The sequence below is a fragment of the Scleropages formosus genome, chromosome 10 (genome assembly GCF_900964775.1).
Source record: "Scleropages formosus chromosome 10, fSclFor1.1, whole genome shotgun sequence".
Classification (NCBI taxonomy): Eukaryota; Metazoa; Chordata; class Actinopteri; order Osteoglossiformes; family Osteoglossidae; genus Scleropages; species Scleropages formosus.
This window is the reverse complement of record NC_041815.1, coordinates 19,386,739-19,455,181: the sequence shown is the minus strand read 5'-3', so window position 1 is coordinate 19,455,181 and position 68,443 is coordinate 19,386,739. Positions and strand designations below refer to the sequence as shown.

Here is a 68,443-nt window from a genome sequence, read left to right as displayed (position 1 = left end):
TTGTAGTTCTTTATTATACCTTTCTGAAGGGTATTAGGTCTTAAAGTGGGATTTGAACGTGGCCGTGTAAGGTGACCGCTCTAACCGCTATGTGCTCCTTGCTGCCTCGGCAGCTGAAATGTCAGTGGTCACTTTCAGTGCTTGTTGCATGTATGAAATAAAACCATGTATGGTTCTATGCTGTGCGCAGGACATTATAAGGATCGTTCCACTGAGAAAAGGTGGCTTATAGGGTTGCTGGGGGACTCAGAGGGAGGAAGTTATACTTACGTTTATTTGCTCAGCAGACACTTTTCTCCAAAGCAACTTACAGCAAACACTATGTAGTGTTACTAGCCCACACACCTTATTCACCACAGTGACTTACACTGGGTCACTCATCCATACATCAGTGGAACACACTCTCTCTGTGTCATTCACACACTATGGGGGAACCTGAACAGCACATCTTTGGACTGTGGGAGGAAACCAGAGCACCCAGTGGAAACCCACACAGACACGGGGAGAACATGCAACCTCCACACAGACTGAGCAGGAATCAAACCCACGTTCTCTCGCACCACCCAAGTGCTGTGAGACAGCAGCACTGCTCACTGTGCCACCCTGCCTTCGTTTTCTTCTACCATTTCCTTCGTTTTCTTTCTGCTGCCTTATCCACTACGTTCTGTACTGTTGTCCTTCCCTCCTGAATCCCAAAAGCAACTCTGCATGGTCACTGCTTATGGCAAATTCCAAAAAGCCTCTGGTGAAACACATACATTGTTGGCTTTATTGATTCTGTTCCTCTATATTAGACTGATATTCTTCTCTTTAGCTCCAGAGGGCAGCACCACTCCAGTGGCCACCATTCAGTGGCCACTTTTTTAGGTACACCTGCCTAGTACGACAAAGGTCAAACCTCAGCATGCAGAATTCTTTGAGGCCTGGAATAAACAAGGTGCTGGAAACATTCTTTGTGGATTTTATTCCATGCTGACTTGATAGCTTCATGTAGTTGCTGCAACGTTTTTACACATTTCCACACATTTGCGCTGGAAATCTCACATGCCAGCCCATCCCAAGGGTGCTTGAGTGCTTTCAGATTAGAAAACTATGTAGACCAGACTTTCAAATTCTTGAAAGCAACCTTGCAATGATGCTTTGTGACATGGTGTATTATCCAGCTGGAAGTAGCCATGTGATAAAGGGTAGACTGGACATGAAGAGTTGCATCCTAATGGTCCATCTTGCTCAGTAACAATGCTTAGATATTCTGTGGAATTTAAATGATGCTCAGCATGTATTTAGGGGCTTAATGTGTGACAAAGAAAATCCCCGCACTGTTATACCACTGCCATGAGCCTTTACCCTTGGCTTAAGGCTTTTTGCATCTTTTAATGCCGAATTCTGACCATATTACTAGCAATTTGCAACAGAAACCGAGATTTGTTAGAGTAAATACCTTTCAGATCTTCAGTTGTCCAGTTTCGGTGATCACGCCCCCAAGTGACAGGAATAGACTCCAGCATGGTCTTCTGTTGCCATGGCTTGTCTGCTTCAAGTTGAACCAGTTCAGCGTTCAGAGATGCTTTTCTGCACACCTCTGTGATACCGAGCTGTTATTTTGCACTTGTGGCCTTCCTGTTAGCTTTAACAAGTCTGGCTATTCCACTCTGACCTTTGTCATTAACGGGGTGCTCCTGTCCAAAGAGGTGCCACTGAGGGGATGTTTTTCATTCATCACATTCTCTTCAAAATCAGGAGAAAATCAGGAGTCTGTGAAAATCCCATAAATGTAAACTGAGTGAGCTCTTGCAAACCACACGCACTCACTCACACACACAGGAATATTATAGAGGGTACGACACATAGAGATCTGTGGCCTCACATCAACAGGCTTGTGGATTACTGGACAATACTTCCAGTTTGTGCAGTATAAGTATTTCCTTTCATGCTGATGTCAAAATTCTCATCTGTATGTAAAACAGCTTTTTTCTTTTAGAAAAGTCATTACAGAGCATCTCCTCACATGGCTCTCCGTCTCCTCTCTGCGCTGTGTCATCGCCCCCGCGCTGTCGCCAGACCTCCTTTCCTTCTTCCTCGGGGGACTGTTCTTCTCATTGTCCTCCAGTTTGCGGGAGGGGAAGGAGGAGGCATTTCCCACACGCGCACGCAGAAACACACAAGCGTGCATGCCGTAACACCCTGCGTCTTACCTGCAAGCGCGCATCGCGTTGCGTATCGTTTACGCATCCTCCTGGTTACATGCACTCTCAGAAAAGTCTGTTCATCCCTCTTCCCTCCTCTTCACGTTTTATTAATTTCTCCCACGTATGGAACAGCTGTATTTCCGATATAGATGACCCACCACCCGGAAACAAGCGTAACCCATTAGTGGCACAAGTTGTGCATTTCAATCATAGCAGTCTGTAGCTGCATATATTTCCTTATTCCGACGTAGTTTGGGACATGTTGCAATGTTCAGAATACGTTAAATATAAATTAGTTGCACATGGGCAAATCTACATACATGATCAAGCACTTCAATATACGTGCATTTATTATGCATGTATTTCAGATGTAATATAGATACAGTGCATAAATAAAATATGTGGCCATTGAGTGCGAGGTTCTGAGAACACCGCCGGTGAGGGCCTGGGGCGATCCTGAGTCGGGGGAGCGGTGGGGCAAAGGGAAACTGTCTTTCTACAGGGGAAGAAGAAGGAGGATTTCCTGTCGTTCCTCTCGCACATAGTGCCGTCGTGGTGCTATCAACGTGAATAGGATTGTTTGTCTTTAAGCATTCTCTGCTTACTTTTACTTTATATGTAATCTCATCTCAATATTCATTTGTAAAGCTCTTTTAAAGTCAACACAGTAGTATATGAACAAACGAAACAGCGGGCCAACAAAAGAGAATTTCTAAAGGACATTATAAAACTAACCTGGAACTAATGATTAGTAACACTAGGTTTTTTTTTATAGTATTTAAACATCATGCTGTATTTGTGCTCATCCATTTCACGCACCGATGGCTATCGGTCAAAGAAATTGCAGTGATTCTACAGTGGTATAAAATGTAAAAAGTGCAACACAATGAGAAAAAGCTCCTTTCCACAGATATGGCATCTTTTGCATGAAATGGCATTTGACAAATCAGCATAAATCAAAGGCAAATAGTTAAATGCTTCTTATATTTAGTGTATATTGTTGTAATAAGGGGGGTGCAGTGGATAGGACCGGGTCCTGCTCTCCGGGGGGGTCTGGGGTTCAAGTCCCGCTTGGGGTGCCTTGCGATGGACTGGCGTCCCGTCCTGGCTGTGTCCCCTTCCCCTCTGGCCTTACGCCCCGAGTTGCCGGGTTAGGCTCCGGTTCCCCGCGACCCCATATGGGACAAGCGGTTCAGAAAGCGTGTGTGTTGTAATAACGTAACATTTATTTTAATATTTCTTAGTTGGTTCCAAAAAGAAATAATGATAATATAGTTTGTCAGTGACGTAAACGCAACCCCCACTAGTAACACTTTCCTTTAGTAATAAGCACGAAGTGAAGTGGTGTAAATTACGACGAGGAAGCAAGGGAGCTGTGCTCAGGGTCCAAGGAAACATCCGAGAAGGTTGGCTGGCTTCTCTCTCACTGCATTACACTTAAGAGTACATTAAACACCAGATTTACTGCATTCCGAAGCGAGCCTCGAAACATGTCGCAAAAATTGAAAATAAATAAAGGCCACAAGTCGTTGCGTCAGCCTAGTTCCCGCTTTTTCCTGGCGCCGTCGTCAACAGCGTGAGGCCGGTGGGAGCCGGAGTCCTCGCAGCGAGCGCATACCCCACGTCTAGCGCAGTCATTGCATTTTAATACACCCCTCCTTTCTAAACGGTGAGGATTATTAAAGCCATAACTTATTATGTTGCAGCGCATAAAAAACATAAAGCCATAAAAAAATAAAGCCACAACAGTACATTGTAATTTCATGGATATTCCCACCTCTGCCAGGGCAGTAATAAATTGAGAAATATTTTGATGCAATTACTTGATCCGTCGCACACCACACACAGCGATCGCAGCTGGCGGCACTTAATGTGGATCAACTCAGTTTGCACTTTTTTTTAATATTGAACATTCACAGCGTGCACTTTCGGTCACGCGAGAGGCATAACCGTGTAATGGTATGATCTTGCATCATAAACAATCGCCTCCAGTGGTGTTTGTCTCTTTGCCAGACAGGATTGACAGGTAGATGGCTGTTCATTTGCATAACATCCAGCCGTCTTGCAACGCAGCTGCGGACCGGGCTTTCACAGTACGTGTATAAAGCGCATCTTGGTTACCGGTCCTCGCGGTGTCTTAGCCCAAATCTAAGTTGGCCGAGCCGCATTACGAAAGATTGCGCGGAGCCGATTGTGCACACTTGCGGGTCTTACAATAAATGGGCGCAGAGCATCTGGGGGCCGACACACACAGCACAGGGCACGGCCGCTGTGGCTCTGAGCGTTCCCGGCCGAAGTGAGGCTTCTTTCCCGCTTTTCTTTTGCTGTGCTTTTTTTGCTTCCCTTTTCCTGCAAGTCTCTGCCCTCCTTTCCTCCGCTCTCACTTATCCCAGACTGTTTCCCACTATAGGAGTGCAAAGGTTCTGCAGCCCCTCCCTCATATTTGTTCCATTCGTTTCGCTGCCCCCTACCACCTATCCCCTTCGCCATCCGCTCCGGCCCGTCTGTAGTCTGACAGGTGTGTAATTGGATGATTAATGATCGGGGAGGCCCGCCCCCTGCAGCCGCTCACTTACACTCTCACACACACACACACACACACACACACACTCACTCACACGCACAGGCACGTACTTCTGCACAAAGGCCGCCTCTCAGACATCCGCGCCACCCCACAGTCGCACGCACTCCCGCACGCTAAGGCCGCTCAGAGCAGATGTTTGCAGACGTGCGCAGATTCTCACCGAAACACCGTGCAAAAGCTTGAATTGGACAATGCAGTCCCGCACAGAAGGGACACATAGTCTAATTAATCTATTAAATAGTCATACGTTCTCTCACACGCGCAAAAAAAGAAAAATCACGGAATGCTTTCTCGGAACATGTAACTGGCGCTAGATTTGGTGTACGGTTTATTCATTTGTGCGTGACGGCATACCTTTCCCTAAAGCCGAAGTGAAGCCGTTATATTATGCAGATGAGGATCTTCCCGTTCCTACCGCAGAGAGCGCTCCCTACTCCAATTGTGGTGAAACCTTTGCCATGAAATGTATGCAGAGCACAGGTCCTAAACGGGGGGGGCCGTGGGGCGCTATTCTAATGCTTGCGCCGAGCGGCGAGACGGTATGGAAACCTTCACGCGGGCAGGCCGACTCGAGCTTCCTTAGGAGCGCATTCCACATCAAAGCCACGCGCGGTGTGCCGGGTGCGATGAACCCATCTGCGCTGCGCTGCCAGGGAGCAGTAGAAAGGGAGACTGCGAGCGAGAGAGAGAGCGAGAGAGAGCTCGGGAACGAGAACCGGGAAGGTCGGCGATTTTCTCTGTCCGCATTCCTCTTATCGCCGCGCCACAGCTTTAGAGTCAGCCAGCAACACTCACATCACACCCTGTTCTTCATATTTACTGCCCCCACGTCCCTGCTACACGCGGGCACTCGCAAATCCGGCGCTCACGCGCTCACACACTCGCACCGCGGCTCCCTGCGGCGCTTCCATTCCTCCTGGCCGCGGTCACTCTACGGCGCTCCGCAGGCCCATTGTTACCTTTGCGACCGTTCTTGCTGTAGTGCAGCACTGCGGTAATGTAGCGCAGCCTCTAGCGCGGTGGTTCGGCACATGGTAGCACAATGCGAAAGTGCACGCTATGGATTCCGGTCCCAAGTGGGACCCCAGAATGCAGAAACGCTGCGGCGAGAGAGGCGGCTGTCTGGACGGACAAAGAGCGAGGGTTTTGGTAGGAGCGCGGCCTAAGCGTCGGCATCGGTAGAGCATCTGCGGCGCTGCAAGCGAGGTGCGAAGAGCAGCGAACGCACACCTGGACAAGAGAGCAGACCGACAGATGGTGCGGCTGACCGACAGGAAGAGGAATTAGAGCGGGGTCTCCGGGGTCGGCTCAAAGGGTCAAAGAGCCGGGCCGCTTCCCGTTGACTCCCGAATCAACCCCAACCTCTGATGCGGGCTGGATCAATCACCCGACGAGGCCGGAGGGTCGGGGGATGCGCGGGCACGTAGGGGTTCGAGAGCAAAGTCATGTGTGTTCGAGTTCATGTTTCACATTCAATGACGAATTACCTTGGCTTCAATCTGAACTCTGCGAAGAGAGACACTCGGATGGTTAAATGATTGATCTACCGAGAGCGGAGGAGGAAATCCGAAAACACAAAAGACAACAACAACCGAGGGCTTTGGAAGTAAAGTATTAAGTGGGAAAAAAAAAATAAAATAAAAAAATCACTCGTACATGAATGCTGTGGATGGGAGCAAGGGAAATGAGAACCAAATGAGTCAGAAAAGTCTGAAAAAGTGCGGCTTACTTACAGAATCTCATGGACGACATTCAGCGCAAAATTTACGCTTTTGATTTTGTATTCCCACTGAAATATTCCAGAACAACTTATACTGAATGTCAGCAAATGCATGCTTTCAGATGTGTTTTAGATGTTTAAATCCTGCACCTGCTGCACTACCCATGAGCAAAGTATTCGCCTTAAATTGTTCCAAAAAGTACCCAGCTATATATACGGGTAAATTGGAAGAAGCCGAACACTTACATCACTTTGGAGGAAAACTTCAGCTAAATAAATCGACGCGAATGTTATCGAATGTAACGGCTGATGTTAAAGAGGACTGAAAAATCCAGACAGCATGACTGGAAAAAAAAGTGTTTTAATATCATAATCCTTATTATAACAGTTAACATCCTCAAGTAAGTTCTTTGTCAGAAGAATACAGACAGGACAAGAGCAGCTCCAGCACGCCCCAGAGTCCTCCAATTGTCCTGCTCTCGTTCTACATGCGACAAGCGTGTCCTGCATCTCTCGGCAGGCGTCTGCGAACGAAGAGGTTCCCGGGGCAGTTGTGTGCTTTGGGCACGCGTGGAAGGGGGGGGGAGGTGAGGTAAGCATGCTTGTGCCTGAGTGTGAGCCACGTTCGCTGGCCCCGAGGTCATCTCCGTCAACAAGGAGAACCGCTCCGAGCTGCATGGCGAGGCCTGCGGCGAGCGGGGGGGGGAGGCTGTGCGTGCAGCCGAAGCTTGGCAGGGGCGGGAGGGCGTGCTGCCCGTGACTCCTCTGGGAAGACGTGTTCAAGGCTGGTCCGTGTGGCGGTGTGTGATGTGTTGCACTACAGAAACACGGAGGCAATGCGCACCTAGACACGGCCTGGCTGGAAGTACTTCTGAAAGGGAGCCTTAACTTAACAGCGAGAGGCTTAAGCAAAACCACAAAATGCTTAGCAAGTCCACGTGAACTGCCAACACTGGGGGGAAAAAACAAAAAATCATAATTATAAATCCTTCAATGAGTCGTTTGACATTTATCAACAGATGTAAAAAAAAAAAAATTATTGAAGACAAAAATGCACACGTGAAAGTGTGATCAAGATGAATACTGTCAACACATCCATCCATCCCTCCTCTGTGTGGCGGTTCAAGAAACTTGGAATGCTGCGTCACTCGCTCCTTTTGCCTGCTGCGCCGGCGTCAGTCCGGTACGGACGGGAAGACCAAAGTTTAGCCGTGTGGTGCAAATACAAATGTTCAGCTGGGTCTCTCTAGGAAGGAAGTCTCCCTCTTCCCTCCTCTTCACTTCTGGCTCCTCTTTCCTCACTTTCATAGTCAGGAAGCAGCCCAGCCCTTGTCGGGTCAGCGACCGCTCCGACGCCACCCCCGATGCACCTGGGGCTCCATGGCCGTCATATCCATGACTTGCGCTAATGCAAACTGCATCTGATGAACCTCACCCATCGACGCAGCCTCAGGACTCCTGAGGGGTGTCTCTTGTGTCACGCTGCTGCTTCCTCTCAAAAAACCCAGGAGGTCAAGCCACAGGGGCCAGGGAGCGAGCTGAGCGAGAGCTGCTTCGGTGAGGGTGGAGGTACTGTCCAGCCAAGGGGTGAGGGACAGGTCACGAGGACCGCAATGGGAGCCATTCACGGGGCCGCCAGACTTTTTGTGCCACTGGACTAACTTGTGCTCGACAGGAGGAGAAGATAGGAGCGGGTTAGTAAATCTGTGAACTGAGGGTGGAGTGGCTGCACCGATAGGTCAGCTTCACTGTATATTTGGTCCTTCTTTAGTCTGAGGGTCCATGTTGGCCATCTGGCGTGTGTGTGTGTGTGTGTGTGAACATTTGGACGTATATTGTGTGCCAGCTAATATATCTGGATTTACAGTGTATGAGCAAATGTTTGTGCATTTACGGACCAGCAGAAGAATGAATGCTCCAGAATGTCTACAGTATGTATATGTGAGACTGCTGTATATGGTGTCGATGTGTGTGTGTGTGTGCTTTGTATATGGTGTCAGTGCGTTCAAAACTGTGCCACTGTGCCCTCCTAGCCCCTCCCCCCTCCCCAGTTAATGGGCATGTATGTCCAGACTCTGTCCTATGAGGGGCTCAGCAGGATGGGGTGGCGGATGCAGCAGCATTGCAGGGTGGGGGGGTGGGTAGGGATGCAGAGATGGAGGGGCATGGGGGTACCCTGGCTGGGGAAGCACAGCTCCGGGGTAATCTGAGGGTAAACCAGCCATTCCTTGGAGTCCTGTTGAGATTCCAGAAGAAAGTGTGGGATTAATACAGATCGCAGGGACCAAGGGGTAAAGGCATAGAGAAGACCTACATTTTAACAATACATTTGGAGAAAAAGCAATTCATCAGTAAATAACAGAGGGAATAAAGTATCTGCAGGGTTTTCTCATGGAGAAATCCTTTGATTACCATCCATCCTTTATTGATAATACAAGGTCACAAGGCCTATCCTGAAAGGGGCAGCAGGTAGTGTAACGGTTAGCAGCGTCACCTTACACTCAGAGGGCAAATGTTTAAATCCCATCTCCTGCTATAGTACCCTTGAGCAAGGCACTTACTCCAAGTTACCCCAGGAAGAATTACACATCCTCATAAATGGCCAATTTGTTTTGGAGAAAAGCATCAGATGGATGTATGGATGGATGGATGGATGGATAGATAGTGTGTGAGGCAGGATACACCCTGGACAGTCACACACTAAGGGCAATTTAGAGTCCCATGTGAACTTGGAGAGAAGAGGCTAACTCCACACAGATCGAAACCCACAGCCCAGGAGTCGTGAGGCACCAACACTACACAGTGCTCCACCACGCCACTTCGCACTTGGACGCGAAGAATGATTTCGCATCGGCTATTAGTGACCGCGTAGATGAATGAGCAGATTCGTGAGCAGTATTAAGCAGGTCCTAAACGCTGGAAGACAAAAGCATCACCACTGCACAGCTGCCATCTCAGACCTTCTCGAAAGCCTGCTGGCATTCATTCCAGCCCATTACCCCTGCCTAATTGCCCCAATTAGAAGCTAATTATCTGTATTTCATACCTATGCATTTCTCTAAAATGACTGCAGCAAAACACCATTATTTTTTACACATTTTTTGATTAAGGGGCACAAGAGTCTCCATAGATACAGTTTTTAAAAATCTAAAATATCAAAGCAATTGTGATTTAGAGGAGATTAAAAACATGATTAACATGAGATTACAACTGTGCTTAAATCATTAGAATAAGGGGTTTGAGTGAAAGACCTTAATGCTCACAGTCCTGAATGAACTGAGGTTGAGACCTTGACGATAGAAAAACACTAAAAGTTTACAAATTAAAGTTATCCTCTGCCACCCTCTGTGCCCCTCTTCGTACATACTGTTGCCTGCCGGTCTCTCACCTGCAGTCCGGAGGCCCAGGTGGGACTGCCCCTCCAGTCCAAATCCAGCGATTGTTGCCCCATCAGGACTGTAGGGGGCGCCTTGACCTGAGCCACGCAAAATTAAATTAATTAACATCTCGGTCACCCGGCTGAATCTGACCTGAAGAAGAGATGCTGATTTGAAAGCTTAACCACCAAGGTATTTTTTTCTTTCTGAGGCAATGCGGCGTGCAGAGTTCAGCAGACGGTCGGTCAATCAGTATACGGAGGAAAAAGCTACAAACAAACATATATTGAGAACCCATAGCTACTATACAGTCAAGATGAAATGACAGCCCCAGATTCACAGTAGTCAAGGGATCTTACCTGAGCGGTTTGACTGGTCTATCATGGGCTGGACTATTCTGCGCCTGGCATTGATAAACCTAGAGCAGAGCGAGAGCAAAACAGAGAAACGCAAATCTATAAATTCTTGAGAGACCTCCAGCGGAAGATGACCTCCCATCTTCCACATGCCCTTAAAACAGCGGTGTAATAAGTTATAGCAGCAAAACCCAAGTGAATCTCTCAGTCACAACTGATGATGACATGTCGACTGGGTCGGAGAGATGGGCAAATGCAGACGATCAAACTCGAGGAACTGACTTGCACAAGACATTGAATGAAGATCCAACGATTGATTAGTAAGAACTGACCAGTTGTTGACCTGCAGGATGGTGAGACCTGTGTCTTGAGAAAGCTGCTTCTTCTGCTCCTCAGATGGGTATGGGTGCTGAGCGAGGACATACAGAAGTGTGTCAGGCCAGCACCGTGTACGTACCGCACGCCATCGCTGCACCGCACATTGAGAAAAACCACCAAGCTTCCGACCGACCGCGGATCCGAGCCCGCGCGTCGGACGTGTTGGGTGCCGAGCTCTTTGGACTCAACAAAATGAAGAGGCTTGCTTGTATGGATCCAAACACTGATGCTACATTTAACTGACACGATTATTCTCGTGCTGGGAATTAACCAGAGTATAAAGCGTCTGCGGGATACAGGCCGTAGAAAGTGTTGGATCAGCATTCATCTGCTGGATCAGCTGCCACTCTCTGGAGCCCCTGCAGATGATCACTGCAGGTCAGTATCCCTCCCTGAGAGCTTTATGCCAAAGCATGTGTGAAAGTGAAGAAGTCCACAAAAATATGCGTGTATCTCAGCTCTCACATGACATGCTTTAGCGCCGTGACCTGACACAGCAAGGGAAGAAGAAGACCCCTCTACGCTGCTCTCCTTTCTTCTGCCTCTCTCTCCATCTCGCTCACTCTCTTTCTCTCCGTCTCGTACTCTCTGGGGGTGATGAGGCAGCACCGCTGGTAATTAACGTCCTTTCAGGAAGCCATTAAAACTGTTCCAATTAGCTGCTAATTAACACATACTTGTTACAATTCCAGTCATGACTAACTGTTCACTCCACTTCTCTGCCTTTGGAATTCAGTTGAATTAACTATTTTATTACAAGTTCAGTTGTGTACATATGAAACACATTTCCACATATAAAATCAGAAATATCTCCCAGTTATATCCGTATGATGTATAAGGCATTTCTAAGTCTCTACATGAAGTCTCGGCATTTTAAATATTCGGCCTTAATGGTGATACACACAGCACGAGGGCAGCATAGTAAGACTAGTCACGGCATCAACTGTTTGTGGAATACTTATTAGAGAGGGAAAAAAAATAATTTAGAAATACTCCACTGACGTATCCTCCTATTTCCAAGGTCTCCTTCAGCCTATAATAGAGCCAACCTATGAATTTGCCACAGTCAACATAGTCAATGGGGTTTTTCTACAGCTTTGACCTCAGCAGCCCTAACTTTACTCCCTTTCTGGAGTCTAATAAAGCAGCTGTGTTTCTTTTAAATATTCTGTGCAATACGTAGAGAATTCAAAAGCTTGTTGCAACTCTGTGTATTTTATATTTGTACATAGTAATTTGACTTTCTCCACTTTAATTACAATGGCGCAAGGAATAATTTTGGACTTTCCCATACTGGCAACTTGAACTTTCTTTAGATTCTTTCTACAAAATCAGCTGTGAAGAACTTTGGACAGTCACTTGTGAAACGATCAAGTATGATACAAAATTTGACCGACAGATTTTATGTTCTACTGAGCATAATCTCCACGGTATATTTAGGATTTTACGTGTGAGATAGACACCACTTACAATGTCCAGGTCTCAGGAGTCGGATATATCAGGAATGTAAAGTACGCTTGCGGAAGTGTAGTAATATAAACTGCAGCCGCCCGTCCTGCTTTCTGTCTCACTCCTATTCTCTTTCTGTGCATCCTGTCTACTCTCTGTCACACTTCCATCTCTCTCTTTCTTACCGAGAGGTGCTGGAACAGCCAGGCCCTCATGATGTTGGTGGCCACTTTGGGGAAGATCCCCCTCTTTTTGTTGTTCCTCCTGTCCCGGTCGGCCTCGTCCTCCTCACCGGTGCTCGGGGACGCCATGGCGCCGTCTAGACCGTCCCCTGGAGGACACGCAGGACAGAAGGAGAGACAGAATAGTGCTCAACGGCGACATAGCTGAACATAAACATTTAGACTGAAGATGGAGACCCTGGCTGTACTGACGCAAAGGCATGAATACACGGTAAATCTGGGAATGTTCCAAGTTAAACAAAACTAATAACGATGAAAAGATCTGCTGCTGTGTGTGTGTGTGTGTGTATGTTGCGTGTGTAAACCTGCATTTAAGACACCAGTATGACTAAAAATTATTTTCTATGTATCATTTGCAAAAACTAATTTTGATAAATCTCTCTCTCATGCTTTTGGTATCTTACCAGTGTCACTGCAATTGTCAGTACCGTGGGAAGGCAGGCCACAGGATGAGGGTCCCGGGGTCCCCGAGGGAGTCGACACACAGTCCTCTTGATCTCGCAGCCAGGATGGGTTCTGGAGGAAAGGGATCCAGCCACAGAGAAGGTGTCAGAGGAGGAACACCTCACAGGGTTGAAAGCCTGAAACACTGCTAACACCTGGTTTGCCTGTTGTGTACCTGGCTGTCACTCACCTGGTCTGAAAGACTGGTGCACGAGCCTGTAAAGTCTTCCATGTCTGACTTGGAGCCACCCTCCCTGTCATCCAAGACCAGGTCAGTGGGCATCTTGCCCTTAAGACAAGTGATGTAACGGTGACAGAAGTTGTCACAGAGATCATGAACCTGTGGAAGATAAGCACAAAAGTCAAAGTCACTTTAGCTGCATGAGGTGTTGCTGAGTTGACCACTGTTCTGGGAGGAAAGGCTTATGACTTTCTGCCTTCTCCAAACAGAGATGGACATTAGTCATGCCTAGTTTCACCGTTTTGTATGGCCAGGGCACTGAGAGGACTGAGATCCTCTGTGTCACAAAGACGATTGACGGTGTAGTGACAGTGGCGGGTGGGATGGGCTGGAAAAAGAGTGGAGCTCTATACCTTCTCCAGCTCCAGCAGGTGGAAGCGCAGCACCTGGATTGCTTGAATCATCTAAGAGCACAAAGAGAGACAAATAAAGTGCCACAATCAGTCAAATGTACTGACACTTATTAGCAAATTATTCCATTCCAATTTTTTAAGCATGCTCTTCTCAGCAGTGATTCAGAGCACTGAACAATAGATACAAGGCAGTAACAGAAATAAAAAGTAAGCCAGCAAGCAGCTGAGGAGATGAAAACAAAAACTCCCAGCTATCAAGAAAGGGAGAAAAATGAAGCTCTGGAGGGTCCAAGAGCCAGTGGCTGCCCTCCCCTCCTGGGCATTATAATGTGAATACAGAGGACCTGTGAAGATGTGTTCATTAACTGAAAGACCACTATGATGAGCAACATTAAATTACAGTCAATGAAGACAGAAGTCCTGGTCCAGGCCCAAGGTGGCTAATCCAGTGCCAATATAAATAGAGAATAAAATATTGATGGTGTAAAGGGGAGCCGTAAGAGCTCACTGTTTGTCTTAAGTCAGACAACACGTGATGCTGAGGGAACAGTCCGATTTACAACGATGAACTTCAGTGCTCAGATGGAACAAAACACCCAAGTGCGTGAGTTTATGTTTCCATCGATGCGTGTCATACCAAGTTATCCAGTTCAGGGTTTGACGAAAAAATTGGTTTCTCAGCACGAATCTGCAAACATAAAAAGTCATGGTTATATATTGCCACTTATATTTATAATGTGAACCTGTCATGTACAGCTGTGCATTAACAGTTACTAATACTGTAAAGTACAGTAAAATATTCAAATACTGATGATAGGGAGAGGGAGCGTGGTGGCGCAGTGGGCTGGACCGGGTCCTGCTCTCCAGTGGGTCTGGGATTTGAGTCCCGCTTGGGGTGCCTTGCGACAGACTGGCGTCCCGTCCTGGGTGTGTCCCCTCCCCCTCCAGCCTTACGCCCTGTGTTGCCAGGTTAGGCTCCGGCTCCCCGCAACCCCGAATGGGACAAGCGGTTCAGAAACTGTGTGTGTGTGTGTGTGTCTGATGATAGGGAAAAAACCGATACATGCAGATATTAAGGAGGCACGCACCTGTTTAGCAAAGGCGGCAATATCGTCGTTGAAGGAATCCGAGGAGCAGACGTCGCCGTGGCCGGTCCCTCCGTGGAGATGGGGCTGAGAGGACAGAGAGGTGCCGTCCCGTGGAGAGCAGGTGGCCAGCTCACACTTCTCAAACACCAGCGCCAGCAGGGGGAACAGCGGGTGTCTGCAGAGCGGACACGCAAAAGACAGGGAGCGGTAAAGAAACGAGGCGCATACACACACGCACACAAGGACTGGACGCTAAACGCAAGAGCACAGGACAGTGTAAAAGACAATCAAGACACACACAACCTTTCACACACCACTGATGAGTGTACACAGAAAAATACAAACACAAGACAGTACTTAAATACACAAAAAATGCTATGCAAACATGCCTAATATTGTACATACATACGACGCACAACATACCGGTGAGTAGTGAAGAAAACCCGAATGGTTGTACTGACCCATATATCTGGTCTCGATAGTGTTTGAGGGAGTCTGCCGCAGAATGGCCATAGTGGGTGGGCGGCATGGACCTCATAGCCTCTCTGTACCCCCCCACGAGCATGCCTTCTGAGCCTGAGAACTGCACCAGGTCCTCATACTGGAAGGAAGAAGAGGTTCACGACACTCATGAAAAGGACCGCTGAGATTCTGCCGATCGTAACGGGGCTCGAGGGTCACGCAGCATCTGCAGCTACAGCAATTTCAGAGGAACGCACGATGCGGAGAGCGCAGCAATGAGAAGGGAGGCTGAAGGAAGCACGGAAGGCTCAGTTTACTCAGTGCCTTGTGTGGCGTCATTAAGCCGCACATAATTGTCTCTCCTCCTTGTTAATTACAGCAACTGGAGGCCCTTTGATGTGCAATTTTTCCATGCGCATTGCCTCACCGTTCACGACAGCCGCAGCGGGACACACTTTCACATATATACACGCACCGGCTGTAAACAATAATGAGCTCGGCTCTCGTACGTACCGCACACGTGAACGTACGCTGCTGAACGCAAAGCGCAGACGTTGGGTGCACCGTGGTAAAACTTAACAGATGTGCTGAACAGATTGCTGAAGCACACTGCTGACACATTTTTTTTTCCTTGCAAGTCTCTATATTATTCAATGCATGACCAAAAGAGATCCTCCCATACAAGAATTAGTAAGACTAATACCGGAGGCATCGTGTGTCAAAGTATCCACCTGCTTCGATGGGGTCGCATAGCACCGCGGTGAGCAGTACAGATGTTGTTAACGCGGCGTGTCCCACGCCACACCCCTGTCACCACATGTTGTATCAGCTTTCACTGGCAACGTCCTGTCATCAAAGGCACAACCGAAGTTCTCGAGTTTTCCTAATTTCCTTCGGGTGCATGTTAAAAGAGAGCCGCTATAGATATCTTCATCATGTTTATGATGGCAACACTGCAGTGGGTGGGTTAAAAAAAAATAGAAATTATTAATTGAACACTTTTTTTTTAATAAACGTTCCGTTTCAAATAATGGAAGAAAAAAATCAACAAATATTCCAAAAAAAAATAGGTGAACTCAATTCACAAAGTCAGAAATATACAATAGTACTTCTCACAATGAGACCTAAAACCATCTGTGACATACAATAGGAAGTCTTTACATTCAAACAGTTACAGGTGACACTGAATATGTACAGCATCATCCAAACCCTTAGGAAAGATATATGTATCAATGGATATGAACACAACACATGCTGAGATTAGCTCTTGAATAAACTGCCGAGTGATACACAGTATATTGCGGATGCCTAAAAACAAAGCTGAAACAAAGACAACTGGACAGTTCTAAACTCAAGCAAGTCCAGTTGTCTTTGTTTCAGCTTTGTTTTCTAGATATACCATGACCTGGATAACTGAGAATCTTCACAGATTTATTGTGTATGAGCCTCCTGGGTCTCAGGGACACTTCGGTTCTCCAAATGTTTTCAAGACTATCGAACTTTCTTTTGGTCTCAACATGGACATTTAAACCTCTGCAGAACCCTTAACCATTTGCACAGCCTCATTGTGTGACCTGTTCTGAACAGTGAGCAAAATAAGTGATAAAATTAGCAGCATTTAATACATGATTTCATTATCAAACTCCCTTCAAAATGGTATGAAAGTTTTAAGGGCCGATACTTTACACAGATTTTCATTAACAGCAGCTCTTCAGAGCATTTTTATTATTCTTATTAAAGTATATATACATGGAGAGAGCCATGTGTTTACTTTCCAAGGACTTTTAAGAGGTTTTATAAAAAAGACAGATTAGGTAAAAGGGGGAATTAAAGTTAAGGAGATACTGTGGACCAAAAATCATGCAACTTGAGAATTATAAAAGGATTAAAGAAAAAAGAAATAAGTCACCTAACGCGTCTTTTAGTACTGCTTTAATTTGAGGATTTTTATAAAGATCGTTGTACAGTTAATGCAAAATAAAGATTTATATTCTGCTCCCTACTGCGTCTGTCGCGTTTTCTACTTCCTCGATCCGACACCTGAAGCTGTAAAGATAGTTTTAAATCTCTTATCATAAGTATACTGAGTATTACATTATCATACATAGATAATACAGCGATTTCATTATGACAGTGATTTGTGATTTTTCAAGCCCAGAGAGAAGTTCTGTTCTAATGTATTATTATCTCTAAAATCGTGAAAGATTTTTTTTAGTTTTGTTCGCTCAGGATCGCATTTGCAACTTTTTCAAACATTTACGCTACATAGTTACATATGGCATGCAGTCGCATGAAAACACAAATGAGATAATATATACCTCGCGTGAGGTATTTGCGAGGGGAAACACAGTAAGTTTGTGCCCGTTCCATGAGTGTGAACTGTACACCACACACACACACACACACACACACACACACACACGGCTCGTTGGTTTTCTCACGTCTCTGCATTTTATTACATCAATGCTGCACTTTTACGTACTTCTTACTGTTACAGCCCTACATTTTCCAAAAACAAAAATAAAAGACAATGCTCCAGTTATACATCTGAGTTAGCAAAGTTTCTCTCATTGCAAAATTAACCGATAATGTTGTACCATCAATAATAATGTGCCGAGATTCTGTAAAACAACACACTGACAGGTTAAACTTCTGTGATACAACTATAACATAAATAACAGCGAACACAACTGTTCAGCAAAAAAAAAAAAAAACATAAATCTTGTCATGATGCCGCCTTTTTTAACACTACAGATCATCATGTGTCAACAATAATAAAAGTTCTGCCCCAGAAAGTAGGAGTCTGAGCTACTAAACTGGAACGATTGAAACTCGGGACACAACGTGCTCTTCAGCTGCTGTGAAAGTTCAAATTTCCACGTATGTTCAGTGATTTCAGTCGTTTCGTTTTCTATCTATATCATGATGTGTAAGATCATGTAATACTGATCTTCGGTCTCCCTGCACATCGACTCCTGCCGGACATTTCTTCTCTACAGTATATTAGGTGTGTTGGAGGGAGGGAGGGAGGGCTGAGCTGCCGAACAAGTATCCTGATGGCCCTGAAAGGACCACGATCATCTCCATCACTCATCGCTCATCACTCATCGCTCATCACCCGTCCAGACCCCGACTCACTGTGGCTCCAAAGTTGACCTACTTACCGACTTCCTCCTCCTTTCCCTCCTTCCCTCTCTCTCCCTTCTCTATGGCTCCATTATTTCCCACCGCTCCTCTCCTACCTGCCTTGGCTTCAGCCCTTTCGGTATTTCATCCTTTCCATTTTAATTCATCGCACTGAATTTCTTTTTTTTTTTTTAGCAATAATAAAAACTGCGACTTCCATTCAAGCACCCATTTAACGCAGCCAGCTCGGCAGGACCAGCCACTTTTTTGCAGTAGTTATAAATAACATTAGCGCTACATTAAAACACCATTTGCTTCAAGGAAAGGTAGGGAAAAAACATGTGCAACTTTCATTATTATTATTATTAGTAGTAGTATTATTATTAGTATTATCATTGTTATTAGAGTCGGACCTTCTGACACATTTTTATTAAGTTTCCTATGTTTACAAATAGCACTTGTATATAATAGTTTGGACTAATACGAAGCCAAAGGCTCCCTGCCGGAGACCTAGATGGACTAGATTGGAGACACTGACATGCCTGTGGGCCCAGATGGCATATTCTAACCAATAAAATATATAAATACATCATCATAACAACGTAAACAAGGCAGACTAAAGATAGTCCAGTGGCACGGCAGTGAGATTTTACACATGCCTTTAATTACAAAAAAAAAATCCTCAGTATAAAACCAGATAATAATAATAATAATAATAATAATAATAATAATAATAATAATAATAATAATAATAATATAAGATAGCGTACGAACCCTTTTATCCATGCGGCGCGGAAGCCCGTCTTCCCCCGTGGAGATGAGGATGAGGATGAGATGAGACGTCCAGCGTTCTTCCCCTCCACTCGTGTCCAAATGATGTGATTAAAATATAATGCGGTTCTGAAACTGTAATTAAGGTCTCATTTCTGTAACGCGGCTCCGAAAGTCCCCGCGCAGCCGAACACGGAGACGCGTCTTCTCGGAATAACGACGAGCTGCGGGCAGCCGGAGCAGGAAATAAATAACAATGGAGATCAATAATGTATAACGGGAAAGAGACTCACTTAGTGCAGGACTCAGCGACTCCTCCGTGGACCGGTGCTGCTGCTGGAACGAGCGACACCGGCGACACACGGATCGAGCCGAGCGAGCGAGGAACAGGAGGAGGGGATCCGCTAAAAAAAAAAAAATGAATAAAATGTGTTGCTCGGATGGCAGAGAGGGACAGGGCACTACTATCTATCTATCTATCTATCTATCCTCGGACCCCTGCGTTCGGGCTGCCGGATCGCGCCCGGGTCTCCCGCACGGGCTGCGGCGTCGGTTCGCCGTGAGCGCGCGCCGAGCTGAGCTGAGCTGCGTGTGGGACGAGCGGGAGGTGCGCGGACTCTGCGTGCTTTTTGGCCGCTCGCGCTGTCCATCGACCGTGGTGGCGGCTGGCTGGGAGTGTGTCACCGCGGGGCGAGCGACGCGGCTTTAAGGGAGGGAGGAGGGCACGGAGCGCGTGGGGAAGGCTGGGAGTTGTCGGAGGGGTCAAAACACGGCGGGGGTGTTTCACCCCCCCCCCGTCCACCCCCCGCCCACCGCCAACCATGCTCTTCCTTTGAGACGGGCGAAGCCTCGCGTCCGCCCCTTCGGCACCCTCATGTACCTACTCGCATACATACAGCAGGCACACTCACACCGGCACTTGTCTGTGGAAATGAAATAAATAAAAAGCATGAAGTGTTCGTGGTGATCTCCGGAGTGTGTGAGTGAGGGAGCCCGAGGGCTCGGACACGGCGCGTGTTGCTAATGGCCGTCGCCGTCGGTGTCACGGAGACACCGGGGATACATACAGCACTTCTCCCTCCCTCCTTGGTTTTTTCTGTCATTATAGACACGTTTCTCAAAACATATCACAACCCCTGGTTAGAAATCTGCGTGGCAGTCAATATATAGTCATGTCCAACCTTACACTGTGATTCAGAAATACATATGATATGGCCGTAGCACCGGGCACTAACGCAAATAGTAATAATACATTCATTCGGTAATTAATTGCGTGACTTTCGGGGCACTGTTTTCCAGAGCTGCTGTTTAATAGTATAATGGTTTATTAATGCAAACAGCCCGCGAAATGAACCCCTAACGACATTCCTTTTAAGGTAATTACGTAACATGTTACACTTTGTCACGCTGCTCGCGGTGAAAACTGTCAATTCTTTGTCGGGTTTTCAAAGCGTTCCTGTCAATACAGTACAGAAAACTAACGTCCGTCGCCACACCGTTTTGTTCTACAACCTGAAAAGCCCAAAAAACTTCATTCATCTTTGAGTGTTTAAAAAAAAAAAAACTGCCATGAGGGCCAACGGCTCGTCTTGTGTTGTAAATTACACTTCAGTAACATAATAATTACGCGGGACGCTCCCCTAACCCGGCGCCTGCTGGGACCTTTCACCGGGCGGCCCTCGCTTCAATGGCGGCCGCACGGGCGAGCGGGGCGGCCCGGAGCTGCGGCCCGGCGGGAGGCGCTGGGACTCGGCCTCAGCGAGGCCTTTCAACGCGGCGGGAGGCCCGCTGCTCACTGACACGATTACAAGTGAAGAGGCTTGAATCAGCGACAGATAACAACACCGAAACACACATGAATGGGACATTTTCCCTCTGTTTGTTCTTTAATGTGTCATTTCCAGTCGTACAAGTGAGGCTTTAACCGATAGAAGCTCCATTAGTAACGCACGGAAGAGCGACACTGGAACGAGTGCTAGGAATCCTAGTAGGATTCAATGTGAATTAAGTTTTCTCTTTGGTGCACGATAAACTATTCATGTTTGAAATTTGTTTTTGTGTGTTATTATTTTTTCAGCTGCTGTGTGAAGCTCTGCGAATATGTAAAAAAAAAAAAAAATACAGAAAGGCCCCTGTTAACATCTTGAAGCGTCTCTGTCCACCGTGATCCGCTACAGTTCATTTATTTGAAGTAAATATTCAGTCGCCGCATGTAAACGACAATATTTCTTTGTATATTTGAATGGCTTCGATTGGATGAAGACCCATCAAAATCCAAGCATGTATTTTCTGCAAGTACATATGAAGACACTCATACGGATATGTTGTTACGCATTTTCATACATCTGCTCCCTTTGTAAGTGTGTGTGTGTGTTGTGTGTTCTGAGGCCCCTGGTAAAACATAGTACATCCAGCGTGTTGGTGTGTGTGTGAGGGAGCGCTGCCGGTGGTGTGTTGTGTGATGTGGGCCTCACTGACATGCCGGATGGCTGCGGAGGACAGATGAACGAATGAGAGCGGGGAAAAGAGGAACCGTCTCATTGCTCTTCCTCTCTCCTCTTTTCCTATTCATCTTTATATTTCGTTGTTTTTAATCAGCAATCATCATTCCGGAGCCCTTTCGCTGTTTAAGTATCTTTTTTTTTAAAACATAAAAATGTCTGTTAGCAGTTCTGTTTTAATTTATGAAACTGATGCTGTGTGTTATTACTGCTGTTGTAGCCCATATCTGAGTGTCAGAACGGCATTTTATTTTACACCAGTGAAATAAGGTCATGTAAAAATGATAATGTGATGCAAAGTTCTACATTTACATTTATTCATTTAGCAGATGCTTTTGTCCAAAGCGACACACATCTCAGCAAAAGTACAATTTATGCATTACATTGAGAGGAGACATAGCTGCAGACATGTGACTCTCAAGCAAACCTAGTTTGTTACCCGCCACTTGCTGCACCGAGGTTCATCGTTCGAGTAGGTGCATAATACACAGGATAGACAAATCCTGATACCCTCCTACCAATTTTTTTCAAATATTATAAGATACGCAAACAATCACATACAATGCTGGAGTAGCAGCTGAATAAAGGCTTATCTGGGGATGCTCATGATGTTACGGTGCATGAACATTTACACCATTCTAAACCATAAATATTACAGAAATCGGTTTCTTAAAACATTTCTGGTAGTCTGTGGAAATAGTAGGGGAGTAATCCATTTGCATACTGTTTGTACTGTAATATGGACCTTTTTGCGTGCTTGCCGTATTCTTGCCAGAAAACCGGCAAAGCAGGACTGGTAGTTCTGCAGTTCACTGTTAAATTTAAAAGTATCTCATGAATAGAGGCATTTATCTTTGTTTCATTTTTGCTGTTTTACACCTTGAAAAAAGTGTATGAGGTGCTTTCTTAAATAATGCAAGCCTTATCCTGATTATTAGTTATTTGTAAATGTTCTGTAGTTTGTTGCATTTTTTGAACATAACTTTAAAGGCACAATTATGTATTTACAATGTTTGAACAATTTCAACCCCACCATTATTAGGTATGTATTTGTGCTGCTTGGACTGTAATATAATTTACTTGTAGACTAACTAATGATAAGCAGTTAGCTATACCAGTCAGAAAATCTCACAATTTTATTTACTGTATATACCACTTTTATTTCTTATTCTGTATTCATTTTTTACACAAATGAATCTACTGAGATTAAAGTTTGAAGATCTCTGATTCTGTAAAACAGGAACATAAGTTTCTGCTGGTGGTTTTATTTTAATTTTGAAACCTTATTCTATATACTCTTATTTTATTGTGAATAGCAATGTTCACAATTATTCATTTATACAATAGTCTACATCCGCTCAAGTGAGTCTAACAGACATATTTTTCTCAAATGATTTTAATTGTCTAACAATTGTTTTGTAGAACAGATGCTTAATATTAGACTCTTTTGCACAAGAAAGATAAGTTATACCCTTAGAATATTTAGGGCTGTTTTATAATAATGTCCTGTCTATTGAAATAAATTTTACAGCATTATTTAAACGTTCATAAATTTTAATATCCTTGAAACATTGGTCCCACAGACATAACTGGTAAAAGAAATTAATCATCTGAATTACATCTAATCATCTTTCATATTTTTTATCTGAAGAATGACTGAACTACACATGTAACCAAAAGTTTATTATGATGTGGATGTTGCTGGCACAATGAAAATTAACATTTAAAAATCGATTAAGTTTACATTTACATTTATTCATTGAGCAGACGCTTATTTCATAAATGGTGTACATATTTGAGAACAACACAAAAAATACAAAGGCACACCAACAATAAGATGGATTATACAGTGGCATTAAGTTGGCTTTCTTGATGCTTTTTAACACATAAATTATACAAACAGAAAAACATGTAGGCATTACATTTCTGTTCAAATAATATAAATTATCTTAAAAAATGTGATAATAATACAGGCCTTGTTATATCAAATATATATCAAGTATATTAATGTAAAAACATATTTTTGAAAAATGTTTTCTAAAAATACCACATATTGTACAGTGTATACATTTCAGTCACATTTTTCAGTCTCATCAGGCAATTAAAACATCTGCTCTCAAAATGTTAAAATGTCAACACCCTCATATGAAGGGTTTGAATAACAGCACAGAGCCTTTTGTGGGCCACTTTGTTCCTTCCTCTAATGGTGTCTTTAAGGGCACTTGATCATGAATGAGAGCTGAAGTGGAGGAGCAAAGGAAACCCTTGGGATTGTGGGAAAGCCACCGTTGTTGGCCTGCCCTCAGCACCTTGGGCCTCCGTGCCAGTTGACACCGGTGACTCCACCATAAAGTGAGCGCGGTGGTCGTGACCCTGAGCCTCTCATCCACGGTGGAGATCAGAGCGCTGGGGCCCACCAGTGAAAAAGTGGCCCTCCAAAGGAGGCAGAGCAAGAAGGAGAATTAGAGAGAGGGTGAAGAGGGCGATGTGTTTTTTTATAAGCATGCGGCTCTCCTCTTTCTGCTCGTCTGGCTGGCCTCTCATAAATCTCCCCCGGCGTCTTTCTCCCTTGCTCCTGCTCCCTCTATGTTCTTTCTGTTCACCCTTCAGCCCTCTCTCGTGGTCCCTCTGATGGTTGATTCCCTATTCTTGCCTGAGTTTGAGTGCGTTGCTCCAGCCCTACGTGTTTCCGTTTGCACCAGTCAGCCCCACAAACACACCTTTCTCCAACCTTCCCCTCTCCTTTCTTTAGTGCCAGTAGTCATTGTAGTCCACTTTCCCTCTTCCTCTGTCCTTCCCTTGAGTCTCCCTCCCTTTTTCCTTTTCTCGCACCCTCTCTTCTCTCCATCCTCCTTACTGATGGAGATTAACTCTGAGCCGAGGCACCATTAGTTTCCCTGACTGTTTGTTATTAAGTAGATGGATGGAGGCTCTCTGTGCCAGCCAGACGCTTCGCAATTACAGAGTCCAGTGATAGATAGAGGGAGAGAAAGAGGGAGTGAGGGAGGAGAGAGGGAGCGAGTGGCGCATCTATCAAGCCCCTTAATCTACCTGTCACTGTCCAGGAGAGGGGGAGAGGGAGCTGATGGCTGGCTCACGTCTGGCCTTCTGGTTGCGAGACCCCTGTGTCACTCTCGAATTCCTCACTTTCGCTGAGCTCATAAGCAGGTTCAGAGACTAGGACGCCAGCGTGTCAGTTGAAGGAGCATAGATAAACCACTAAGGCTGGTGGTGGTGGACGTTTCCTTCTGGAAGCGCTTTCAACGGTCTTACGTCTTGGTGTTAAGTATGTTGTTCCTACACAGCTATTAGCTTCTATTTTGTTCTTCCACGACATTAATTAGAAATGTTGCTCAGATCTCCAGGATGCTTTCGGAGGAAAATCTGTGACCGCTTTGCCTAAGTTCTAATCAAATGTTGTTTTCTAATGGTGACTGTGATATTGCCGTTACATTGCCTTACATCGACGTCTCAGAAAAAAGTGCTTGCTTACAGCAAATTAGAGCAACATAATTAAATCAAATTCCCAAATCAGGGGGTGTGATGCATGGTTGTGCCTAAACAGGATGCATCATCAGGTCTAACCTTTAATGTCATTATATAATTGAGCATCATTGATTCCTCAACATTTTTTTTTTCCAGATTGGCTGCAGCATCTAGGCAATAATAAACTTTGACGACATTTGAAGTCATTACTGTCTTATTTTATAAGCTACACAATAATAAATTCAGATAAGGCATACAAGCTTTTTTATTTTTTCTGCGGGATCTCTCCTTGTGAAACACACGCAAGCAAAAAACACAGATCCGACTGAGCAAAATAATACAGTAGCTGAGCTGTAATCAAAGCCCACTGTTCAGTAGTGTTTTCCTGGCTAATACATCAGTCATGCCGTGGTATTGTGGTTATGCGATAACCGTGTTACTGTCTCGCAGAGACCGTATAAGAAAGCCATCCAAGGCTCTCCTTTATCCCCTGCTCCTGCTCTCGCTTCCACTACCCCCACTCTCGCCTCGTGCCTCTCCCTCATCTGTCTCGAGGAGTGAGTGATGGGACACAGGGATTAATACTCCTTCACTGGTGATCACAATGATTGATGGAAAGGTGCAGAAAAGGACAGAGGGAGAGGAGAAAAGGAAGAGAAAGAGAGGAAGGAAACTCAATTTACTGTATCTTAGCTGCGGTCCGTTTCATCCGACCACAACTTACCACATGGATAAATACAGTTGCAACAATAAATACTACAGACCGGAAATGTTAAAGTTTCTCTTCCTTATTTACTTTGATTTCTGAAGGTGAGTGAATATTGAGAGAAAGATAAGGCTTGAATAGTCATGATGATTAGTCCTGACTAAGAAGCTAGGTTGTCCTTTCTGGAAAAGAAAGCTGTCCTGCGCAGCGGTCCCATGCTGTCCCCAAGCTGCACAGATCCACCGTTCTAAGGAAGTCGGTCATTATTCACCCCACCAGGGAAGCTGTGTCATATCACTGGAGATTCAGAAATGAGGATCAAGTCCCTGATGGATGCACGTTTGTGTGTGTGTGTGTGTGTGTGTGTGTGTGTGTGTAAGTGTCTGTGTTTTTTAATCAGCATTGCAGCGATACTGTGACCTGGCCAAGATCAGATAAAGGAGGATAGCCTCACTTACGCTCCCTGGTCCATTTGTCATGGGCCAGCTGTCGGGGGTCCGCGATTGGCTGTTGCGAGAGACAGATAGCCGATAGGTCCTGATTAATGGCTGCGGTTCCAGAAGTTGCTCATTGATCAAGGGAACAGGCTGGGCAGTGGGACTGATGGAGAACGTGAGGGAGAGAGCAGAAGAGAGGGGGGAAAGTAGGAGAGAGAGTGACGGAAATCCGCAACCTTTCCGTGCGAGAGAAACAAAGAGATTAGATCTCTAATGGTGATCTGTATTAGCTTATCTTTGTGAGTGTCAAAGGAAAAACTCTGAAGAACAACACCGAGCTGTGCTATAAATTAGTATTATTCATATATAACCAAGGTTCATAGCCACCAGTAGCAGGTGCATAATTTACCTCAATACTCAGCGGCAGTGGGAGTGTTTTATGAAAACGTACTGTAGCTCTAGTGAAACCACATGAGCCGTGTTAAATCCTGAACGGACCCTCGAACCCTCTGTCAGGTGTACCCAGGAATTAGAGGAATGGGTGTCATCTCCTTTATAACTTGGAGTGGATATATCCCCTCATATTCCCAGACTTTGATTTGTCTCCCATCCCACTTTAATTTTCAATCTTAACTTTCATTTTTGCTTGTTTATGATCTTTATATCCTCTTAGAGTGGATCACACTTATTTAAGAGTCGGGAGAAATGGGGAAATGGAGCATCTTCCTGCACAAAATTCTCTCACACTCCACAAAAATGCCCTCCCCACTTCTAAAATGTTCCTACACCCTTGATTACAGGAATATTTGATCAGAATGGCTAATGTCTGTTCTTGATTGGTGGTTGATTAATCAGTCGATGCACTTATAAGTTCTATATATGGACTGTGTCCTTGGTTGCTATATATATTCATGCATGTAAATGATTGCATTACCACATAGATAAAAATGTGCGTGTCCAGAGAGAATAAGAATTACAAATGTGTGCATCTGAATAAAGGAGTATTTATACAAATGTGTGCATGAATAACTGTGCAGAATGGAAGTGAAATGTGTCAGTGTGAACATGAGAGCGTGTGGCTTCTTTTAGGTATCATTGCCATTATCAGTGATTTCTGTGAGCATTATATGTGTTTAAAAGAAGGGCATTATTGTTTTACGATGACAATGATTACTGTGACAAAGATGATCACACTGTGTGTGTGTGTGTGTGTGTGTGTGTGTGTGTGTGTGCGCGCCACAGTGAGCCTCCCTGTATGTATGGAAAATGGTCCAGGAGAGAGGGTGATTGAGGACTCTCTGTAGGAGGGGTCAGTGGTGGCAGGTCATGACCCAAGTGGCCCTGGGGGAGTGGAGATCATCAATCAGTAAGGGGCAGTGCTGAGCAGCAGGGGTACGACACCAGACCCCTCCCAAAATGACCCCCTTGTATTCCACGGGGAAACAGATGGGCTTTGGAGGACATCGCTTACCCCTCCTCCTCACCCCATCACCACCACATTCACCCAACCTGAATCCCACACATTTTGTTTTTAAACTAAAAAGCACCAATGTAAAATTTCTTTGAATCAAAAAGGTATTTTTTCAACCTTCCATTGAACTGGATTTAAATCAAGTTGAATTATTTAAATATTCTTTGCCTGTGTATGACAGTTTTATTGAAGTCATAAAACATGCTTGCTGACTTGTGAGGAAAAGAAAAAAAACTACCCAAATACCCCATTTTTTCATGCAGTTTTCATACATGCTTCTTAGCAATTCAGATCCAATAGGGCAACTTTAAAAGCGCAAATGAAATAGCCAAAGTAGCATCAGAGATGTCTCGGAGATTCGGCGAAACACCACCCTTCTCCAAGCAGATGAAGCTCCTTTCTGGGGCCCACGAAAGGACGATATAGGAAGATGACCACAATTCACATACGCACATGAACTGTGAGCCACTCCCTGTTAAGACAGAGGTAGAGCTTAGCATTATAAATAGTCGAGAGCCTCCTGACCCTGATCCAAGGGTCTCCCAGGGAACAAAGACATTTTGCCTTTGCCTCCTCTTTTCATCTAAAAACGCTTGCAGGTGTGCTGTATTATACGGCCCATCCGAGGGAGCGTGCCGAGCAGTTTCATTCCTCAAGGTAGCAGCCCACACGGTAATATTTTTTCCTTTTTGACGTATCAGCGGCCACTTGGTGACCAATCGTGGCTGGTCCATGTCTCCCTGGTTTGGCCAGATTGCAGTCACTCTCATATATCTTATCCTCATCTATACATAATCATGGAGAGCTGGATTGCCCCGAGGCACCATTCATCCTTAAAAAAGTAGAGTCTTGCAGACTGTACAATGCGAGGATTTATTTTGTTTGTACTCTCATCTAAAATTCTGTAGTTACGATTTCACCCACAGAGCTGGATATTTCCTGTAGCGGTTTAAGTACTTTGTGCGAAGATGTAATTATGTGGCTGTTTTTGACATTTGCACCTGCAACATTTCGCTCATTAGTCCAATTCCTCCCAAAAAAAATCTTTCTCACATGTGATATCGGCGTGCTTCGTAGTGTTAACTTGTTCTCGAATTTCTGTTAAGTTGGTATTTTGCTTCATTCTGAGCTACATTCATTACCTTATGGTCAGATGTTTAAAGACACATTATTTGCATAATGGAAAAATGCTCCCATTTCCATTGATGGGCTTTTTCTTTGCAACAACTATGTCCAGTGCAGCACGTTCTTTCTGTTTTGGAGAAACTCAGTCTTACAATCCTGTATGACTGCAGTGTTATTAATAAAGGGAATGAAAGGATTGCCAGACACTATTCATAACCCACTTTAAAAAAATGCACCCTCAAGGGGCCACCAGATGCCCTGGAAGGACCTCCCCACCCTGCAGCAGGTAACTGCCCCGTTTCCCACGGTGGTGACCCGAGTATGAATCATTCCCGTTCTACATCAGCTATCTGTGAGGAAGAAGCAACGATACACAGGCTTTGGGTGGATGCAGTGGCTGGGATGGTCTCCTCCTAAGAGCTGCAGATGGCTCAGCCCCAGCCTGTGACACATCACCTCATGAAACCTTTCCCTCCGTAGAGTGAAAAGACGCAGGTAGTGCACCGCATGCACATAAGAACAAGTGCTTTGCTTTGGTTGTGCTTATATAAAACATAAAAATGAAAACAACCTGCCACAACTAAGTTGGAAGAAAAGTAGGTAAATGCAGCTTATGAGAAACAGAAGCTTCGATTCGTTACCATTCAGGTCGAAGGGGGAGGGGACACACCCAGGATAAGACACCAGAATGTCGCAAAGCCCCCAAGCAGGGCTCGAACCCCAGACCCGCCACACAGCAATCGCCAGCTGAACCTGCCACGCCACCATGCCCCCCAAAATACAAACACCTGTTTTTAAAACAAGCAACAGTTATGCAAACAAATGAAACTCATTTTTTATTAAAATGGGGAGTTGTTAGTAATGGGCCTAAAACTTGCGGAAAACAAACGTGTGAGACTTCGTAAGAGTGCATTAACAGAAACTAAATGGAAAAGGACAGGAAACCAGCTGTTTACATGACTTTGTATTAGTTCGGAAAAGGGCAGATTGTTACACGCTGTGGATTTTCACATACCCTGAGCAACAGCACTACGCTCTGGAATAGGAAGCAACTACATCGCAACGCAGACCTCTCATTGGTCTCGAACCAAAACTCCTGCTCGCACACCCATAGAGGTGATACATTGATGAGGTTCTTGTTGTAAATGTTATCTTGAGTCAAGGTTGAAATGTACACCTTACAGCATACATATATCATAATTATTCTCTGATGCAACTGGGGGGAAAAGAAAGTCCATTTCAAACTGAAGTGTACTGAGTTATCTGAAGAAAAGTACTTCATGCACAATATAACTGGCACAATTCCAACTACAAATTACAAAACATAACTTAGTGCAATAGAGGGATGTGACGCTCATTTCTGAACACTGTATAAAAACCCTATAGTTTCGTTCTGTAAAAAACTTAAAAATGCTACACACATAACTTTTGCACTGGAGCCCTTTTTCTTTTGCATGGATGGTGAGGATAGAAATGATGTTATATTTCTGAAACAGGCTTTTCCCAGAATGCCATTTGCCCTCAGGGGCATTCTTAATCATATGAGGAAGTCACTAGTCATAATCATTTATAAAGGCTTCTCTGAGCCACGCAACTCTCTGCAAAATACTAACGGCCCAAAGTCGCGGGCGCAGACACGCACACACACACACACACACTCCTTTGTGAAGGACTGGCAATACATTTCTGATGGAATTTCCCATGGAAATGGTGGCGCGCCATGACCCTTGGGGTAGCCGGGAGGAGCCAGCTACAAGGTCGGGCCGAGGCGTCACATGAGTTCCCACGCGGCCGTCTTCAGCCACAGGGCCACGTGTCTCTCAATCTCCTGGGGATATCAGCAGAGACACACCCTGAGACTGGGAGACTGCTGGCACAGGAGTCACAGCTGGCTCAGGATTCAGCCCAATCACTGCTGCGCTGACATAACCAGTATCTTTCTCTTTCATTTCCAACACTTTGTTGCCTGTACCATTCCTATAGCACATCAAAATAGACACCCCTCTCAAAAGCTCTTCAAAAGACTTCTTTAATAACATCGGGAGTAGAAGGTGGTGCTCCTCTCTATGTCTGTCTCCCAGAAGGCACCCTCTACTTCCCTCTGTGCTTCGTCCCCCCCACTATCCCACCATACCTTCTGGGCCTCTTTGAGGGCAGTGGGGTCTCCATCCCTGTGAGGATTCATGTCAGCACAGTGAGCAGTGCCATTGATGAGGATGGATCTGTTACTGACACCCTTGCTTCCGCTGGGCAGCACACTAAGCTCATGCCACGGGTCGATATCACCTGGAAGGGGGCACAGGCTACAGTGACCCGGATCCCATTTCTCAGAGCCACAAACTCCCAACGCTGTCATCAAACGCACACGTTCTGCTGCATCTCCTTTACTTGTTGTCCTTCTACATGGTTTAACTGAAACCCTGTTGACTGACCCAGAAAAAACACAGCCCATGCTCTCTTCATCTTACCATTGACATAGAGTACCCGGCGCGTCTGGGGGTGGTCGGCCCCGTAATACCGGTTGGTGAAGGCGATGTGGGACGGCAGGCTACTCTCACTTATGCCAAACACCAGGGGGCAGAGTTCTGTCTGCGACTGCAGGGTCAGCATGCGGGAGAAGGGGCAGTTGGCATCTTCACAGGTCTGGTCTGCACACACACAAAACAGACACAGGAGCTCTTAAGACATACACTGACAGTGTGTGCACAAACACAGTGAAAAGCCCACCTGTAGCAGCAGGTGGACCGATTTACTGTCGATAAAATTACTCTAGTAAGATGACTATGACATGAAGTAAAAAGAAAACCGCCAATCCATTATTTTCACCTCTCACTGAACAACTAATTTCTGAGAGTTTATGTTTAATTTCTCCCAAATGCTCTAATACAGGATATGCTACAATATGTTTTTATTAAAGACTTCTGGGATATTGTTCTGTTAAGTGTATGTTTCATGAATCATTCCAAGACATTTTAGAGGAAATCCAATTTTAAACTATAAGAGCAATTAATCATAAGTGGTACAGGACAGTAATTTAGCTAACTTTTGCATTTCTAAAATGCTGTTTATATATTGTTGTTACTTAGCGATTTTTAACAGTGACGATTTGAGGAACTCATACAGCTCTATATTTACTGAAGCAATTATTGCTAAAGATTTTGCTGAGGGGTACAACAGCAGGAACACAGAGGACGTGAACTATCAAAATTTTTACAGTTCTCAAGGCCCCCTGCCGCATTCTGCAGGTTGTCGGTGAATATTTTTGTATTACTGCAGTTACATGTGAAAAGGAACAATAGAAACTAATTTTGTAATCAGTTTTGTCTTATGTTTTTGTATTAGAGTAATTAGCTCATTACTCAACACTTTCACCCAAAGTGGTTTATAATTTTATGACTATATGTTTATAGAAGCAGGATATTCTACCAGAATAAAAGAGTTACCTTTCACATGAGTACTACAGCAGTGTGTTAAACTGGAACTTGAAACAGTGAAATCAATTCCATGTCCTTAACCACTAGACCACCTTCTGCACTTCTCAGAACTACGATCTCTGGTCTGGTTCTTTGGTGTAAATGAGTGCAGTGACTGGTTTGCCCTTCCTTCGGTATGAGCTTACTCACAGAAGCCAAACTCTGCACATGTCTGGTAGTACCACTGGCGCTCGCCCACACCGGTGGTCTGTATGCTGGTGTTCTTCAGCTCCTCTACAACACGCTTGTAGGAGGTCTGCAAGCAGGACTGCTTCTGTCTCTCCCGGTATATCTGAACATGCAATAGAATGATCTCAATATCACGTGTTTTCATACGTTCAACTTCAGTACATAACACTCACAACCCTAAATGCTGAGGGACTAATATAATAATAATAGTAAGAGAGAGAAGAAAGAAGGAAGAAGAAGTCCTAGGTGCTTGTTCAGCTGTCAACATACGAAAACTCCCTTCATGGGACACAGCACCAATTTAGACTCGCAGTCCACACATCTTAGATTTAAAATGGATTTTTTTCATACTGCCATTTTTGATGTCAAGAGAAAAGGAATAATACAAAGGCAAACATGCAAGCTCATCACTACCTTCTCTGAAGAAGCTCCTTGTGAAAATGAATAAATAATAAAAGTAGATCCTACGTAGAATTTGTTGGCCTTGGATTGGGCTAGGACAATTTTTTTTTCTCATCAGTAGGCTCAGGTCTAGTCCAGAACAAACAGTAACCACATTTTTTAACTTACAAATGTGGAACAATATGCAGATCTGTGACAGCTAATGAGTCACTAATCGTACCGATGCTAATTTGACAAGCCTCTTGTAGGCCTCTGCCTCCTGCTCGATCACTTCGCTCCGATTGGTAATGATGCTACAGAGCTCAGCGATGCTCATGAAGTCCCACTCTTTATTGTATTGCACGATTCCCATGATGATGTCGGCCAGACTTTGAACCAACTCAATTTGGTCCTTGAACGTCTCCAGCGGACCACAGCACACAAAATCTTTGGCAGCTTGGGTCCCATTGCCTCCCATCAGGGCTGCCTCCACTGCTGCAAAGGCTTCCCACACCACGTTCACACACTGGGGATAAAGCACAGAGATGTCACACTCAGGCATACACATACACAAAAGAAGGCCTGCAACATCACAGATAAAGCAGTATAATCAAGAAAACAGCAAACAAATAGACACTGGCACAATTAGGAATTGCACACACACGCACATTTTCTGAACCGCTTGTCCCATTCGGGGTCGCGGGGAGCCAGAGCCTAACCTGGCAACACAGGGCGTAAGGCTGGAGGGGGAGTGGACACACCCAGGACGGGACGCCAGTCCGTCGCAAAGCACCCCAAGCGGGACTCGAACCCCAGACCCACTGGAGAGCAGGACCCGGTCCAACCCACTGTGCCACCGCACCCCCTAAGGAATTGCAATCACAAGAAAAAAAAAATACATTTCAAGTCTATGAGTAGCTAATACCTTCTCCGAACCCCCAACGGCTTCATTATTAAGACTTTCACCCACTACCTGCAACAAAACAGGATTTATGCATGATTTTTACAACACATTAAGTGCTTATAAAGATGCTTCTGAATGTGCAACAGGGTATTTCAGAATCTGATGATATTAGTACAATACCTTGTTGTATGCAGAGAAGTCCAGTTTGGCTTTCACAGGGGCAGAGGAGGCCACCGCTCCATAGACGAGGTGAGGAAACTGGAATTAGGTAGAGCACTGCTTGAGTGAAGTTAGCATTAGGGTTAGGGTTAGGCCAGTCCCACTGGGTTCTTCATTATCAGTAGTGTAGGAGTAATACCTTGAGTGTCTCTCAACTTGTAGGCATACTGTGTGACCATGGAGTGTTCCAGGTCACAGTGCTTAGGGGGTGTTAGGTGACTGGGCATGTACCTTGCCATGGAACCATGCAGACAATGCTCCTGGGTAGGAGCCCCCAAAACTGATCCATGTGTTCTTGTGAGTCAGGGAGTAGCGCTCACCGATGTAGCGATGGAACGCCACCAGATCAGCCAGACTTGAAATGAAGAAAAATCACTTTCTCAAAAACCCATAAGATACATTGCCAAACTTGGCTTCTAATAGGTGCATTTTTTTGCATTGCAGCTTCTTCCCCACTCCCTTTGTTATCCTGAGTGCGCTCCATTCACTGGCCACCTCCAGTGCTTCCCCTGCTCCCCAACCCCCTGCCCTCCCCGCAGCACTCACGCCTGCTGGCTAGAGAGGAAGCGTAGCTTCTCTATTTGCAGGCCGTTGGGGCTGATGCTCTTCCCGTAGAATCTGTGCTCCAGTGCCACCAGCAGGGCCCCATTGTCCTCTGCCATCTGCACATGGTGGCCTGGGGCAGGGAGTACAAGTGGGGCCAGATTTAACTGGAGCATAACCAGCTGATGTCATCTACACAGCACTAGTCTACTGTATGGTTACATACAATATAACACAATTTATTCTCACATCGCGCTCTATCCTGTAGACAGACTCAGAGTGCATGCGCAACGGTACGTACAGATGCAGAAAGTGACAAACGACCACACGTATAACACATATTTTAACACATTACATGCTTAAAAATGTACGGCAGTGTCATAATAATGTTAGGTAATATAATGTTTAGTCATTAAAAGACAATGATTCATTTTCACACATTACTGTAAGACGCACCAAGCAGTACAGAGGTCTCTAAGATTGCACTCTCTCCACCGATGTAGAGGAAAACTGGACCATGGGGACGCTTCCAGAATGCCTCATTGACAAAGAACCTCTGTAAGTGAAAAGGAGGGAATAACACAGTGCAGATTTAATATTCCCCATACAGCTCTTTACCTTTCGTACGAGACTAGATTATACATCATTACTGTGAAAAAGGACTGTGGACTCTCATATGGCTGAACATGTACCAGATGCGCAGATGAGCATTTGGTAACATACAGCGCGTGTAGAAATGGCAGGGTGGGGGGTGCTCTGTAGGCCGTAATGGCGCTGCGAGCAGCTGGAGCGTTGTGTTACTGATCATATGTTCCTGAAAAACTTACACCAGCAGGCAACGAGTCCCAAACAGCTCTGGGTTTTTACCTGAGGAATAGTCTCTATGCACTGGCTGTCAAAGTGGTCGAGGGGCTGGGGAACGTAACCCTCCTTGGCTGTGGATATAGATTGTTTTCCAACAGCCGGAAGTAGCAGCAGATGCCGTTTGGCCTCCTCATAGCGGATCCTGTGCACACGCTCCTTTATCCTCCTCAGAACCCGTCCTAAGTGACGATGAGGACAAAGCAACATTACAATTTGATGTGCGATGCAATGAGACGGATTACAATTACATTATGGCGAGCGGTACGTTGCTTTGGAGAAAAGCGTGTGCTAAATGAAAAGATGTAAATGTACAATTTGAGGGAGGAAAAAAAAGACAGTAAGAAGGACAGATGGAGAAGATTAGGTTTCTCTTCCTTTGTCTTGCTAAACTGCTGACAGGGGCGTCTTGTGCCCTGCAGGCTTGGACATGACACACGTCCATATTGGAAACACCTATTGTTTGCAAATTGAGTCGAGCACAAGGAAAAGTCAGCTTGGTATGACTTGTGTGAGAATTCCATACCGTTTTGTGAAGTTTTTCTCCAGTTAAAGAGATTTTTGCTGGCAGAAATAACCTTGTACATCCTTACATTTTTAGTGTGATGTAATGCGAATTTTTAGATGCAGAGAGTGACGCTATTTAAATTGGATTTCCAAGAATACAGCGTGTTAATTACAGATAAAAGCACGTGATTCCTATACACTCGCAGTTATGTGGCTGCGTAATGTCACGTGATCTGCTTTGCGAGCTGCGCATGCCCAGAAGTTGGACAACGCGGAAGTGTAAGAAACCGCGCCCGCAGGTTTGCTAAAAATACACTGGTGGTACGGAGAGATGGTGCGACAAAGATAATATGTTTACCATCATATTTTTTTCTTTTCTTTTCTTTACATAGCTCAAGATGTTTCCTGTTTCCAAGGTGACCTAAACTTCACAGTCTGTCCTGTCTCTGAGCATTCAGAAATTATTTATCAAATGGAGAGACACTGATTTTTTCCTGTTTGTTTAGTAAATTCGTAAAAAACTGCTTCTGGCGTCAAGTTGATTTACACTTTACAGTAAGCTCGCAGGAAACACGCACTTCCCCAGGACACGGAGTCCGTGTTTCGCCTCTTATCATGTGCTAAAATTGCAGTTTACTTAAAAGCAAGGAACAGGCGTCGAAATCATGCATGTGTACTGAATACCTGCAAATCTTTAACTCAAATGAGTTTTACGTAGAAACACTTAATTTCAGTAAATAATAATAAACAGAACGAGGCTCAGCTTTCAGACGACACAATGAATGAATGAGTGCCTTACATTTCCCTTACTGTCATTCCACACCTATATACAAAATGTAAAAGAAGAACGAAATCCACTTCCAGTCCCTGCTGGGCCACGGTTTTTTTACTGTAATTTTTTCTACGGTAATTTAGTGTATTTGTTCTTTTTCGTCGGCGCGGTGGCGCAGCGAGTTTGAGCGGTTCCCGCGGCTCTCTGGTGGATCTGGGCTTCGAGTCCTGTTTGGGGTGCCTTACTTGCGACGGACTGGCGTCCCGCCCTGGGTGTGTCCCCTCCCCCGCCCCCGCCCCTCCAGCCTTGTGCCCTGGGCCCCCGTGTTGCCGGGTTAGGCTCCGGCCCGCCGCGACCCGCTTGGGACAAGAGGTTTCATACTGTGTGTGTGTGTGTGAGAGAGAGTGAGTGAGTGAGAGAGAGACTTACAAACGTCTGTCAACCGTACTCTGGATTTACTCGTTTATAGTAGTCAGCACGGCATTCTTACCGTGTCAGTTCATTCAATCAAACTAGGATTCGAACCCGGGACTTTCATGTTCCAAGGGAGCTGCTGCCGTCATTGCTGTACAGCTGTTCGGGATGCCCGCGCGCTCACTCACCTGAAGAGGCGCAGTGCACGAGCAGCGCGCACACGCAGAGAGCGGCGCTCACTCTCATCATGACGCTCGACTCGTCGTGTTCGCCGGCGGGAATGGAGCCACTTCCCTCTCGGTTAGCGGAGCACACGAGCCGGCGCACCGCTGGAAACGCTGCTTCTGTAGGTGACCCGCTCGTGCTGGGCCACACACGTGGGAGACGACAAGGCAGGAAGGGTCTCGAGGAGCACTTGACTTGGGCACTTGACCTGGCAGTCGAGTCGGTGCGTGGAAAGGAAAGTTAGTGTGCCTGCGAGCGGTCGGGCGGGCGATGCCAGCGCTCCCACGTCTTAACGTCACTGCCAAACGAAAGTGAAAATTGTGGCCGTGACCACGCCCTGATGTGCGAACCGCTGCGCTCAGCAAATAAACACGGGAACATGAGGAAGAACAAGTAGCTGCACCGTAGCAAACCAGGCCGACTTAGAGAGCGAGACCCACAAATACCTTAGTTTTCCCTCATAGACGTAATCAATTCGAGATTCGCACTGATGTTGATCACACTGTTGTGTTTATTTGTTATAGATTTACAGTTCATAACTCAACCGCGTAATGAAAAAGTGCACAGTAAAAACTTTTCATGTTGATTACTCAGCTCATGCAAAAAAAAAAAAAAAACTGTACAATAGGAAAGGCTTTTTTACTAATAACATTTGATAAATGCTTTATTCTTGAGTTTTTTTTTCCCCCGTTAAAATACAGAAAAAGGAGCAACTGATCAAAGACGCAGATCATGGAAAGTACTGGCCCAGGAAACACTCCAGCACTGAATGAGAGATTATTATATATTTATGACTGCGGAAGTGAAGGAGCCTGCAGAAGAATGGGGCTGCACTGTTGACGGAGGACATGATCCTCACGGAACCTCAGCGCTGTCAGAGAGCAGCGGAGCAGCTGCGCGACCCTCAGCAGGACACAAGTCAGGCCTTGGAATTGTAGCGCCTCTAAGCGCCTCACCTCCAACACCGGTGTACTGTCCGACAGCCGAGCTGCCCAAAACGCGCAGCAACAGGAGGGGAACATCATTTCTTCCAGTATGACTTCAAAGACAGCACCATGTTATAAAAACAGCACTCTAGCTCCTCCAACCCTGTTCCAACTTGCTATGCTAAGCAGAACTCGTGCAGTTTCTAGAAAGTCACACGGCTGCCCTTTCCTCCCAGCACGTGACACACAGACAGGGGCCTCAAACTGTGACAAACAATTACTCAAAGCTCAATGAGTAAATTTCTGGCGCAATCCACTCCGTCCAACACCTTTTCCCCGAAACACACGGCAACATGCACTGTGAAATATTACTTTGCTTTCGAGCCCGAACAGCTCTTGATCAATCCTACTTGATAAACGTTGCACATAAAAGTGAAAATTTTCTCCACTCTATTCCTAACTGATGATTTCAAAAGGCAGTATGGTTATAATGTCACATTTCCAAGGAGGTGAATTCCTATGTGAAACCTTTAACACATAATGCTGGGTCATCCTTTTGCAACCTGCACAGAAGCTGAAAGTTGTGCACATGAGGTTTACTCCAAAAATTAATCATTATTAATTTCAAAGCACAGATAATTTGCAGTAGCCCACCAGTTTAGAAAATGGATTACAATTCAATTAAATTCACAATTACAACTCCCTTCACTTTTCCAACATTCAATCCAAAGTGATACACAGTTCCATCCTTTATATAACTGGAATTTGTTCTGTAGCATTTTAGATTCATTTAAGGTCATTTCTTAGGTCTTGGCAAGCAGTGTCCAAGGCTAGTCTGTGTCCTGAAACCCCGTAGTACATGCAGCCCACAAATTACCTTTTAAAGAAATTATAAACATGCAGAAACTTCAGCCACAATTTTAGGACAGAGAAAAGAAAAGTTAGGTCTACTAATGTCCAATATCTCTTCCTCTACTGCCCTTCCAACTTGGGTCTCCCTCAGAGTTTGGAGAATGGCACTTCTTTGGGGCTTTTCTTCTCTATAGCAGCCTGTGCGGACTTCAGTACATCCTGAGTCTGCAGCATGCTCATGTTCCATGTGGCCTACAACACAGGTTCAAACAAGATCACAGGAGAGAAAGTGGTAGACACCCTAAAACAATGCTTAAAGTCTGCAAGCTCCAGGCATGATACCATGGTACAAGAGTTGCTGACAACAGCATGACAACATGGACTAGCCATCTTAAAGGAAGTCCCCCAATATAAAATATCACATGAGCAAAGACAGTATGGGGGGAAAAGGCTATTTACAGTGGAACTTGACAGTCCTTTAAGGTTTTGCATAACCAGGCTGTCTAGGTGAAAGATTGCAAGCATACAACACAAATATTCAGAGACAGAAAATCCACTGTCCTAGTCAGACATTGTACTCCTCCCAGCGAATTAAGTGATGCCACTGTCCAATACGGGAGTCCCTCCCTGAATGTGAAGAGGCCCAGTCAGCAATAACCTAAAGTTACCCTTCTTTGAACAAGAGCCACCTTGTCCATTACTATAATTTAACTCAGACAAGTATCTATAAAGATTGTAACAATATAGGATAATTCTCAATTTGTGGTCAAAATTGCTCACATTAGACAAGAAATTAATTTATTTTAAAAAGTTACATTCCCATTATCTGGAATGAGAATAGAATTAAAGACCTGTTACTAGTGTAGGGTAGAATTTTCATTGGAACATTACTTATGATATTAAGTGAACAATTTTCACTTTCACATAAGAAAATGTGAAACGGAACATCATTTCAGATTCCCTGGAATGTTCTATACAGCTCTTGTCCTCTAAAAGCACAGCAGATTGCCCTGGAGAAAAAAGTATGACTGTTATTTAACCATGAGATTAACACTAAAAAGTTGTGCAGTTCACAGCTCCGGTTCTGTCACCAGCCTCAGAACAGCACCACCCAGTGGACATACCTCACTTGGTGATACAGTCATGTTTCATATACGTTTACCTGACACTTTTCTCCAAATCAACATACAATGTTAAGGTACTTACAACTTATCTATTTATATGGCTGGGTAATTTTACTGGAGCAATTTGGGGTAAGTACCTTACTTAAAGCTAATACAGCTGGCGGTGGGAATCAAACCTGCAACCTTTGGATCCAAATGCAGTAGCTCTAACCACTACACTACCAGTTATCCCTAATATATCCTTAATATAGAGTGTGGCCCTTCAAACTGGATTACCAGGAATGCGATTTTCATACAGAAATTCTGCTCATCAAGATACTTACCCTATAATTACGGGCACGTGTACATATCAAAATTTTCAACTTGAAGTTTGAGTGAGATTTATCTCAGGTACTTTTATTTTATGCAGATGATTCAGATGGGTAAATTTTGGATTCATTATCACATTTTAATGGTTCCTGTTTAAATTAAAAGCAATTAATTCTGATTTGTTTCTGGCAACTTATAGCAATTCTTACCAATACTTTTAAATCTGGGTGTTTTCAAAAAAAAACTGAATGAAAGTATCTACTTGAATGTAGAGAATAACATTTGGCTCTTAGTGTCATGAGAATCCCAAGATGGCTATCATACATACATGTTTCAGTCAAATATATACATACACTACACATTTTAAAACCAAAATTTACTGAACATTTACCACTAAAAAAATGTGTTTGAAACACACACACACACACACACACACACACACACACCGTCTGAACCGCTTGTCCCATATCGCGTCGCGGGGAGCCGGAGCCTAACCCGGCAACACAGGTTGTAAGGCTGGGGGGGGAGGGGACACACCCAGGACAGGACACCAGTCCGTCGCAAGGCACCCCAAGCGGGGCTCGAACCCCAGACCTACCAGAGAGCAGGACCCGGTCCAACCCACTGCACCACTGCGCCCACTGTGTTTAAAACAGCAGATTTTTAAAATTAAGAACCTGAATAAGTGTCACTGTGGTCACATTAGTCTTCATTACGTTTCTGATAAGCATGTAAGTAAAAAAAAAAAAAAAAAGTTAAAGGCCAACATTTCAGTGCCCCCCCCATTTGCTTCTTAAATTCTCGGTTGAATAGTGAAGTGTGCACAGATTCGCAAAGTCAAATGTGGGAGCACTGTAACACCTCTACTGATCTCAGCGGGCAAAATGATACACTGGTGCACACAGGTATCCATATGTATCCAGACACAAACAACATCATTCTGTCACACATTTGCCTCAAAGTCACCTTCACCTGCAGCAACACACCATTCAGTGTCAACCATATTTTACTTTTTCAAGTTACAGTATTTGACACTGACTGAAGCAATTCAGGTTAATCATATTTTCTTTCTCAGAAGTGCAGCTGCAGGGCCTCATTTGTGACAAAACCCTACAATCACTTTATTATAAACATCTAACATGTAGAGAGCTGTCAAAGAGGGACATGCTTACTGGCATAAGCCAAAATTCATCTGAAACAAAGAAATATGAGGATGTTGCACAAACAGTTCAAGTCTAGGCAATGCCGTACCTGGGAATTCTGAAGTGGCAGAATACTAATTGCTCCTCATGGGGGGGATGGGTTCGGGTTGGACCTAACTGTTGCAGGCCTATTAGGCACCTGAAGGCAGTTTCTTTAGCGCCACGTCACATTGTGTGTAAAGAGAGCCATTGTTTTGATAGAGAAGGGTATGCATGACACATTATGGGCAAGGGTGGGGGCAACAAGTTCATCTCTGACAGATTCTTTAACAGAACCACTTCTTCACTTGGGCTGGGAGAAGAAAAAAAGGGAAGTGCTGAAGACAGCATCAGAGTCTCACCATGTAGTCAAGGCTGTCTGCAACACTGTGGTCCCTGGAATAGATGAGGTTGATCTTGGTGCCTTGCACAGCAACTGGGCTGCGGGCGGCGATCTCCCCCGCCAGCTCCAAAGCCCCAGCCAGCATCGCCTCCTTATCTGGAAATACACGACTGTGGACAGGAGAAGAGTTCAGAAACCAAGTGCGCGTGCCACTGACTGTCCAATTCAAACACAAGAGAGGAGCACTAAGAGGAGACCGCTCACACCTGACCAGTCCACAGGTTTTGGCTTCGTCAGAGTACATTTTCCTGGCGGTCAGGGCCAGCTCGTTGACAAGGCTGCAGCACACACACCGCAGACAGTGAGACAAGCAGACGTGTGCTGAATGTCACAAGCCAATGAACCACTTACAATGAGAGCTCAACTGTGAGCTAATTATTCCTGTGACTGTTGTCTTGTAACATTACTGATAAGAGTATATGAGCAAGTGAAACGTGCTCACTTGGCACACCACGGCCCTCCCTTAACTGCTGCCTCATTGCCACCAAAATATTTAAGGAGCAGTGGTGAAAACGCCAAAAAAATTAGCTGCAATGAAGTGGTGTAGAAGGGTGTAAAGCAGGATGAAATGCAGGACCAGGCAGCAGCTTTGTCCTTACCTGCGGCTCCCGATAACGCTGGGTAGACGCTGCAGAGTGCCCACATCTGCTGCTAAGCCAATGTCAACTTCCTTCAGTCCACAGAAAACAATTACGACGTCCATAAATAAGTGCAATCAATTCATGGAGGTTAATCCTTATAGAACTGTGTATAATACATCAAAACAAGGCTAAATGAATTATACATAAAATCACCCATTCCAGAGTTTATGTAAATATTCAATACAATTAGTTTCAAAATGACAATCTAAGAAGTAATTCTGGCATGTAAAAAAATCTTATGAATGTTTTCAACTGATGATGTTTTTAAAAAGCAAACACTTCAGGAAGTTCTCTAAAATGACTAATGTATAGTCCAACTGCACAAAGCTTTTCTTCAATGAACAAAGATTAAGTAGGGAAAATACTAAAACTCATGTTTCATAAATCACCGTTTAGCCTTTCATAATTATATGTGTATCACAAATATACAGCTTCAGATGGCAGCTAGACATAGTTAATGTTCAACAATCTAAGTAGCAAGACTGTCCACAGCTAGCCAAATTTAACACGATAGCGATATGCAGTATTAGCATAAACTAGTAACAGCACTTCTGATGCCTGTCTCTGGATTTACAAGTGAATCGTGAAACAGGTACATAAATTAGTATCATTGGAGAGCTAATAAAGTAGAATTTGAGACAAATTTGCAGAATTTATCATTTGCAAATACTATGTATAGTTTTTTAATAAAATGTTATGAATTGTTGACATTTATGTGTAACAAATCAGTTAGCAAAGCCATGAGACATATGATACTGCAAGTTAGAAGCACACATTTTTTGCACAGCATGCAGCTTCCAGTGGGGATGACAAGAAGCTGAAATCACAGAGAAGATCATTTCCTGCCAGGGCAGGCTGAAGCAGCCGTTATATAAATTACAAATGTTTAGGCAAGTTCTTACAAGAGATGGTTTCCATTTATCTTTTTCCCCTCATGACAACAATTACCCACTGTTTAGTTTGCTAAATCTGCATTTTACCGCAGAGTTTGATTGACAGAGGGATTTATTTTTATGCTTGGTTAATGAGCTGAGCCATTGCCTGCAGCATGTACAGTATATGGCCTATTTGTGTTAAAGCAAGGTTGGAGGTTTGAAAAGTATGTGGGCATATTTCCATAGCCCCATTTATTCAGAGACCTATAAAGATTAAACTTTAGATTAAAAAAAAAAAAAAAAAAAACCCACATGCAGTGTAGGCCAAGAATGAGACATTACATTTTCAGTAACAGAACTGAAGTATCTTGAGCAGACATGATGTTTAACTGCCTTTAGTCTAACATGGAGTGGAGTATACATTAGCAACCCAAAAAGACATTTACCTTGACTTGGAACCATGCGTCTTGTGTACAGAGACGAATGTCACAAGCTGTAATTAGGTCCACTCCTGATTCAGCAATCATTTGTTGACAAAGGCACAGTGAACAATGAATTTACTTAGAGGGACTGCTGCCATTTGTGGCATCAAGAAGAACAGAAACTCTATTACACTGTAATATCAGTTGCATGTTTACACTCTCCCTTGCATGCACACACACAAAGTTCATTTACATGCACATACTCACCTCCCCCTATACATGCTCCATGTACTGCTACCACCACAGGCTTTGGACACTGCAGAGCAAGAAAAACACCACGTATCAACATATTCATTCATTCATTATGCAGAAACTGCTTGGCCAGTGCAGGGTTACAGTTCACACACAATATACAACTCAATACATACAAATCAGAGCTGAATTTGAGTTTTCTGTGGCATACAGACACAGGACATAAGCACAGAAATGACACTGCCATGGGCCTGGTTTTATAATTAGGAGAACCTAGGCAATCACCCAGTCTTGCTAAAATTTGCTACAAAAATTAAAAATAAATTGTGATCTTGGAAAAATAATTCAAAAACTTGTTTAATAAAAAACAGTAAAATCTAAAAACTGAAGAAAATCTATCACCTTATGGACTATGTAGACAGTGCCTGATGCATCGCTGCCCCGTGTTGATTCTGGCCTATAGGCACCATAAACTCAAGTGCCAGCCGTAAACAGTCATGGAATCACCTTTTCAATAACGGAGAAGGTTTCCTGGTACTTGGCAATGAGGCGGCGCAAATTCCAGGAAGTCCTTGCAGAGTCATCCCCTACAGGCTGGATAAAATCACTGGACATGTCCATCAGATCAATCCCTGAGCATAATGAAAGGTCTGGAGTGAGGTCCAGAACTATACCTTCAATTAAGACTTATAACTGATTTAAAAAAAAAAAAAAAAAAAAAATTTTATTTTTTACCTGCGGTGAAGATTTTGCCTGCTCCTGACACGACGACAACCCGACATTCTGCGTCAACAGCGATCTGAGAGAAGCATTCCACCATTTCACTGAGATGAAGAGACGAGGATTATTATTCCAGGTATTGCTGCCAAGACCTGTATTTGGAAATTATGCAGTTGCGTCCAGGTTGCATATTTTACAAGTCCCATCTATCATGGGAAAGTCAGGGGCTCAGAGCAAGGATATACTGCAATAAGGTATGGGACTCATATACCTGTAAGTCAAAACTGACCTGTTGTCAGACAATTAGTTATATAATACACTGCAGTGTGTGATAAGCTGGAAAGTTCTGCAGCATCAATGCATCATAGACATCTAGCATAACTAGCATAGCAAAATTCCAGTGGGTTACAGAGTGAGGAAAAAAACAGGCAGATTCTACATGAAGTACAACGCATGCTGTTCCATTACTACATCTATTTAAGAGGGACTGAAGACATGTGGCTCTATGAACAGGCACTCTGAGACCGTTTCAGACAGAGGAGTGCAGTACAGAGAGAAGCAGATGTTGCCCTACCTCCAAAAGGCTCGGTTCATGGCATTGCGCTTCTCGGGGCGGTATAGCTCCACGTGAGTGATCATGCTGGCTGGGTGGCTGATGGACAGGGTGGAGAATGGGGGCGTAGGGCCTCCTTGAGAAGACATCTCCCTCACTGCTCTAAGTCCTGGCAGGAACAGTCCTCTATCTGATAAGGGACACCAAAAGTGGGAATAGACGGAAGACCAACGTGAAACTGCCGCTCTCGCCTACGCTCTCTCCATGAGCTGCTCACATCAGGGGTTCTGAAAATGCTGCGGTCCTCAGTGCCCTGCAAATAGGTTGGAGCTTATAATTACAAACGCAACAGGCTGATAATATGCTTCACATGCACATTCACTTAAACGTGTAAATTCATGCCGAGAGGCTCGGAAATGGATTCAAATTCAGCCTGTGCGGATTTCACACGTCCGTGTGAATTTCCTCCACGTGCTCCACTTTCCTCCCGTGGTCCAAAGACAGCTGTTTCAGGTGAATTAGCATCTCCAAACTGCCTTAAGCGTGTGTATATGTGCGTAATTACAACGCGATGACCTGGCTTCCGATCCCCTGCGTGCCGTCTTGCGTGCAGTGCTGCCGGGATAAGGTCCGGACCACGGCGACCCTGACTTGGGCAAGCAGGTATTGGTGATGGAAGTGTGGGTCGATGTAAATTCAGTACAACGAACTTAAACAGTTTTTTTAGAGTGTCCAACATAACTGTGGCCAAAGGGTCCAGGCTGCGATCGCTGCCAAGGAAACGCAGAGGCAGGAGAGCAGCAGCAGTGCTTCGGAAACCTCCAAGCAGGCGCGTTCCTGCGAATGGGTCAAAGTGTGTGCGCGCGCGCGCACGCACGCACGCACGCACGCACACACACACACACACACACCACTGACTGCATACAGAACATTGGGCTCGTCACATGTCCTGCACACACTGTGAGCAGGAGCCTTGGCTAAAACAGCCTTAAAAAGAGATGCATGATGAAATTCGTAACAAGACAAAAAAGAAACTTTTTTAAAAAACACTCTCGGTTTTCTCATGATGTCCCGGCGGAGGGCTGTAACCTTTCACCCACTTCACTTGGACACACCGCCAGAGAGCTAACTGTGCTGTGGGCTCTAGTGAGCTTTTAAAAAAATAAAACCAAAAAACACGTCAGAGAGAGAACACACAAGTTAACGTGCCCTACGTTCACTTCCCAAATGACTTGTGTTAGTCGTGGAAGTGGAAATGCGCGGCTCCACCACCAGCGCGCGCGTCACCCTCTTCTCGCGCGAAAGATAAGATGATACTTCAAACAGTCGTTTCACGACCACAAAACAGTAACTGTGGACAGTTTCTTGAAAAACTCTGTTTTTGGGTACTCATCGCAAAGCACCCTTCGAATAACAACACAAGACAAGAGAACAGAACTCTCTCCGGCCAGCCAGGCAGCAGGCACTCAGCCAAAACAGTTCAATTCAACTGGCTGCGAGAGAAGATAACATATAATGATAACATGTATATATTAATACTCACTTCTCACGAAGGCAGCGCTGACAAGGTGAGCCATTTAAGCGAGTTATTGCTCTTATTTATGTCAAGCTAAAGGCAAATGGTCTGGAAGTTTCAGCTGAACGAGGCCAATTACGACATGAACAGAAAGATACCGTTTGATATCGCGTGGTTGCTACGCGTCTTCACCGCCTGCAGGAGCTCGTGGCGGACGCAGAACCTTTAAGGTGACAACGCGCTGCCCTGAGGGGGAACTCGGTCTCCTACGGCAGCCGCGAGGGCTCAAACTGCGTTCGGCCTCCGCGGAACCAAAGCACCGTATAAATGGTGAAAATTTTCGGCGGCGAAATACAGTGGAGTCTCTTCTCACAGATTCTTAAGTTATGCGGTGCAACTCTGATTTTTTGCAAAATGGATGAATGCCTGTGAATGCCACGTGTAAATTACACTGTGCACGCCGCTAACATCTCAGAATTGAGCGTTTGATATTTTCCTCATTTTTATGGTCAGTGCCTTAGTTACATTTGCTTGTTCTCAAGAGGCACTTGTCCAATGCAGGTCACGTGGCTCCAGTACCTATCCCAGCAACATGGGGAATGACCATTGCAGTGGTCACACACAGGAGCATTCCACTAGTCATACATGTGTATACTCACACTCATGCTCACCCCCTACAAGGTTGATGTGGTAAATTAGTTGTATACAATTTTTAGCTTTACCCCACTGTGTGAAATATCCATTCCTCAGTGTGCCACTGCATACATAGCTTTACTCTAATACTGTTTTTACCTCCATTACAATTTACGCACTAGGCAAATGTATATCAAACCCTGGTCAGCAAGTACATCAGGTCATTTGCATTTGAAATCTGCCCATCCAAAAGAAAAATTAAACATTGCACACTGATATTTAATGGGTTTTATTTCAGAATGAACAAAAAAAATAAAAAAAAAAATAAAAATAAAATATCTTCCTTTAAGATGACTTTTCAGAAGGTGTAGGGCTGAAAAGACAGCATGTCAAAAATGGCACCAAAAAACAAAAAAGTACAAAAGCTCTTCTCTCCCTACTAAAACCAATCTTGTGTGTGTCAGTCATTTTCTGGTTTAGAGAGCTCCAGAACTAAAGAAAACTCAAAAACTGCACAGACACACCCACATACACGCTACTTTTAAGGACAATAAAAGAGGGACCAAAGTGTGATATGGTGCTTTTTGGGAAGCAGTCTTCAAGGAATCTACTTCTGCTCAGTTTGCATGCTGGGCAGTGGAGAAGCACAGCTTGAGGGTGTACGGGTAGGGACCATCTGAAAAGGGAAGGGCACAAAGCATTAAAAGATGCATTTTTAAAAGATCTACCCCCCTGCACAAAATGGGGGGGGGGGGGGGTCTCAAAGAAAAAAAAACACAGCATCTGTAGAACTTACTGGGGTTCTTCATCTGGTAGTGGTTCATCATAGCCAGGGCTTCCATGGCGTCATTAATGGACTCCCACTCCAACAGCCCGGATGAGCTTCGCTCACCTGAACCCCCACCCGAGGCGAGAGACACAAAGTCCAATTTATTGATACTGCATGAGTAGAGGCTGCAACATTAGTTGCAAACATCCCAAACACTGAAAACTAAGCAAGAAAGTTTTAAGTTTAGGGTATGTCAATCAAAATGAACACCATTGCTTCGGCTTGCTAGTGTTCTGAATCACTTTAAACAAGAAATCTGCTTTTATGGAACAATAATTACTTTTAAGGGATAAAAATCAGCGTTGCATCCTAAACAAAGTGACTACTTATTTGATCAATGAAATTCAGTACAAAAAGTAGAAGCACTCTGGTATATTTATAGACAAGTATCCTTACTCTTTCCTGTGAAGAGTTTGATGTTGGAAGGACTCTTCACACCAAGTTCTTCACAAATCTGAAACAAGATAGTACGATTAAAGCCTCAGTTAAATCAAGACACACATGATTTCTATTACATTTCAAAGAAACTGACCTGTGTGAAGGTTTCAACAGTGACATCAGGCTGAGCGTTGAAAAAATGCAGGACATTGCTGGGATGCTGAATTCGGTTCTTGGCAGCCTGTTCTGGAGATGTAAAACGGTTGTTGCGGGTGCCATGGAAATCCTTGAAGCTGCTGGTGCCATCTTCAAGCTCATAGGACTGACCAGGCATAATGGCTTGCTGCTTCGACACACTGTAATGGGGAGAGGAAGTGAGCATTTCCAGTTCCTACAAATTGAGCACAGCATGTCAAAAACACTTTTTTTTTTTTTTTTTTAAACATATGTCAAAGTTGAGTGCTTCTAAAATGGCATAGCTAACTGAAGATACACACCAACACTGGTAAAATGCAGAATACTCACCAAACATTAAGTTTCTGTCCAAAGAGGAAATTGTTGTTGAGGTGAGTAATGGCACGGTCCACAGCATAGCAGTCGCCCATCTCCACCATAGCTGCTCCAGGCTTACTCTTCATGAACTTCACCTAATCAAAAATTACAGTATTACAACTGGAGTAAAAATTTCCTTAATTTTGGAAGCAAGAACACTAGTGTTTAGACGTACCCGTTCTACATTGCCATAAAGACAGAACACATTGAAAACCCTGTCTGCATTCATCTTGGAGGGCTCAAGGCCATAAACCATCAGCACAGGGGAGTCTGCATGGGGGCTGTATTCTCCTGGAGGCGGTGGGGGTGGAGGGTGTCCATACTGTGGGCCTCCATATCGCTGGTTATGTCCCCCTCGACGGGGCCCCCCCATTGGTGGCCCCATACGTCGGCCCTCATAGTGAGGGGGTGGAGGTGGACCATAGCTCTCATCATGATAGTGCCCATGATAGCCACCTTGAGGACCTCCTGTTGAAATAAAATTTTTTTTGGAAAAATTAGAAGAGGCAAACTGGACAGCACATAAGACCATAACAGAAACATTCTTAGTTATGAGATTCACCAAGAGACATTGCAGCATTATATCCACATGCTATACAAAAAAAAAAAAAAAAAAAAAAAAAAGTTTGAGTGACAGGTACACAGCACCTCCTTGCTGCCACTGTACAAGTACTTGTGTCACCACTACATCCCATCCCACATGACAATAACCCTCACACACCCGCCTGTCTGCCCACCCGCCATGTGCAGCCGCCACTAGAGCCAAGACAGATAGAAGAGGATGGTTTCTGCCTTAAGGATCTGTGCCCCGAGAGCCTTACCGTACTCTGGAGGGTGGTCTCCCAGCAGAGCCGGCTGTCTCTGGCGCTTGTTGGGATTGGCATTCAGATCTGAGAGGCAAGAAAGGGGGGCAGAGAAGGAAAGGAGAGAGGGCGACAGGTAAATTGCAAAGCAGCGACAGAATAAGATTGCCAGTGCACAGCAGTAAATGCCAATTCAGGCACTGTACAGTACAAACACACGCAAGTGGGCCATATCCCCAGATATGGGTCTTGAAACAGTCTATACCCTAGAGAGACTTAACTGACCGATCAATGTGATTACAAAGGATGCTATTCAATTTAAAGGTTGATAGACCACCTGTGCACTCCAATGCAAGTCCTATTCACCATTACCATTACACAATGAACAGGTGGGGGGGAAAAAAGGCAGTCCGGCAAAAGGAGGGGGAATAAATTTAAAAGAAAAAAACCTGACCCCTTGCCACTAGTGCATGAAATGCATTTAGCAGTGGAAAAGGAAGTGAGTTAATTTGTTTAAAAATAAAATAGATGCTCTCACACACACGCACGCACACCTTGTGCATTGCTTCCACTGTCATCTCCGTCCGCATCTGTACAGGTACACATACACATGTCAAACAGTTACAGTACCTTGGGCCAGTTCCAACACAAAGTTACTAAAAGGCGACAATTTACACTTTTTTTTTTATAATAAAAAAAAAAAAAAAAAAAAAAAAAAAGAAGAAAAAGTGAGTCCCCTATACATCGACCTACTACAAATCACTGAACTATCAACAAAAATTTATAAACTTTTAAATGTAACTGACACAGAAGTAGCAATGGTTACCAAACTACAGCTCTAGAGCTATGAAGGATGTATTAACTTTGCTACAAATCGAAGCTCTGTATTGAATCTAGAGAATCCTAAAACATGGGGGCAGAGGCTGGCCGGAGCCCTTGTACTTTAAAATGGTCTGATGATAAACGGAAAAGGAATTCTTCAATGTAGCTGCAGCACATCACAGCTTCCAAAAACAGCCAATCCCAATTTTTGCTACACTACCAATAGCTGGTGCTGTACATAAGGCACTAACAAGAATATCAATCTTTAAAATTTAAATATTTACATTCACTAATATAGAAGGTCCTTTTCTACAAATAAGCAGAAGGGCTGAGGCTGCAAGCCTTTGAACAAAATTAAAGTATGCCTCCCCCTTTTTTTTAAAAAAAAAAAAAACTCAAATATACTATAGCACTAGTAAACGGTAGATAAAAGCAAGTCCTTCTCTAAGAGTTCTTCCTTTTATGTTTATGCATTCCAACAAGTTGAAATTAACAGCCTGGACACTGGGGAGGCTAATCAACCTCACCAGAAGCTGACTGCTAACACATCATTAAACAGAAATGAGATTGTGTGTGTATAGGTCACAGAAACAAGACACTGTCCACAAATTCAACATATGCCTCTCTCTCACGTATAAAACACAACCACAATTTAACTACAGGTGTTAAGAAAATAGACAAAATAAAAGGATTTAGCAGTTTCATTGGGTGGGGAGAATCACGAAACACCCATCCACCTCCTACAGCCGGAAGCCAAGAATGCACAGAACAAAATGCAGAGGAAAAAAAACAAACAAAAAAAAAACAAAATCCATTCTGGGAGAGGGAGGGTAACTTTATTTGCATCAGGAAAGTGAGAAAAATGTGCCAAACTGAGGGAATCTTTCAGGTTGGCAAAATCAATCCTTGTAGAAGTACTGTTTGCACAGGGGAGGGGGAACAACTGCAAGATGCATACAGGTCTATTGCCATGAAATGTATCTAGTCCGTTAAAAAGTATTTGCACAATGCTGTAAACAAAGGATGAACCAAACACAAACACCCACCAAGGCAATGCATTCCAAGCCAACTAGAGGATGTCCTGGAGGGCATCACAGGTGAGGTAACCATTTCTGAAAGGCTCCCTCAAAAGCCAAGCATTATTTTACAAGTCTGTTCACATAAATGGTCACACAGTAGCATGTTTTAAACAGAAGCTTGAGGTTACTTACAGCACAGAATAAAAGGAAAGAGGGGCAGAGTTTGTAGATGTGAATATATGCTGTTCGGGGGTGGGATTGTGCACACTCTGGCACCACCACCCCCCCTCTGTTCTCTTCAACTCCATTTTCATGCCATTCTTTGCATCCTTCTCTCCTCTCAAAATAAGTATATTTTTGGTTCTTCTGTTGGTGCTTGCAGGTTTGTTTTTGTTTTTTTTCTTTGTATTTGCCGTTGACGGTGGTGCGTGGTGCTTTTAAAAAAAATAATAAATTCCTGCTTACCGTGTCTCAACCGCAAAGCAGACATTTTGCACCGTTTCAGAAAGATGGATGTCCTCAACAGACACACAATGCCAAACCTGCATCACATAGGAGGCGTTACACAGGCGTCAAGATTTTAAAAGAACACAAGAGCTGTATTTCAGAAAAGAAATTTGGCTTTGGAAATGTTCAAAGGGGGAAAGTCAACACAAAGAGGAGGGATGCTGAAAAACAGGTGGGGGTAGGGAGGTGGGGAGGGAAAAAAAAAAAATTAAAAAACACCTATGTCCATGGAGTTAACGTAGACCTTTGGAGAAAGCATGACGCTTGTCTGTGCGTATTATGGCATGTCTGCTGCGGTGTCTTCGTGCACAGTGGCCCCTGGTCTTTGTGGTGCTCCTTGCCATCTGACTGGCCACACATGTGGCTCTCCCCTGACACTCAGTGGTCCCCCCTGTAGTGCTGTGGTGAGCAACATCTTGTCTAGGAACTCAGCTGTGGAGCAGCTGGATGGGGTTCTGAGTGGTGTGATGACATGTTTTTTTTTTTTTTCTTATATGTTCAGCAGGAGGACAGCATAATGCGCAGGAGGGAAATCCCCCCTCCACAAGCTCAAGACGGACGTGGTAGAGGAGCAGAGAATGGACTGTGTGGAACCTGGAGCAATTCTGACTTAGTCTCTGTGCCTTGTGTAGATTTCACTCATTTGGTGTGGGTAGGCTGGTCTCCCTCTGTGTGAACCACAGTGTCCCCCTTTTCGCATGTGGGCTCTTTTCCATCTCAGGGCGAATGTCAAGAGGTCCTGACCGCTGTGTGGAGAATCAGAGGTGCGACTTTTGGGGCAAGGTGAGACACATGTCCTGCTTGGGTTGCAAAAGTGAAGAGCAGGGAAAAGCATAGCTTATCGCCAACATATCTCAACACTTGACCCCACGAAAATGTGATGTGTCAAAGAAGAACAAAGGTAGGCCATCTTCATGACTCTGAAGTTGTGCTGTTGCAGAAGTAGTAGTAGCAGTAGGAGTGTCAGTTAGTCAAAACATGTCTGCAGGAATAATGTTGGGAATGTCTGTTCTCAGTCTTGCAGTGTCTCTATCCCTGCCCATTTTCACAAGATGAAGTGGTCGTTTTCCTTGTTTTGTAAAACTGAAAATGTCGTCCTTGCAGAAGTAGGAGCAGTAGTAGTAGTAGTGATGGTGTTGGAGTAGTGTTGATAGCAGCAGTGTGCCTCCGTTGCAAGTATGCAGTGTTTGTTATCCCCAGTGTTCCGATGTTACCGAGCGGCGAGTTTCTGTCGGAGTTGCTGGTGTTCTGCAGTAGGTTCAGTGCTTTGGATAGCCTGTATGTGCGCGGCAGGGGTGCGAGGAGCAACAGCCCTTGGCAGGTCGGCCGACACAGCCAACTTCAGCTGTGACTGCGGAGGGTAGGACTGGAAACAAGCCTCACCCCCCCTCCCAAAAAAGGGGGAGGGGAGGGAAAAAAAATTCCAAAACAAACCATTTCCATTTTCACAACCCCCCCACACAAGTAAACAATCACAGGCAACTCCACAGGCAGAGAAGTGGTTTAAAAGCATATTAAAACCCAGGTAACCCATACCATAATTTTTCATATTAGCATTAATTCTACTGGCATGGGATGCAAATTTCTTTCAACAGCAAGTGTCTTTTCAAAGAAAAAAGGAGCAGAGAAGTGATGTTTCCTTCTAGTTTAAACAGGCTATAACACTTCATGACAATTTTCTGGCATAAAAATGGGAAGGGGGGAGACTAAACAATGCATTGTCTGTAATATTCTGCAACATTAAAAACTGCAAAGAACAATATGCACACTTAGAGGCCTCTGTAAGGATGAGAATGAATAAGTTCTCTAGTCTGAAAGCAACACCAAGTGACCTTCCTTAGTCTGTTCTTACTGTTTAAAAAAAAAAAAAAAAAAAAAAAAAATTAACTGTCAAATGAAAACAAGAGTAACCTAGTCCAATCCTGTATCACATCTCAGACCACCAAGATCAAGCTCTCCCATGTGCAAGTGCTACCAAAATACAGATGGTAAATGGTGGTTCTCCACACCTACAGAAGGTGCATAGTAAGGTTTGCCTATAACCATCACATACACTGGTCAGTCTGAACAGACAAACCAGTTTGGGTGAAAACTCATAAGCTGTGCAAATACTGAATGGGTGAATATAGGACATAACCAAGTAAATATACGAGTCTGCAAAAATAGTCAATCTGGTGTCAAAATAACTATATGCTCAACCCACAGGTGCCACAACAGTCTATGTGAGCACCAGCCTGAGTGAGCCCAAGCCAGCTGCCCCAACGTTGCTCCTAGCACCCCTGCCATGTGTCTGCGCGGAGAGAGCTGCAGTGTGGCGTTAGGACAGGACAGGACCACACACCGCGACACTTCCGACATAAGGCCACTGACAACTGCTTAAAAGGCCACCTGCACCCCTGACCTGCATCTCTCTTCAAAGTAATATTCAGAAAGCTTGTTCAATCAAGAAGGAAGGGGAGGGGCCTCTAATCTAGTGAGCATAGAAGGCTGGGAACCCCAAACTGGAATACCCAGCACCCCCAGCGTCAGTGACATTACTCAAGAAGGTCGTCTTCATCCACCCCCCCAACCCCTCCCCTCACAGTGGCAGTAAGGGTGCTGAGTAGAGATAGGTAAGGCAGATGGGCTTTATGCATTACCTTGGCCACTCAGATTGGGGTTGGTGTAGTCCCAGGTGTCCTGGTCATTCTTGAACACATTGAGACGCGTTGGCTGAAAGGAAAGAGTCAAAATAGATCTTAGTTTATCTCCTGTTACCAGTCGTACAAAAAGGATGACAAAAGCTTTAAAGGTCACTTACCTTGGCATACTCAATCTTCAAAGTACAACAACCAGAGTATATGTCTGCCCCATTGAGGGAGGCCTTGGCCCTCTGAGCACTCTGCACGGAGTCAAATGTGTGGGAGTCAAGGAAAAGTAGCGACGACCTTGAATCGGAAACTGATATGACAGCACTTCCTCTGGTTGTTGCAGTACGCATTGCATAAAATGAAGAGTGAAAACTGGTTTCAGCAACAAAGGATATTCCACCATGGCCTGCACACCATTCTTTCTGAAGATGACGATCCTTTGGACAGGTCCGCAGTTGTTACATATAGTGTACAGAACATCCTGCAGACAAAGAAAATATTACTATGCTGTTTTTACTGAAAACACAATCACTTATTTCCAAAGAACAAACAAATAAAAAAGGTGCTGCCATCCAGAACTGAACTTACATCACTTTAGGGCAACTGAGTGTGTACTGACAGTCACAGTTGTATGCAAAGAGGATTAAGAGAAGGAAAATTCCAAGAGGATGTAGCCAAATTACCGTAGTAATGGGGTAAATGGGGTTCATGATTGTGAGAAGGAGCACATTGTTGACGCTACGGGAGTCATCTGGGTCTCCAGGCCGGGAAATTTTCTGACTAGTCGAATAGTTGACAAACGCAGGGTGCCCAGCAATATAGATCTGGTTTTCTGCTGCGTAGGTCACAGCATTGCAGGAGCCATTCATGTCTTCGTACTCCACCAGGGCCTGCCGTTTCTTTGGCATCACAACCACATAGCTTAAAAATAAATAAATAAATAAACACATTTTCAAAAAAAAAAAAAAAGAAAGAAAAAAAAAATCACTGGGACGGAGGAGAGAACTGCTGCAGCCACTTGGACGCGGAAACCTCGGTGCCTCAAGAAGCGCACCAACGGTACTGGGAAGGACAGACAGCGGAAGCCCTCTCGTACCTGATTGGCCCAAACTCCTGCAGCGCCTCCACCAGGTCAGCCTCCATGACTCCATCCACCAGGCCCCGCACGTGCACCACGGGTGAGGGCAGGGTCTTGTGGGGGTCTTCATAACCCTCCTGGATGGACGGACGGACGGACACACACACGGCATCACTACACCAGGTCATTAATTTCTACGATTTAAATAGCACCGAATCGCACAAAAACGGTCAACGGAATAAAAGCGCGCGAGCTGCTTCGTTCGTTACGTGAACAACCTTTTTAAGCGGGAAATGACTGCAACCAGAGAAAACAGCAACACATGAATGTTCAGAAATATATATAAGCATTTCAGACAACAAAGATCGTAGCGTGGGTGGGAATAATAGATACATAAGGAACACGGCGGAAATTCGGTTAAATAAATAAATAAATCTAAAAAGGACCACGACATGATGATTAGCGAGACGAGCCACGCCGCAGAAATAATATAATAATATTATTATGGCTTGTTCAAACGTTATCGGGTGATATGTAGTTTTACTTTACACTTTAGTTGCGACATTTCGGCAATTATACAATTCGTCCTTTTGGCCGTTATACGTGTTTTTATATCGGGAATACAGGTTACAGCAGTCATCACGACACGGCCGCGGCGGCCTACTTCCCGGTCATTCATTTGCTGACTTCGGCATTTTTTTCAAATAAAAAATATATACAGTTTAAAAAATGCAAGCAGTTTAATACAATTAACTTAAAAACAACACTCAGCTTATATGTGATGTAGTGCGAGCCTCTCAGTTGGGACATTACGTGGACAAAGCGGATCACGCATCGACTCGAGGACAAAAAAAAGACTCAACCGTTGAGAACAATTTTCAGTCGTCCTCGAATATACCCTATAATCCCCCCACAAAACAACCGAAAAACAAAATCCCGATTACCGTAGCCATCCCACCGTCGTTATTCTCCGTTTTCTGTCGTTTCGTCGCCCTGCCGCCCTCGTTATAATAACGACTCGCTTGTGCAGCCATGTTGTCTCAGTTAAAAAAGCCTCTGTAGCGATGACGGCGAAATGAAATGGACGGAAAAGGCGAAGGAAAAAGAATGCCTAGACACGCACTCAACGGAGCAGCGCTGTGGCCGTCTATTGGCTACATTTGAATGTCAGTCATTCGCAAGGTAAACTGTAAGCCAATGGGAAAGGAGTATCTCCGGAATCTTTTTAACGATTCGATAAAACAGACTGCCAATCAGTTTAACTAGCCAGTAAATAATAGAGGGCCTTTGAATATAACGCCCACGAAATAAAACAATTGGATGATGCAATCAACGTTGCTATGAGTTGCGTTCCTGACCCATCGAAGCACGTAAAATGTTACGAAAATATGCTTAGTTAACATTTTACGTGATTTAATTACATTAACCAAATAATGGAAATTGATAAAGCATGATTCATTTTTCAAAAAAACCTTGGAAAAATATCTGTTAGCTATATTCGTAAAACCTGTTGAAAAATTGTTCGTTACCAGCTCAGTAACGGTCATTTCAATGCGCAAAGGTTAGAAACGCGTTCCATCTTGTCGTGGACGTCAAATTTAGCGTTTTTTGGTAAAAATTCTCTAACTATGAAGCTCGTCTTTCAGACAGACTAGCGTACTTCTTTATACAGGATGTCAGCTGTGATTAATTTCATACAAACTAGTTTCTCAGTAGGAGCCACAAAACTTAAAGGCTACAATTTGGAAGAATGTCTATACACAAAGCATTTATTTGTATGAAAACTACACAAGGAAACGGCCCTTGGAAAAACAGTTGCCATTCAAACATTCCAGATATACCTGTAAAAACATTCATAAAATGTTCCATAAGTGATAGCGAGTCACACCCCCCCCACAGATGTTATTTTGCAAATATAAACATAAACCTTAACTCCAAAGTCACCTATAGAATGCAGGCCATGTGAACATAGTGGAAAAGAAGGTACATCGTGAATGAACTTTGGTGTGTATACATGTTTATTTTAAAAAATTACCTCGGGAAGCAAATCATAAAATACAGAAATTTGCTTTAAAAAAATTAACAGCTCATGTACACTTTTAATGTCCACTCAGTCATAGAACTTAACAGCACAAAGTCCTTCTGAAAAACTCAAATGTACGAAAAGGCCTATTCCCAGTTTTAAATTTATCTACCCAGTACATCATAGATCAAAAATTAAATATTCAGTACTATATCTGGAGAGGGGGGAGAAAAAAAAAATTTAAAAAAAAGTAAAATCAGGCAGTCAGACCAAGCAATTCTGGAATGTGCTGTGTCAGATGGAAGGCTGAGTACTGCAAAATTCAAAACAGTTCATCTTAAATCTGGAACCTTAAAAAAAAAAAAAAAAAAAAAAAAAAAAAAATCTTGAAGGGAAAAGATTAAAGGGATGAAAAGGGTGCATGTTTGTGTTTGCATGAGGATGAGTGTGTGGTGTAGGGGCATCCTCTCCGGTCAGTCTGCAGCAGGAGTGGGGCTCTTTTTCTGGCTGGGAGACCTGGAGCGGCTGAAACAGAGAGAAAGAGGTGTTCACATGATTGCAGCAGAAAAAACATTCACAGCCTTTCTCACCACAAAACTCAGATCAGCTGACCTTGCCTCATACATGTCCCACCAAGTCCAACTACAACAGCCTATTCCAAATCACAGAAATAAATACATATTATGTAAAGGATTCCAGGACAAAACAAGACACACGTCTGAACATGGAGGCGGGACTGGCAAGCCCTTTTAAAAGGTACATGCATAAACTTAAAGCTTCACAATACAAGAGCGAACCCCAGAGAGTGCACAAGTGTCACAAGCCATCTGTGGTGTGATAAATGCCCTGTATCACTAAGTAGAAGAAGCTAAGTGCAAGGTAAGCTAAGGTTTCTGAGAAGTGCAACATAATTCAATGCCCACCCCAAACACACCTCAAAAGTTGGAGGGAAAAAAAGAAAAAAAGAAAAAGAATTCTGACTGCCTCCAACAAGCCTTTAGTCCTATGAAGCCTGCAGACCTGGCATTTGGAGAGCACACACTTCTGGGATTGGACAGCTCCAGACACTGATTCAGAACCCAAGAGAGGAAGCCCAACAAATTCAACACTACAAATCAATTTCAAGACAAGATATGATTAAGAACAGCTTACAACATACAGCCTCCAAGAGTATTAACGGCAAAACGAGACCATAACCACCGAGAGCAAAGAGGTATAAAACTTAGTCAGCCATACAACTGACCCATTACCCTCCCATGTCCCCATTCAAATAGAATAATCACTGGACTATACTCATACCCACAAAACAAAGCTACATAAAAACAAATCAAACAGGAATGGTGGCATAACGAATTCTTGAGTGTTAAAGAGCTTTTGAAGAATTACAATCAGTAAAGGGCTGGGTTCTCAACAAAAACACATTGACTCTGGTTTGTTCGTTACCTTTGGAGACAGTGGCAGAAACAACATGAACAGAGACGTGACGGACGCGAGAACTTGAAGACACACTGGAGGTCTTGAAGTCTGATCTCTCGTCAGCTCTCCTCCACCTCTCACTCAGAAGCTAAGCAAGAGGCTGGAGCTTTGAAGGGGGCGGGGATATTAACAACTGATCTCAGAGCAGCATTCCGATGGAGAATGCAAGGGTCAGGTAGGGGATGTAGAACAATGGTTTGCACGCGCAGGAAGTGTCTTGTTGGAAAGTGCGCCGGGCGACCTCTTTAACCCCTGCAGCGGAGACTGATCTCTGGTCAGCTTTTTTCCCCCTCTCGGAAGTTAAAACAGCAAGGATGAACCTGGTCAGTGCTTGCGCCGGTCGACTCCCCCATCTACAAAAGCCTGCAGCCATTCATCAGTGGAGTCTGATAGTGTCAAAATTTTCTTTTGGTTTTTGCTTTCTCTCTGAAGCTAATCAAATGAGGCTGGATCTGAGGGATGAAGAAGGGAAAAAAAGCCCCTCCAGCCTTCATACAAACATCGCCTCTTGGAGTCTGATTGCATCAGCTTTGTGCACGTCTCTGAAGCTAAGCAAGGTCTGGCCAGGTCATTCTTGGATGGGTGACCTCCAAGAGAAAAGAACATTAAAATCAGGTGGTTTGAAAATAAAAGAAAAAGAAAGTAAAGGGATGTGGAATCTTTCTTTGCCTGGTGTCTGCACTAACAGCTGACTATGCTGCATTCCCAAGACCAGCTCACCCATCCAGCTCCTCTGACAGTCTGCTGTCCTGTTAACAGCACAGTGCATTCTTAGACATCTGCAGACTCCAGGTGGAAGCTGGTTTTCCAGGGCACCCAACGTTGACCAACAACTACTCTAAGCACTGACATACAACTACCTGCCTATCAGTTACCAAAAGCATGAATTAAAGGATATTTAAAGTTTTGCATAAGTATTTTTTCCTAGCTAGCAAAAAAAAAAAAAAAAAAAACTAAACCCTGTGGATGGAACTTTGAAAATACATGCTCATTACATACAGAACTGAAATACATTCCTGCGAAAACAAATATACATAATACACTTTCACTGGAGCGCTACAGATTCTACTAAATGGGGAAAAGTTATTATTCCATTTACACAAAGGTAAGATAGCCTGCACTGGAATCATGGACAAACTTACCTGTCCTTTTTAGGACTGGGTGAACGGGACCTGGAGCGAGAGCGGGAACGGGAAACTGAACGCCCCCTGGGTCGGGAAGCTGAACGGGAACGGGAGCGGGAACGAGATCGAGACCTGGAACGACTGGGAAGGGAGGAAGGAATTATTAAATTATACATAACCATTACCTTTCTGGTGTTTGTGACTATCTGTGCAAAGTCAAGTTTCAGATGATAGTATCAGCATTTGAAGGAGTACTTCAGTCACATGATAATGTCAATCTATAACTTGAGGACACCACCTCTTAATTTGTGCAGTAAGCAGTTATCCTTGCCACCACTTCCTCTTTCCATCTACAACACTTTAAGAATTATGGTCTTTTCAGCTGACAAATATAATTAAGGAAACACTTTTACAGCAAAAAAAAAAAAACTATCGAAAGAGATATAAAACCATACCCAACAAAAAAATGCAAATGTAAAAATACAAGCTATATATACACACACACCTGCTCTACTTCTCATTAAATGCTTAACTGGGAAAAGTTACAGTATACAGTAATGCATAAACATGTAGAACACATTTTTTAAAGAAGCTCAGCTATGAAATACACAGTTAAGAAATTTTAGATCTACCTCCTCACTGGAGTTCTGGACTTGGATCGAGCAGGAGAACCAGATCTAGAAGAGAGACCACAACAAACATGCAATGGCACTGCACTGATTCCAAATAAAAGGTACGTTCATCTCTCCTATACAGTACAATTAAAATACAACTCTTACAACTACATTTTGCAAACTGGTGTTTCATTATGGGACATTACCTACTCCTATGCCTGGAATAGGATGGGGAGCGGTACCTGCTGGAATGAACAGATTAATCAGCAAAGGAAGAAACGAGAAATGACTTTAAAGAAAAAATGTGACTGGGTTAATGGTCTTACCGATCATTGCTGCGGCTACGAGAGCGATGACGACGCCCCCGAGACCTGGAACGGGACCGTGACCGCGACCGGGATCGTGAGCGAGACCTACAAGGAAAGAGAGCAGCGTAATTACTACACGAGCAAAAACGATGGAAATGAGACAATCTCCCATGGGCAAGAACAAAAAGTCTCAGAAAGTAGAGAATAACAGAACCTGCTTCGCCGGCTTCCTCCTCTCTTGCTGAAGCGATAGCAATCATATGCATAGTGGCCCCGATCTCCACACTGGTAGCAACGATCATTTGGGTCAAAGTGTCGACGGCTTGGCCGCCCATATCGTGTTTTCCGTGACAAGCCAGTAGACATCTCTACTCGGACTCGGGTCCCGCAGAGCACTCTGATTAAAGAGAAAATAAATACTCAGCCAACAGGGAAACCAAGCCGTAAACATCAAACTGCAAGTTATTTAAAAAATTTACTTACTTGCCATCCATTCCTTTCACTGCATCCTCTGCATCTCGTGCATCTTCATACTCGACAAAGGCAAAGCCTGGTGGATTTCTTGCCACCCAGACGCTGCGCAAAGGGCCGTAATAACTGAAGGCCCGCTCTAGCTCCCCCTTGGCAGCACCGTTGCCAAGGTCTCCAACATAGACCTTGCAATCTATGCTGCGGGATGATGAATAGTATGACATCTTCAACCTGCAGCGAGAGGATGTGTGAATTAGGCATTAGTAAGGCACATGCAGCTCCAGCAACACATAGGATAGGTCTAACAACTTTATTTAGTAAAGACAGAGTGAATCATTTACACAAGTCACAAGAGCTTTATTTCTCTCAAACGCTAGTAGACCAACCAGCAGCAGACAAATGCTGTGCGCCAAGGTCCAAGTCCATGTATTTAAGTCACTACTAGTACAGTTCAGTTCATAATTTTCCAAAGGAAACACTGCAACCTGCTAAGAATTGATGATCCAAAGAATGAAATAACAAATAGGAAAAACAACGCTAAGAGAGGAAAAAATTAATTCTGAAAACATTTCAGTGTTCTGTTCACTAAGCAACACATTTTTACAGCAATTGCTCATAGATTTCAAAAGAACTGATATAAATACATAAAACAGCGGAATTAGCATCACTTTCCTAAAGTTTTCGTGTAGCAACATGTACATCAGTAAGTTTAGTCAGTCAGTGCTAATGCTAACCGAGAACCTACAGAGATGGCGCGTAAACACGAGGGAGGCACAAGGCCCGCATCAGTGCTAGAGACAGTACCAAAAAAAACACATATCGCTACGTAAACCTCACTTGATCATACATCAACATGTTCGCCACGTGATGACTGATGTGTTTGGAAATGTGCTGTTGTCTCTCTGTCGGCGCTTTTTCCTTTGCCGGGTTCTGAGAGATTGCAGGCCGAAGACACGGCGCCAGCGGTTTCACCAACAATGGCGTCGTCCTCGGCGCCAGCACGGTGCACCGCTACTGAATCTCACAATCCTCCTTAGACAAAACACCTCGCGTTGCTACCTTTACAAAATGCCCACAGGTAAATCCTCTGAGTACTCTATAGGGCGTATAACGCACATGTTGTTTAGGAGGTATAAAAACACCTCACAAATAACAAAGCCAGGCTACTCACCTACTTCCCCGCAATTTCCAGCGGCCCTCAGCCTCACTGAACCGAAAGTGACCCTAAGGTCTATTGCGCATGCGTGGTTTATACCAACTTCCGGCGGGGGCCAAAGGGGGAGGGGTTTCGCCATGAGTTTCCCCGCAGGGTCTGAGGAATCCGCACAGCCCCTTTCCGGTTCTTCAAAAGAGCGGGAGCTCCGCCAGTGACGTCGTAACGTCCTGACGTCCTGAGGTACTGGACGCTGAGCGGTGGAGGGATAGTAGTGGGGAAGTGGATTCAGCCTGGAAACTTCCACTCGGCTTGGTGTGTGATATTGCGTTGCTTTGTCAGAATAAAACAAATAAAGACCAGATGGGACGTATTAAATTGAACTTCCGCCCATATTACTGACAAACTCCAAAGCAAGCTAAATCTATGATTACTTAGGAGTCTCCCTTATGGCAGACTATTCTAAAACAGAAATGTCTATTAATACCGCGGAATTTGATACAAATGTTCAACTTCATAGAGAAACAGACCACTAAAAAACTCTCTCGTGATGTATTGTAACCATGTAGAAAAGGGAGGCCTTATTGTATTTGATTTTAATACTTAAAATTGTGGCATTAATTAAAAATAAATAATTGGGTTGAAAATTATTTTGATTATAAATGAAATTAGGAATATCGTTCCCAATCTTGTATTTGAACAAGTGGGTGGTATAACATTTCTTTTAAATTAAAGTGCATGTTGATGTGAACGAGGTTCCAGTTAAACTTTACAATTTACATAAAAAAGGTCTTGATATTTTGGAAGCATTTATAAATACTCCTCACCACACACAATCTGAAACAATATTACATGTAAAACATTATTTTTTAAAACATGGTATGACAACAATATTGTACTTGTGAGATAGTCACTCTATAACAAGGGCAAATTATTCTGTTACTCTGAATTCCTTCAGAAATATGGGATCTCCAGCAGTTAGTTTACCTTTGTTTTCGACGCTTATTGTCAAAGGGCTTTCCTACCTTACAATAGGAAGTCTTGGTAATATACATAAGTAAAAATATCTTTATCTGTAAAATTCATGGTTACTTTCAGGTATTTTGAGTACATTTTTAGGTTCACACCAGAAAATTTTACATTACTCACTTGATTTTCTCTCAGAAAATAAGTGACTCTCCCCAAGTAACTTATAACATTAAGCTAAGTATTTACCCATTTAGAGGGGTGAGCCATTTTACTCAAGCAATTGAGAGTAGGCACCTTGCTCAAGGGCATCACACCTGTAGGGGGGATGTAAACCAGTGACCTTTAGGGTGAAAGGCAACAGCTCTAACCACTATCCTACCAGTCACCCCATCAGCTGCCAAAAGATTGTAATTATAGTTGTGTACATGTTTGCTTAAAATGTCGTGTGTGTGTATTTATTTTGGTGTTCAAATAAAAAAAAATGTCAGGGTGATCTATTAGTGTTCTGTGTTTTAAATGTCTTGAAAACTGTTTATTGTAACTCTTAGTTTTTTCCATTCTTTTTTTTGATTGTTTCTTTAATATAAATAAAACATGATAATTTAATTTCACAACTTCTGATTTGTATTATGTTATATATTTTCTATATATAAGGTAAATATTTTTTGGCCATAATGTGTTTCACTGTTGCTCTATTTTCATTAGCAGTTATTACTATAAATGCAAAAAATATTAAAAAATTTACAGTGTGCAACTGCTTCTGCCAGCAAGGGTTATAGACTTAGGATTGGTTTTATTTCTTATTGAGTTGGAGAATTCGTCACTATGAAATCTATATTGTGGTAATGCATGAGGAATTCCATCTAAAGCTATGCTTTTATACTCTGTTTTTAATTGCTTTTCCAAGTAGAGACCAATATAATTGTGCAGCTTTTTTCTGAACGAGAGTGTGCTTGCTTTGATTTCTCTTAATTTTGAGTACTCAAAGATCCTTCCTTCTTTTTATCAATAAGGACACAGACAAGTATTCAAAATAAATAAACTGTATATTCAATAAAGTCAAGTTAAGTTATAATTTTTCCCAGGACAAATTACACATCATGCCATGTTGTTCAAAAACACATAATCATCCTTATTTTCTACTTTTCTTTTTTGGAAAAAAAACATAATATTTTGTTCTATTCATTTAGTACTGTATGTGTATCCTCTTAAATCAGTAAATATTCATACAAATATCAGGCATAGAGAAAAGATCACATATAATTTTGCACAAAAAGTACACAAGAGAGCAAGACCAGGGGTACAGCACCCCAACAGAGGAAAGGGGAGACAAACACAGACATACAAATACACCAACAATGAGTTAACAGCAAGAAGATCCATTCTGTTCATCGCTTTTTGCATACTCACAGCAATATTGTTGTATTTATGAATTCTGAAGAGAATTTTGGTGTCAAAAACGGTATTTGGATATGCTGCTATCTTATTCGCATATTAAGTGCTGTAAGATATCAAATTTTGGAGAGAGCAGGGGTGGCCTGCGGTGCTGAGCCATGACCCCAAAACATATAATGGGGATTTTTTTCTTTTGTTTTTTTGTTTTTCTCAGGTATCACACCTGACTACTGGATATAACTTGGGCATTGTCACCTCCAGATCCACTCTCCATTTGATAAACAAGTAGAATGTTTCTTTGTAGAGCACTCAAACAAAATGCCAACCCGGATGTCCACTAGGGATCATGCTTTGGTACTGGGGACTCATGCGTTTACATATTACGAGCACATCATAAAAACCGCAGATGAGACAGTTTACAGCAATGGCAAAGTCTGCAATCTGCAGTCATCTTCTGCACAATTCGAAGCAGACAAAACTGTTAAGGAATGCCATTAAACAAACCTGGTCAGTTTCCCTTGTTCATGCCTCATCTGCTACTAAACAAATTTATACAAAAATGTTACAATGTACCTTTGACATCATGACTAAATTAAATCTTTCTATTTTGTCTCTTCATTGTAGAGTTATAAAACATAATGGTCATAATGCACATACCGGATTTCCATCAGTTTACAGAGAATGGTGAAAGCGATTGAATGCTAAGCTAAAGAAAAAATATTACTGATTGTACTGAACACGTAGAATGGAAGATGTTCTTACAGTATTTGTAAATTTTACAAAACAACCTTGATTTGATAATGTTGCATGGAACAAATTTTCTTCACACTGTAGTCTCTCTGCCTTCGCTGTTCTATATATTTCAAGTGATAGAGAATAGGGCTCCTTAAGCTTTTGTTTAGGAGTCTAAGCAGCAAAATGATAGTTTTCATTTTAAAATAAAATCTCTGTTTTCCCTTTTTCCTTTGCAAACGCAGACTTCTAGACATTTTTCTGATTTTGTCAGGTCCTTGAAATTTAAAAAGCCGATCTGTATTAAACAGAATTCAGAAGTCATTTGTAATAATCTAAATTAATATTGCAATTATTAATGATTAATTCTGGAAGTAGGGGGCATAAACAGATGGAGAGGGGAAAACATACAGATAACTATTATAGTAAAAAATGAACAGTGATTTTTTTTCAGGAGAAAAAACTTAGAAAAGTATCTAAATTTTCATTGTTATAACAACTATCCATATAATTATGTAGTCTTGCAATAGGAATAGAAAAAAATTCTCTTGCATTTCATACGGAAAATAGCATAAAGTGTACAAAGTCTTTCACTAAAGACTAAATGGTTAATTATCCAAATGCAGACAGAAAATTCCATATATTAATACTAAAAAACTACAAATATCAGTCATGAATGACACCAGTGAACTGCTTGAAATATTTCTCCGAAGTCTATTAGTGGGACACACACAGAAAATGACAGGAAACTCTCAACACAGACAACAAATATTTATACAGCCGCATGTACCCATGTAAACATATATATTCAGGCTAATATATGTTCTCCGTATATACATTACAAACACACATACATACATAAATGTATATATATATGTATATGTGTGCATGTGGGCGCTTATAAACAACTTGCTTATGATAAAGTACAATCTAAAGGATCTAAACTCTAGTTACAAACCAGTAGTCTGACATAGACAATTCTGCAATCATATAATAATACACAGGGTAAGAGGTTAGAACCTCCCATTACAACCACCCGTTGACTCCCCTCCAACCAGTGCACAACACAAGCGCATGGAGGTGACAAGAAGAGCTAACATTCACCATTCGCATAAGCGAATACCCACAAGATTAGGTCTGCTTCCCCCAAGCATTCTGCTGCCTCCTGAGCCATAACTACTGGCTAGATCTTTCTGCTGCCTCAGACAAGTTTTTTTAACACTGCCTTTACCGACTGACCCCTAAAACCGAAGTCCAAGAACAACGATGTGGTTGATTTTGCAACAAACCCTCTTGCGCCTATCTCCACCGATCTAATAAAGCACATGAGAAAAATATGATTCCAAAGTTACTAAAATAAGTTAGAATTCTTGCAGTTTGTCCGCGCTGATTTGCAGATGGACTATCAGGATCCTACAGCACTACCTCATGAGAAACAACAAAATTGGTCTATCCCAAAAGGGTCAAGGCAGTCTAGAAGCCAGAAAGGTGTGTGCAGTGCCACACCTTTCTCCATGTCAAAGCTCAGGCGAAGTACACACAAAAACTGAAAACTTTGTTAGTGGTGTTGAAATCTGTTGTAGTCATCCCCCACACAGCTTAGAATTTAAATAATGGACTTTTCAAAATAGTTATATACATTCACATTTATTCACTTAGCAGATGCTTGTCTCCAATGGACTTACAATGGATACTATGTAGTGTTATCAGCCCACACACCTTATTCACCAAGGTGACTTACACTGCTAGGTACACTGCTTACAATGAGTCTCTCATCCATAGATCAGTGCAACACACTCTCGCCGTCACTCACACACCTTTTGTGTTATTCATTGTATTTCCATAATTGTGGATTTATTTAATATTTAATGTGTAACATCAAAATTTCAGGAAAATTTCCTTTACAAGGTGGGAGATACATCAGTCTATTTTACCAAGTGAGGGTCATCCCCGTGGGCTGAGAATTATGAGTGGAAAACAGGTTTCCTTTGAAACATTACCACTGTCTATGTTATTGCACTTTAACCTTCTGTTTCCTACACATAAGATGCCACCAGACACTGTTGGCAGCCTGTCACATATTAACTCATACTCTTCTCTGTTTCTAGTACTTTGTTAATAGCTTAAAAACTACATAAAATAGTCAAGACAAGTCATTT

At 43.7% G+C, this 68,443-nt stretch overlaps 5 protein-coding genes across 14 annotated transcripts; all 5 read right to left on the bottom strand.

Moving 5' to 3' along the window:
- Positions 1 to 6,892: 6,892 nt before the first annotated feature.
- meis3 (myeloid ecotropic viral integration site 3) lies at positions 6,893 to 19,441 on the bottom strand. Of its 2 annotated transcripts, XM_018742633.2 has the most exons (13): positions 19,074 to 19,441; positions 18,784 to 18,915; positions 14,883 to 15,022; positions 14,422 to 14,596; positions 13,971 to 14,021; positions 13,334 to 13,384; positions 12,930 to 13,079; positions 12,700 to 12,811; positions 12,239 to 12,384; positions 10,559 to 10,635; positions 10,230 to 10,288; positions 9,882 to 9,968; positions 6,893 to 8,729 (listed from the first exon to the last, which is right to left on the bottom strand). In XM_018742633.2, the coding sequence occupies exons 2-13, from the start codon at positions 18,793 to 18,795 to the stop codon at positions 8,545 to 8,547; spliced, it is 1,245 nt and encodes a 414-aa protein (XP_018598149.1). In that variant the 5' UTR covers positions 18,796 to 18,915; positions 19,074 to 19,441; the 3' UTR covers positions 6,893 to 8,544. The 2 variants fall into 2 exon arrangements, with proteins under 2 accessions (XP_018598149.1, XP_018598148.1); XM_018742632.2 differs by having other exon boundaries at positions 18,784 to 19,441.
- Positions 19,442 to 27,788: 8,347 nt separating this feature from the next.
- On the bottom strand, positions 27,789 to 37,435 carry prss16 (serine protease 16). The gene is made up of 12 exons (XM_018742918.2): positions 36,958 to 37,435; positions 35,083 to 35,258; positions 34,672 to 34,771; positions 34,219 to 34,348; positions 33,904 to 34,027; positions 33,634 to 33,711; positions 33,475 to 33,522; positions 32,791 to 33,075; positions 32,130 to 32,271; positions 30,975 to 31,154; positions 30,641 to 30,792; positions 27,789 to 30,334 (listed from the first exon to the last, which is right to left on the bottom strand). Exons 1-12 carry the CDS (start codon positions 37,016 to 37,018, stop codon positions 30,278 to 30,280), a joined length of 1,533 nt encoding a protein of 510 aa, XP_018598434.1. The 5' UTR covers positions 37,019 to 37,435; the 3' UTR covers positions 27,789 to 30,277.
- Positions 37,436 to 37,531: 96 nt separating this feature from the next.
- On the bottom strand, positions 37,532 to 47,015 carry ech1 (enoyl CoA hydratase 1, peroxisomal). Its single transcript, XM_018742919.2, has 10 exons — positions 46,796 to 47,015; positions 45,274 to 45,442; positions 44,715 to 44,803; positions 44,487 to 44,611; positions 43,995 to 44,043; positions 43,752 to 43,816; positions 42,389 to 42,459; positions 41,996 to 42,067; positions 41,749 to 41,899; positions 37,532 to 39,024 (listed from the first exon to the last, which is right to left on the bottom strand). The coding sequence occupies exons 1-10, from the start codon at positions 46,827 to 46,829 to the stop codon at positions 38,920 to 38,922; spliced, it is 930 nt and encodes a 309-aa protein (XP_018598435.2). The 5' UTR covers positions 46,830 to 47,015; the 3' UTR covers positions 37,532 to 38,919.
- A 675-nt stretch (positions 47,016 to 47,690) lies between these two features.
- LOC108928726 (heterogeneous nuclear ribonucleoprotein L-like) lies at positions 47,691 to 57,124 on the bottom strand. 4 transcript variants are annotated; one of them, XM_018742791.2, is made up of 14 exons: positions 56,964 to 57,124; positions 56,038 to 56,156; positions 55,625 to 55,862; positions 55,337 to 55,422; positions 55,112 to 55,208; positions 54,951 to 55,023; positions 50,518 to 50,553; positions 49,982 to 50,050; positions 49,336 to 49,628; positions 49,134 to 49,255; positions 48,763 to 48,964; positions 48,627 to 48,684; positions 48,198 to 48,305; positions 47,691 to 48,077 (listed from the first exon to the last, which is right to left on the bottom strand). In XM_018742791.2, the coding sequence occupies exons 1-14, from the start codon at positions 57,051 to 57,053 to the stop codon at positions 48,019 to 48,021; spliced, it is 1,650 nt and encodes a 549-aa protein (XP_018598307.1). In that variant the 5' UTR covers positions 57,054 to 57,124; the 3' UTR covers positions 47,691 to 48,018. The 4 variants fall into 4 exon arrangements, with proteins under 4 accessions (XP_018598307.1, XP_018598309.1, XP_018598310.1 ...); XM_018742793.2 differs by having other exon boundaries at positions 48,198 to 48,293; XM_018742794.2 differs by lacking the exon at positions 50,518 to 50,553.
- Positions 57,125 to 57,837: 713 nt separating this feature from the next.
- On the bottom strand, positions 57,838 to 63,282 carry srsf7a (serine and arginine rich splicing factor 7a). 6 transcript variants are annotated; one of them, XM_018742797.2, is made up of 8 exons: positions 63,207 to 63,282; positions 62,048 to 62,266; positions 61,779 to 61,961; positions 61,583 to 61,669; positions 61,463 to 61,501; positions 61,275 to 61,319; positions 60,661 to 60,783; positions 57,838 to 60,105 (listed from the first exon to the last, which is right to left on the bottom strand). In XM_018742797.2, the coding sequence occupies exons 2-8, from the start codon at positions 62,257 to 62,259 to the stop codon at positions 60,087 to 60,089; spliced, it is 708 nt and encodes a 235-aa protein (XP_018598313.1). In that variant the 5' UTR covers positions 62,260 to 62,266; positions 63,207 to 63,282; the 3' UTR covers positions 57,838 to 60,086. The 6 variants fall into 6 exon arrangements, with proteins under 6 accessions (XP_018598313.1, XP_018598311.1, XP_018598315.1 ...); XM_018742795.2 differs by having other exon boundaries at positions 57,838 to 58,567; XM_018742799.2 differs by having other exon boundaries at positions 57,838 to 58,567; positions 61,499 to 61,501.
- Positions 63,283 to 68,443: the final 5,161 nt, after the last annotated feature.

Bases quoted from the DNA above. Each gene is read 5' to 3' on its own strand.
- ech1 (XM_018742919.2), bottom strand. From the start codon at position 46,829: ATGGCTCACCTTGTCAGCGCTGCCTTCGTGAGAA. The intron at 42,460-43,751 runs GTAAATGTCTTT...TGTGGACTGAAG, and splicing joins ACGCATGGTTCCAAGTCAAG to GAAGTTGACATTGGCTTAGC. The intron at 41,900-41,995 runs GTGTGAGCGGTC...TCCTGTCCACAG, and splicing joins AAAACCTGTGGACTGGTCAG to TCGTGTATTTCCAGATAAGG.
- LOC108928726 (XM_018742791.2), bottom strand. From the start codon at position 57,053: ATGGCTGCACAAGCGAGTCGTTATTATAACGAGGGCGGCAGGGCGACG. The intron at 50,554-54,950 runs GTAATGCATAAA...GTACCTGTACAG, and splicing joins CCCCAATCTGAGTGGCCAAG to ATGCGGACGGAGATGACAGT. The intron at 49,629-49,981 runs GTAAGGCTCTCG...TTATTTCAACAG, and splicing joins AGACCACCCTCCAGAGTACG to GAGGTCCTCAAGGTGGCTAT.
- prss16 (XM_018742918.2), bottom strand. From the start codon at position 37,018: ATGATGAGAGTGAGCGCCGCTCTCTGCGTGTGCGCGCTGCTCGTGCAC. The intron at 33,712-33,903 runs GTACATGCCCAG...ACCTAATTCCAG, and splicing joins CTGCATGGTTCCATGGCAAG to TTTCCTCACCTCGTCTATGG. The intron at 30,335-30,640 runs GTATGGTGGGAT...TGATATCCCCAG, and splicing joins CCCTCAAAGAGGCCCAGAAG to GAGATTGAGAGACACGTGGC.
- srsf7a (XM_018742795.2), bottom strand. From the start codon at position 62,259: ATGTCATACTATTCATCATCCCGCAGCATAGATTGCAAGGTCTATGTT. The intron at 61,670-61,778 runs GTTCTGTTATTC...CTTTCCTTGTAG, and splicing joins GGAGGAAGCCGGCGAAGCAG to GTCTCGCTCACGATCCCGGT. The intron at 61,320-61,462 runs GTAATGTCCCAT...TCTCTCTTCTAG, and splicing joins TATTCCAGGCATAGGAGTAG to ATCTGGTTCTCCTGCTCGAT.
- meis3 (XM_018742632.2), bottom strand. The intron at 14,597-14,882 runs GTCAGTACAACC...TCCGCTCTGCAG, and splicing joins TATCGAGACCAGATATATGG to ACACCCGCTGTTCCCCCTGC. The intron at 13,385-13,970 runs GTATGACACGCA...TTGTGCTCTTAG, and splicing joins ACCCTGAACTGGATAACTTG to ATGATTCAAGCAATCCAGGT.